Source organism: Papaver somniferum, chromosome 3 (assembly GCF_003573695.1).
Source record: "Papaver somniferum cultivar HN1 chromosome 3, ASM357369v1, whole genome shotgun sequence".
Lineage (NCBI taxonomy): Eukaryota > Viridiplantae > Streptophyta > Magnoliopsida > Ranunculales > Papaveraceae > Papaver > Papaver somniferum.
The window spans coordinates 181,873,238-181,945,326 of record NC_039360.1 but is presented as its reverse complement, the minus strand read 5'-3'; the positions used below and the strand labels follow the sequence as shown (position 1 = coordinate 181,945,326).

General features: G+C 37.2%; 1 long non-coding RNA gene across 2 annotated transcripts; it reads left to right on the top strand.

Moving 5' to 3' along the window:
• The first annotated feature begins 21,035 nt into the window (after positions 1-21,035).
• On the top strand, positions 21,036-24,221 carry LOC113358204. 2 transcript variants are annotated; one of them, XR_003364265.1, is made up of 3 exons: positions 21,036-21,458; positions 23,003-23,082; positions 24,066-24,221. It is a non-coding gene; the product is annotated as an uncharacterized LOC113358204 (long non-coding RNA). The 2 variants fall into 2 exon arrangements; XR_003364264.1 differs by having other exon boundaries at positions 24,060-24,221.
• Positions 24,222-72,089: the final 47,868 nt, after the last annotated feature.

Here is a 72,089-nt window from a genome sequence, read left to right as displayed (position 1 = left end):
ACATCTTTAGATCATAACCATTTAAGCTCAGAAACAAGTTCGCGGACTTAAGGAACCGACAGAGTTTTCCAAACTCAGCAGAAAATCTCGGCAAAGAGACTTCCGCCAGTTCGCAGACTAGGTTCGCGGACTGAGTTCGCGGACTAAACACGCAAACGAGTTTTTGGAAAATCCCAGCAGAAATTCTCGGTAAGAAAACTTCCGTCAGTTCGCGGACTTGGCAAACCCAATTCCTCTGGTTTCTCTCAATCAACAAAGTTCGAAAACTTCGGATTAAGGAATACATGGTTATGTAATCTAAACTCTCATTCCAATCATTGAGACATTCTCAGAGGACGATATATAACTGTTATTCACAGACCCTTTCACGTCAGAGAAATTCTCAAAGTAATTGAAACTTTTCATGACTTTCGTCACTAGGTGAAGATAAACTTGATCAAACCAAAACGCTTTACCAACACACGATTTCGAGAAAAAGATAAGTAGTGAATACTCAGCTCGAAATGTCTAATGTGTATGATCCAGTCTATATAGCATACGACTTTTTGTCTCATAAGAATTAGGAGATAGAATAGATAGACTTTTGAGTGATAGATAAGTTCAAGTCTCCACATACCTTTTTGTTGATGAAGTTCCACGGTTCCTTGAGTAGATCTTCGTCGTTGTATGATGAATCGCCATGAAGTCCTTGAGCTCAACTACACTTTTCTATCCTAGTCCGAGACTTAGCTATAATAGGCTAGAAATCAAGACTCATAGTTTTGATCACTAACATTGATAAACATGCTTGATATAGCAATGCATGCGAGGTTGACCGAGCTATGCTCTAACAATCTCCCCCTTTGTCAATTTTAGTGACAAAACTATTAATACATATGGAATACAAAAAAGATAAACTTTAGTGGCTCCTATTCAATCGTCTAATCTTCAACGTTCCTTGAAATCTTCGTCCTTCCAAGTACTCCAATGATCCCAAAGGTTGTAAGTTTAGCACCACCGTTGTTGAAGATCCGTAGCTATAACAATGAGAGAAATCGAGATTCTCGATCATTGTTATATAGTATCATAGTATCATTATGTAACATCAAAGTCCAATTACATCACGACTTTAACAACAATACTATGGTGATATGTATCACTCTGCCTTAGTCAATACTCCATCTCGACAATGGAAACCACTCCCCCTTACACAATGATCCGAAGAACATATGTATTTGTAGTGTGAACTACATTATTTCTCCCCCTTTTTGTCAATAAAATTGGCAAAGGTAAAAAAAAGGGATCATAATGAAATTTCCACAAGAGACATTTCATAGACTAAAAGAAAAAATACATACCAACTTAATTTAGATGCAATCATAAAGCCGAAGCTAAATACATTCATCAAGGAGTTTTAAGATACAAGATAACCCCTATAAACTTCCACAACTGCATACCCCGCAAGATATTACCATTAAGCACAAGTTCAAAAGAACTCTCCCCCATTTGATGTCATTCCCGAAAGAACAACAAGAGCGACCTTAATTTTGAAAGAAAAGAAGGATTTTTTAATTGGACACCAAAAACCTTGGAAATGATTTTCTATATCCAAAACTCAATCAAATTAATCACAAGTAAACTCATGATTAATTTAATTAGAATACGCAACTAAATCAAACCACAAAAGTGATCAATTTAATTGATTGTGCTCAACATAAGAAAAATCACGGAGATACGACTAAGATAACCACACGAAGATGACTACCTTAATCGTTCAAATACTAAACATAAGGAAAACCTTACGGAATATACGACTACATCAACCAATAGAACATGATTAGTATAGCCGTTCATATACTCAACACAAGAACTTGTGGAATATATGAAAAACTCAACTAGATTAAATACAAGAGAACCTATAATTAATCTAATTGGAATACACAACCAAACTAATCACCGAAGCAATCCATTTAATTTTCAAATGATTTTTCTCGACAAAAGAAGATTTTCGGAGCAAATAACTAAATAACCAATCAAGATGATTAATTTAGTTCAAGAATGCTCAACATATAACATCTCATGGAACAACCAACAAGGCCAACATTAAGCGACATAGTTGTAAGGTGCTCAACATAAGATACACAATGGAGCCTTCACGGTAAAACATAACAAAATAGATCAATGAAGATCAATACCGTGGATAACATACAAGGAACTATTCTATTTTCCACCACTATTTGCATAACGACATAATAGACTTTATCCTTGTCAAACAAAAGATTCCATCTTATTTTCCATCAAATAAATGACTGCATATGCATACTTTTGTAATTGTCAAAAGTCCATTCATCCTTTTATCAATACGAATATCAATTTATGAACGACTTTACTTTTGACACAATATGAGACCTTCAAGTTCACGGACACAAACAATACATATCCCATAAAAATATTGCAATACTTCAAAACAGATAAATACTGCAATAATATCATCCTCCAAATATTTTTAGAATTTAAAAACCAATAAACCTAAAAAATAAACATAAGAAGATGAAAACAAAAATAACTATGTGTAGTCACAATCTTCGCTATTCAAAGCACTAGTTATTCTTCCAACTAATCCAAAAAGAAGACATACTAGGAAACAATTCCTTTGAGAAATTCTTTATCATTTCCGAACTCCTTGTTATCGACAACCATCGGGACATAAGGTTCACGGAGATAAGGGTCAATACCCACGAACTGTCTTGGATGAAGAGGTCGAATTAGGGTCCTCTAAATTTCCAAAGATTTAGACACGAACGTCTTTATTTCATAAATCTCCCTTCTTATTTCCTTTAACTCATCAAGAACATCTGAAAACTTCTGAGAGTTAGAAGGAACAGCCCTGGGTTTTCTTGTATTCCTTCTTTTTCTTTTCAGGGACTTAGAAACAAGAGATTTCTCTTTTTCCTTGATTGAAGACTTAACAATCATGTTGACATCCTTTCCATCTGACGACATAGTGCTTTGAGGACAGTTATGAACAACTGGATTTGTGTGATGGAATCACTTAACTCAACAAGCAGTCTTATAAAGGATGTCAAAAGAAAAAAGGAATGTAGGGTTCGAAACCTATTGACAGGTTCGTATACGCCCAACTCTAAAACCCTATAAATAGTAGAATTGTCGATAATAACCCTTTCTTTTATTTGATAGACAAAAATAACAAAACTAAGAAAAGAAGGAAAAACTTTTTTCTGAAGCCTGGATCAGCACTCAATCTTGTCTCTTTTCGAACAAGCACATGAGACAAGATTTTTCCAACAACACAATCAAGTTGTGTTGCGATGAACAACGATTTGTCCATATTTTTCCTCATGTGAGGAATCCTCTGATCTCTGTGTATCAAAACGATTTAACCATATTTTATTTTCAAATGGTCTTATTCTATCCTTGGAAACCAACTTCTTAGACGAAGATAAGATCCTACATACCTCGGCGGTCTTCTGAGCAAGTTTCAGCTTCCTTGCTAATCGATCTGCTCTTCGTTAAAGTTTGTTGGCGTGCCTTATTTGGTGCTTGTATTTGTAACACCTTGATAGTTCGTGTCCCTTCATCGAACAAAACGAGCACGTCAATCTTGGATAGTATTCAGGCATCTGAGATGTGCAAGCATCTAGGCATATTGTTGATCCTGAAACATCACTGATAGGGTTTTCAGTTATCGGATTCAGTGAATCTTCCAGCTTGATTGGGTTTCCCTTTTCTCCGAACCCATTTAGGTTGATATATGTATTGCTACAAGTATCAAAATTGATGTTTTCACAAAGAAACCCTACACTTGATTTCCTATCTTCATCGGAATCATAGGTTTCATACATTTCATCAAGTGTTACAGCTAGACCTTTGTTCTCAGTGTATTTTCTACGATTTGGGCATTCGTTAGCAAAATGGTCAAAACCCTTACACTTAAAGCACTGAGGCATGTCCTCGTCATCATCCTCGTCAGCATCCCTGTTTTTAGGAGGTACGCGACCGTGAGGTTTGTCTGATGACTCAGGTTTGTCTCTTGAAAACCATTTACTTCTCTTCAACAGAAGATCCCTAAACTGTCTTGTGATCAAGAAGACTGATTTGTTAAGATCTTCATCCGAAAAATCATCCTCAGACTGATCATCCTCAGAGACATGAACACTCTTGCCTTTGAAAAGTAATTTAGTGTTCTTTTGTGCTTTAAAGACAACATCCTTACCGACTTTGGATGTATCATGGTCAAATAACTCTCGCTTGTTTTGATTTACTCAAGCTAAAACAATAGCGAGTCTTTAATCAAACACAAGGAATAACTTGGACGGTACCAAGGACCAATATCCAAGGATCAATCAATATCAATCAACAACCAAAGGTTGGATTTCCAATTGATGATCTTAACGCACAACCTGTATTATTTCAATTATATAAAATATAATGCGGAAAAGAAATAACACAGACGCCAGAAGTTTTGTTAACGAGGAAACCGCAAATGCAGAAAAAGCCCGAAACCTAGTCCAGATTGAATACACACTGTATTAAGCCGCTACAGACACTAGCCTACTACAAGCTAACTTCGGACTGGACTATAGTTGAACCCCAATCAGTCTCCCACTAATTCAAGGTACAGTTGTACTCCTACGCTTCTGATCCCAGCAGGACATTGCGCACTTGATTCCCTTAGCTGATCTCACCCACAACTAAGAGTTGTTATAACCCAAAATCGCAGACTTGATAATAAACAAATCTGTCTCACACAGAAAAGTCTACCAAAGGATAAATCGGTCTCCCATAGAAAAACCCTAGGTTTTGTTCCGTCTTAAGATATAAAATCAAGGTGAACAAGAACCAATTGATAATCCGGTCTTATATTCCTGAAGAACAACCTAGATTAATCAACCACCTCTCAACAATCCTTATTGACTACACAAGCGGTTTGTCGAGGAATCACAAACAGCGAGACGAAGATGTTTGTGACTTCTTTATCTTGCCTATCGGAGAACTCTCACAATCTCAAGTCAATCAAAGATTGTACTCGTACGATAGAAGATGCAAGATCAGATCACACAACCATGATAAAAGTAGTATCGGTCTGGCTTCACAATCCCAATGAAGTCTTTAAGTCGTTAACCTGGTTTTAGAAAAGAAAACCAAAGGCTAAAGGAGAATCGACTCTAGCGAGCGCACTAGTATCACACAGACGTGTGGGGATTAGTTTTTCACAATGCTAGATGTCTCCTTTATATATCCCTCAAATCAGGGTTTTTCCTTAGTTACAAAGCAATCCATATTCACCGTTAGATGAAAACCTGATTTAGATTCAAGCTAATATTTCTCAACCGTTAGATCGAAAACTTAGCTTGTCACACACACTTGGGTAGACGTTTACTGGGTTTATGAAAACCATGCCCAAACGTGTACATGTATGTTGGTTCAACATAGTAACCTAAAAGGTTAACCATATGAACATTTCATATTAACCAAGTTCTTCTTCACCATAACTAGTTCAATTGACTCAAATGAACTAGTTAGAGAGTTATTCAATTTCTATGAGATCTTATGTTACTACACAAGACATAATTGAAACAAAGATGATTCGATTCGATGAATTGGCTCATGAACTTTATAGCCACGGTTTGCATAAAGCATTCCTTAGTAATTGAAGTTTCATGTTCAGAGCACATCTTTAGATCATAACCACTTAAGCTCACAAACAAGTTCGCGGACTTAAGGCAACCGACAGAGTTTTCCAAACTCAGTAGAAAATCTCGGCAAAGAGACTTCCGCCAGTTCGCGGACTAAACACGCAAACGAGTTTTTGGAAAATCCCAGCAGAAATTCTCAGTAAGAGAACTTCCGTCAGTTCGCGGACTGAGCTCACGGACTGGGTTCACGGACTTATCATAGCCAATTCCTACGGTTTCTCTCAATCAACAAAGTTCGAAAACTTCGGATTAAGGAATACATGGTTATGTAATCTAAACTCTCATTCCAATCATTGATACATTCTCAGAGGACGTTATATAGCCGTTATTCACAGACCGTTTCACGTCAGAGCAATTCTCAAAGTAATTGAAACTTTTCATGAATTTCGTCACTAGGTGAAGATAAACTTGATCAAAGCGAAATGATTTACCAACACACGATTTCGAGAAAAAGATAAGTAGTGAATACTCAGATCGAAATGTCAAATGTGTATGATCCAGTCTATATAGCATACGACTTTTTGTATGATCCAGTCTATATAGTAGGAGATAGAATAGATAGACTTTTGAGTGATAGATAAGTTCAAGTCTCCACATACCTTTTTGTTGGTGAAGTTCCACGGTTCCTTGAGTAGATCTTCGTCGTTGTATGATGAATCGCCATGAAGTCCTTGAGCTCAACTACACTTTTCTATCCTAGTCCGAGACTTAGCTATAATAGACTAGAAATTAAGACTCATAGTTTTGATCACTAACATTGACAAACATGCTTGTTATAACAACGCATGCGAGGTTGACCGAGCTATGCTCTAACAGTTAGCTTACTAACAAAGCATTGAATATTCACCGTTAGACGAAAACCTGATTAGATTCAAGCTAATATCTTTCAACCGTTGGATTGAAAACTTAGCTTGTTACGCACAAATGAAATGCAAGATTTTAGGTTTGTGTAACCGTACCCAAACATGTACATTTGTTGGTTCAACAATAGTTAACTAAATGGTTAGCCATATGAGCACTTTCATATCAACCATATTCTTGTTCACCATAACTAGTTCAAATGACGCAAATGAACTAGTTAGAGAGTTTTTCAATTGTATAAATCTTATAGAAGTATACAAGGCACAATTGATGCAAAAACGATTTGATTCACTCGAATCGATTCATGAACTTTATAGCCACGGTTTGCAAATTGTATTCCTTAGTTAATATAAATATAAGTTCACAAATAATCGTCTTTACATATAACCAACTCAAGTACGCGGACTTAGTTCACGGACTTAAGTTCCCGGAAGGAGTTCACAAACTCCAGAAGATTTTTTTGGGATGAGAACTTCTGCCAGTTCGCGGACTGAGTTCACAGCTCCTGTTCCGGTTTTCCTGATCAACAAAGTACGCATACTTTGGTTAAAGAAATAAGGACTTATACATATCTGTGTTAGCACACAATGCTTATATCCAACATTGGTTATATAATCTAAACTTTCATTTCAATCGTTGAAACATTCTTAGAGGACGTTATATAGTTGTTATTCACAAACCATTTTTCGTCAAAGCCATTTTCAAAGTGATTGAAACATAACATGACTTTCGTCACTAGGTAAAGATGAACTTGGCCAAAGCGAAGGCTTACCAACACGTATTTCGAGAAATAGATAAGCGAGATAAACTCGTCTCGAAATAGCAAATGTGTATAATCAAAGTCTATATAGAAAAACGACTTTTGTCTCATGATAGGAGATAGAGTAGATATACTTTTGAGTGATAGATAATTTCAAGTCTCCACATACCTTTTAGTCGATGAAGTTCCACCAGTTCCTTGAGTAGTTCTTCGTCTTGTATGATGATTGCCATGGAGTTCTTGAGCTCAACTACACTTTCTATCCTAGTCCAAGACTTATCTATATTAGACTAGAAATCAAGACTTATAGTTTTGATCACTAATATTGACAAACATGCTTGAGATAGAAACACATGCGAGTTCGACCGAGCAGTGCTCTAACAATCTCACCCTTTGTCAATTTTAGTGACAAAACTATCAATACATATGGAATACAAAAATAAATGAATTAACTTTTATAACTCCTATTCCACATGCCTAATCTTCAACATTACTCGAAATCTTCGTCACTTTCAAGTACTCCAATGATCCCAGAGGTTGTAAGTTCAGCATCATCGTTGTTGAAAATCCGTAGCTATAACAATGAGAAAAAAAAGTATTCTCAATCATTGTTATATAGTGTCATAGTATTATTGTACAACATCAAAGTTCAATTATATCACAACTTCGACAACAATACTATGGTGATATGTATCACTCCCCCTTAGTCAATACTCCATCTCACATGGAAACCACTCCCCCTTACATAATGATCCGAAAACCATATGTATTTGTAGTATGAACTACATATTAATTCTCCCCCTTTTTATCAATAAAATTGGCAAAGGTACGAAAACGGGATCCTAATGAAATTTCCAAAAGAGACATTTCATGACCAAAAGAAAGCACATATCAACTTATTTCGATGCAATCATATAGCCGAAGCTAAATGCTTTCATCAAGGAATTTATAAAGATACAAGATAACCCTTACAATATTCCACAGACGCACTCCCCACAAAGATTTGGAAATTAAGCACAAGTTCAATTAAGAACTCTCCCCCATCATTCCCGAAAGAACAACAAGAGCGACCTTAATTTCAAAAGAAAAAAAGGATTTCTTTAGACACAACACACTAAAAAGAACCTGACAGAAAATCAACCTACGGAAACAAATGCAGAATTGAAATAAACATTCATTGGAGTTCCAAACTCAATTGCCCAAAAGATCGAGATAAGCACAGGGGAAAGAGTCATGGAAACAACTAATGAACCAAAACAACACCAATAGACTGGCGTAAGTGTTGAAATGTAGCAGTGTCTAATCGTTTGGTGAGAATGTCAGCCAACTGTTATTCGGAAGGCACAAATTCCATATTTATGATACCATTTTCATAAAGATCTCGAATAAAGTGGTACCTTATATCAATGTGCTTTGTTCTTGAGTGCTCAACGAGATTCTCAGTGATTCTAATCGCACTAGAGTTATCACAAAAGATCGTAATTATTACAGTATCAATTCCATAATCAGCCAGCATTTGTTTCATCCATAGAAGTTGAGTGCAACATGACCCACCAGCAATATACTCTGCTTCGCATGTAGACAGGGATTGTGAATTCTGTTTCTTGTTATGCCAAGAATAAGATTCAATCCTACATAGTAGAATCCCCCTGATGTACTTTTTCTGTCTTCTACACATCCTGCCCAATCAACATCTGAATAAGCAGAAAGGTCAGTGTTAGTATCAAAAGTGTAGGATAGACCATACTCGACAGTGTGATTGACATATCGTATGATCCTTTTTGCAGCTGCAAGATGAGATTCCTTTGGATTAGCCTGAAATCTAGCACAACAACCAACAGTAAAAGAAATATTAGGTCTAGTGGTTGTAAGATATAAAAGGCTACTAATAATAGATCGATATAATTTTTGATCCACTTTTACTCCTTTCTCATCTCTGTGCAGTTTACCAGTAGTGGGCATAGGTGTCAGTTTTGGAGTCGACTTATCCAGACCGAACTTGAGACAAGATCCTTTGCATATTTTTCTTGGGATAAGTAAATTCCATCCTTATGTTGTTGAATTTGTAATCCTAAGAAGAACTTCAATTCACCAACATTGCTCATTTCAAATTCTTTAGCAAGTGAAACTTGGAAATCCTTTGCAAGATTCTCAGAAGTTAAACCATAGATGATATCATCTACATAGACTTGAGCAATGACAACATATTTCCCACTCCATTTGGTAAACGAAGTTTTATCAGCTTCGCCTCTTGAAAAACCTTTCCTAATAAGAGAAGTGGTAAGTTTTTCAAACCAGGCTCTAGGTGCTTGTTTTAACCCATATAATGCCTTTTGGAGCTTAAGAACATGATCTGGGAAATCAAGGTTTTCAAAGCCTTTAGGTTGAGCGACATAGATTTCCTCCTTTAAAATTCCATTTAGGAATGCGGATTTTATATCCATTTGGAACAGCTTAACCTTAAGAAAACAAGCATGAGCTAATAAAAATCTAATGGACTCAAGGCGTGCCACAGGAGCAAAGGTTTCGTCAAAGTCGATACCTTCAATCTGTGAATATCCTTGAGCGACAAGTCTGGCTTTGTTTCTGACAATTGTGCCAAATTCATCAGACTTATTCTTGAATATCCATTTCGTACCAACAATATTAATATTGGAGGGACAAGGTACAAGTTCCCACACGTCTTGTCTTTGAAATTGATTTAACTCTTCATGCATTGCATTTACCCAAAAGGGATCGCTAAGATCCTCATCAATATTTCTTGGTTCTACTTGTGACAGATAACAACCAAAATTGCAAATATTTTGAAGTTGTCCTCTAGTCTTAGCTGTAGAATCTCTTCCTCTAATAATACTGTTGGGATCATGATTCCTTTGAACCCAGAGGTATCGTGGAGGGACATGTTCTTGTTCATCAGGAGTAGCCTGATCAGCTCTTCTCCTCGTCACTAGAAATATCAGGATCAGTAACAGTTGGGATGACTTCAACTGATTCTGGTATTTCTTTGACTTTCTCAATTGTCTCAGTTGGAGGCAATTCAGCAGGAGGATTATCGTGATGAAAATTACTAGTATCATCGATGATAACATTAGCAGATTCCATCATGACCTGGGTTCTGAGATTAAACACTCGAAAACCACGACTATCAGAAGCATAGCCAAGGAAGATACCTTCATCACTTTTGGTATCAATTTTCCCTCTCTGTTCTCGATCTTTTAGAATGTAGCACTTACTACCGAACACTCTGAGATAGTGTAAGTTGGGTTTTCTACCGTACCACAACTCATAAGGAGTGTTTAAGGTTTTAGACCGTAGGTAGACACGGTTGATCAAATAGCACGCTGTGAAGACAACTTCTCCCCAAAACCTTAAAGGTAAGTTTTTGTTATGGAGCATTACCCTGGCCATTTCCTGAATGTTTCTGTTTTTTCTTTCTGCAATTCCATTAGCTTGAGGAGTAATGGGTGGAGAATATTATTGAATAATTCCCAGTTCGTAACAAAATTCAAACACCTTAGTGTCCTTGAATTCAGTTCCACGGTCGCTCCTAATTTTCTTTTTGCGACCTTGTTCGTTCTGGATTCTCTTAACAATAATCTTGAATTCATCAAGGGTTTCATTCTTATGATATAGGAACGCAACCCAAGTGAATCTGGTGTAATCATCTACCATAACCAAAGCATACTTCTTACCAGCAACCGTGGGTTGTTAAATTGGTTCGAAGAGATCCATATGAATTAAATCAAGTGGAGCTTTAGTGAGAATATCTCGAGATGATTTATGGTGAACTTTCGTTTGTTTACCTTTTTGACAGCCACCACATACACTTTCAATCTTTGCATTGATTTTGGGAACGTCTCTAACAAGTTATTTGTTAATGATCTTAGTTAGAAGACGAAAGTTGATGTGACCAAAACGCTCATGCCAAAGATGTGTAAATTCCACCTTAGTCAAATTGCAACAATTGCTGAACTGAGTATCCAGAAGATAACAGTTGTTTTTACCACGAGTTCCCTGAAAAATTACTTTCCCAGTTTTGTCTACAATGTCACATCCATTTGCATTGAAGACAACTCGATGACCTTTGTCACAAATTTGACCAATATAAAGAAGATTTACAGTCATACCTTTTACGTATACTACATCATGGATTTCAGGTACGCCGGGTAGTTTGATCGTCCCCTTCTTTCTTATGTAGCAACAACGTCTCCAAATGTTATTGGTCCTCCTTCATAGTCGTTTGAAGAAACAAACCATGTGAGATCACCTGTCATATGTATACTACATCCACTGTCAAGAAACCATTGAAAGGGTGATGTTGATTTTAAAGCAAAAGCTCTCATACTATTAGTACTTTCTTGTTTAGGGTTTCCTGATAGTTTTGTATATCCTTTTAGAGAAGCAAAAAGTTGTTTAGTTTTCTTATGAAGATTACTTGCAACTTTCAGATCTTTTGGAAGGGCATACAAGTATGTTGAAAATGATTGGAGGAATCACAAAACAAACATGGGCCAACACCTTTAAGTTTGTCTGAGAAGTTCTGAGTCATATTAGTTTTCACAACATCTGAACGTTGTTTATCATATGACTTACGACTGTTCTTCAGAGAGGAATAACTGGAGTTATTCAGATCCATCAAAGGAATTTTGATAGATTTCAAATCCTTAAGTATTGCAATTTCTGCAACAAGATCAGAGTTGATTCGGATTTGTTCATCCAACCTATTCTGGAGAATAGCCAGTTTATTAGAACTTCTTCTACGATTGGTTTTTAAACCTGGTGAAGCGTTTCTAGAGACTTTACTGTCCATAGAGTCAGATCGCTACAAACACAGACTTGTAAGGTCTTTAAACGTGTTTTCTTGCTCTGATACCAACTGAAAAAGCGGGGGTACAACAACCTCACCCAATATTTCGATTAGCAATCTGTATGGACTAACTCCAATATACTTTCAAGAGAATCAACTAGACTTAATCTTAATAAATTATATCAAAGAGTTATAATATCTCTATTTCACAATGCAATCAGCAAATCGAACAGATAAAAATCCGTGAGCCTGATTATTATGTGAAATAACTTGAACGGTACCAAAGACCAATGTTCAAGTGTCAATCAATGTAAATCAACAACCAAAGGTTGGATATTCTAATTGATTGATCTTAATGCACAACCTGTGATATTTCAATTATATAACAAAATATAATGCGGAAAAGAAATAACACAAACACCAGAATTTTGTTAACGAGGAAACCGCAAATGCAGAAAAACCCCGGAACCTAGTCCAGATTGAACACACACTGTATTGAGCCGCTACAGACACTAGCCTACTACAAACTAACTTCGATCTGGACTGTAGTTGAATCCCAATCAATCTCACACTGATCCAAGGTACAGTTACGCTCCTTACGTCTCTGATCCCAGCATGATACTACACACTTGATTCCCTTAGCTGATCTCACCCACAACTAAGAGTTGCTACAACCCAAAATCGAAGACTTTAATAAACAAATTTGTATCACACTGAAAAGTCTACGATAATAGATAAATCTGTCTCCCACAGAAATACCTACAAGTTTTGTTCCGTATTTTGATAAATCAAGGTGAACAGGAACCAATTGATTACCCGGACTTATATTCTCGAAGAACAACCTAGTATTATCAATCACCTCACAGTAATCTTAATCGACGCGGCGAAAGAAGATATTGTTGAATCACAAACGATGAGACGAAGATGTTTGTGACTACTTTTATATCTTGCCGATCGAAGATATTAATATCAGGCCAACCGTTATAATTGTACTCAACACGATAGAATCAGCAAGATCAGATCACACAACTACAAGAAAGTAGTATATGTCTGGCTTCACAATCCTAGTGAAGTCTTCAAGTCGTTAACCTACAGGGTCTCGAGAAGAAACCTAAGGTTAATGGAGAATCGACTTTAGCTAATACAATTAGTATCACACAGGAGGTGTGGGGATTCGGTTTCCCAGTTGCTAGAGTTCTCCCTTATATAGTCTTCAATCATGGTTTGAATCAATGCTACCTTGGTAACAAAGCATTCAATATTCACCGTTAGATGAAAACCTGATTAGATTCAAGCTAATATATTTCAACCGTTGGATCGAAAACTTAGCTTGTCATACACAAATGAAATGCACAATTTTAGGTTTGTGTAACCGTACCCAACCATGTACATTTGTTGGTTCAAAAATAGTTAACCAAATGGTTAGCCATATGAGCACTTTCATATCAACCATATTCTTATTCACCATAACTAGTTCAAATGACTCAAATGAAATATTCAGAGAGTTGTTCAATTGTATAAATATTATAGAAGTATACAAGACACAGTTGAAGCAAAAACGATTTGATTCACTTGAATCGATGCATGAAGTACGCATACTTTGCTTCAAGAAATAAAGACTTATACATATATGTGTTACCACACAATGCTTATATCCAACATTGGTTATATAATATAAACTCTCATTTCAATCATTGAAACATTCCTAGAGGACGTATATAGTTGTTATTCACAAACCATTTTTCGTCAAAGCCATTTTCAAAGTGATTGAAACATAACATGAATTTCGTCACTAGGTAAAGATGAACTTGGCCAAAGCGAAGGCTTACCAACACGTATTTCGAGAAATTGATAAGCGAGATAAACTCGTCTCGAAATAGCAAATGTGTATAATCAAAGTCTATATAGAAAAACGACTTTTGTCTCATGATAGGAGATAGAGTAGATATACTTTTGAGTGATAGATAATTTCAAGTCTCCACATACCTTTTAGTCGATGAAGTTCCACCAGTTCCTTGAGTACTTCTTCGTCTTGTATGATCATTGCCATGGAGTTCTAGAGCTCAACTACACTTTCTATCCTAGTCCGAGACTTAGCTATAGTAGACTAGAAATCAAGACTTATAGTTTTGATCACTAACATTGACAAACATGCTTGAGATAGCAACGGATGCGAGTTCGACCGAGCAGTGCTCTAAGATCCCACTAGTTTTCGTACCTTTGTATTTTATTGACAAAAATGGGGAGAATTAATGTGTAGTTCACACTACAAATACATTTGGTTTTCGGATCATTATGTAAGGGGGAGTGGTTTCCATGTGAGATGGAGTATTGACTAAGGGGGAGTAATACATATCACCATAGTAGTGTTGTCGAAGTTGTGATACAATTGAACTTTGATGTTGTGTAATAATACTACGGCACTGTGTAACAATCATTGAGAGCTTTTGTTTTCTCATTGTTATGGCTACGGATTTTCAACAACGATGATGCTGAACTTACAACCTTTGGAATCATTGGAGTACTGGAAGTGACGAAGATTTCGAGTAATGTTGAAGAACCAAAGAGATCATGCATGTGGAAGAGAAGCTGCAAAGTTTATTTATTTTGTATTCCATATGCATTGATAGTTTTGTCACCAAAATTGACAAAGGGGGAGATTGTTAGAGCACTGCTCGGTCGAACTCGCAAGCGTTGCTATCTCAAGCCTGTTTGTCAAATTTAGTTGCCAAAACTATAAGTCTTGATATCTAGTCTACTTATAACTAAGTCTCGGACTAGGATAGAAAGTGTAGTTGAGCTCTAGACTCCACGGCGTTCATCATACAAAGATGAAGAACTACTCAAGGAATTTGTGTACTTCAAAGACTAAAAGGTATGTGGAGACTTGAACTTATCTATCACTCAAAAGTCTATATACTCTATCTCCTATCTTGAGAAAAAAGTCGTATTGCTATATAGACTTCGATTATACACATTTGTCATTTCGAGCCGAATTTATCTCGCTTATCTATTTCTCAAAATATGTGTTGTTAAGCTTTCTCTTTGGCCAAGTTCATCTTTACTAGTGACGAAAGTCACATTAGTTTCGATTAATTGAAAATCTCTTTGACGAAAAATAGTTTGTGAACAACAAATGTATAACGTCCTCTAAGAATGTTTCAATGATTAAAATGAGAGTTTAGATTATATAACCTTGGATGGATATAAACATTGTATGTGAACTCATACTTGTGTAAGTCCATAATCCTTGAACCAAAGTATGTGTACTTTGCCGCTCAGGATAACCGGAACTAAAGTCCGCGTACCTGTACGCGTACTTTCGGAAGTTCACGTCCCGTGAATTTATACTGGAGTCTGTGAACTGAAAACAAACTTAATCCGGGTACTTAAGTATGCGTACCGGTTTTGCATACTTGAGTGGGTTATTTTCTAAAAATAGTTTATTCGTGAACTTAAACTTATATAAACTAAGGAATGCATATTTGCAAACCGTGGCTATAAAGTTCATGAATCGATTCGAGTGAATCAAAATCGTTTTTGCTTCGATTGTGTCTTATATACTTCTATGATATCTAAGCAATTGAACAACTCTCTAACTAGTTCATTTGAGTCATTTGAACTAGCTATGGTAAAGAAGAATATGGTTGATATGAAAGTGCTCATATGGCTAACCTATGGTTAACTACTGTTGAACCAACTAGGTGTACGCGTTTAGGTACGGTTACACAAACCTAAATGAACGTGCATTTCATTTGTGTATAACAAGCTAAGTTCGATCTAACGGTTGAAAGATATTAGCTTGAATCTAATCAGGTTTTCATCTAACAGTGAATACTGAATGCTTTGTTACCAAGGTAGCATTGATTGCAAACCATGATTTGAAGACTATATAAAGGAGAACTCTAGCAACTGGGAAACCTAATACCCACACATCTTGTGTGATACTAGTTGTATAATCTAGAGTTGATTCTCCTTTAACCTTAAGTTTCTAACAAGACCTTGTAGGTTAACGACTTAAAGACTTCATTGGGATTGTGAAGCCAGACCCAACTATTTTCTCTGTAGTTGCCTGATTTGATCTTGTTGTTTCTATCGTATTTGAGTACAATCGTAAGATTGGATTGAGATTAATTTCTCCGTTAAGCAAGATAGAAAAGTAGTCACAAACACCTTCGTCTTATCGTTTGTGATTCCACAATATCTAGTTTCGCGATCATACGATTTAGATTATTGTGAGGTGATTGATATTTCTAGGCTGTTCTTCGGCAATATAAGTCTGGTATATCAATTGGTTCCTGTTCACCTTGATCTATCAAAAGACGGAACAAAACTCGTAGGTATTTCTGTGGGAGACAGATTTATCTATTCTCGTAGACTTTTCTGTGTGATACAGATTTTTTTATTAAAGTCTTCGACTTTGGGTCGTAGGAACTCTTTGTTGTGGGTGAGATCGGCTGAGGGAATCAAGTGCGTAGTATCCTGTTGGGATCAGAGACGTAAAGAGCGCAACTGTACCTTGGATCAGTGTGAGATTGATTGGGGTTCAACTACAGTCCAAACCGAAGTTAGTTTGTGGTAGGCCAGTGTCTGTAGTGGATTAATACAGTGTGTGTTCAATCCGGACTAGGTCCCGAGGTTTTTCTGCATTTGCGGTTTCCTTATTAACAAAACTTATGGTGTCTATGTTATTTCTTTTCCGCATTATATTTTGTTATATAATTGAAATATCACAGGTTGTGCGTTGAATCGATCAATTGGGAAATCCAACCTTTGGTTGTTGATTGAAATTGATTGATACTTGAATATTGGTCTTTGTTGGAATGAGCATGTATGCTCAATTGATCAATATTTTGTAAATAATAAAATAAGAGTATTTTAACATTTAATATTGCCGTGAGAAACTAGCCGGTCACGTGACCATGGCTTTTGGTTTTTCATGATTTGAGCAAAATCTGAGAAATTATGACGAAATCATGATTTTTACTCAAACTGAGGAGTTTCATGAATTGAGGAAAATAATAATTATAAAAGACTAGGGATTGCAAGGTGTGGGACCGGCCACGGCTTGGGCATGGCCGTCCGGCTAGGTTGCCCGGTCCCTCACACTTTTCCCTAATTTTATATTATTATTTTTTCATGAATCCGTGAAGTTATGGAGAATCCATGAGGTTTTGTTGAATCGGAGGAGTTTCATGAAATTGGGGAAATAATAATTATAAAAGGCTAGGGTTTGTAAGGTGTGGGACCGGTCACGGCTTGGGCATGGTCGGCCGGCTAGGTTGCCTGGTCCTGCACACCTTTCCCTATTTATAATATTATTTTTCATGAATTCGTGAAGTTACAGAGAATTCACGAGTTACGGAGAATTCATGAGTTTTGCTCAAACAAGGAAAGTTGCTAAAATCAAGGAGTTTTCGCGAGTTCATGAAAATAACAAAATAGGAAAAATAATGGAAGAGGCATGGGACCGGTCACAGCTAGGGCACGGTCGGTCAGCGGCGGGTCCAGCCCATGACGCCTCTTATTATTTTATTATTATTTATTGTTTTCTCCTGTTTTGCGTAGGATTCCTCGTTTATCCATATTTTTGGATGCTCAGTCGTGCATCATTGTCGAGTACACTTGCACCATTTTTTTGGGGCTTACTCAGTGATGGTCCAGATGCCCGATTGCTGAGTATTTACTACTAATTTATGAAATTCAGTGTAGAATAATTCATAAAACTGAGTAATAAAATGAGTAATTTATTATCAATTCATAGGATCAGCCGTGGATTCGACCATGAATTCGGAATAATAAAATAATCATTACCATTCCATGAGATCAAGCCGTGGATTCGATCATGAAATCGGAGTAATAAGATAATTGTTTATTGCCATTCCATGAGATCAAGCTGTGGATTCGATCATGAAATCGGAGCAAAATAGATTGTCTTCTGGGAATTCAGTGGTGAATGTCATGGTAGAGTTAATCTATTGCAGAAAAGATATTAGCCAGTTAAGGCGTCACATCTCTCTCGAAGGGTGCATAATCAGGGAGTCACAAGTGTTGCTTACGACCTGAAGACGTTAGTGCTCTCAATCTACGGAGAACCGCCTGAGTCTATACACGTTCTCTCCACATAGTCAGGGAACAGTGAGTGCCACCGACGTCCTGAAGGTGTTAGTGCTCTCAATCAACGGAGAGCCGCCCAATCGTTCTTCTATGTGGAGGAAGTCTCTCTCATGTAGTCAGGGAACAGTGAGTGTCACCGACGTCCTGAAGGCGTTAAGGTCTCAATCTACGGAGAACCTCCCAATTATGTTATTCTACATAGAGGGCATGATGAAATTCCAGGGATCGAACGCTCAGCTAGTGGAGGATTTTCGACATACATGTTCATCTTGGCTTCGTAAAATATGAATCGTCGCATGCCTGAAAGCCGTGTCAAAAACATGCATCATGATTTTGCGGTTTTGTCCTTTGTTGAAAATCTACCATCAACATTAAGTCCCCTGCTTAGTGAGGGACAGTCATGTTCCGCAGTATGCATTAAATGGTGATTTTCAGTCGATGAGATTGGTGGTTGAACTCAGTCTACAAAGGTATATTCAGAATCCACGATTTGTTGTAATGGTGTCATGTACAGGCAAATGTTCAAGTGAGGATCCTAATAGCGTGATAGAGTTTTATTTTGTGAGCACAGAGTTAAAAGCCCAGTTTTGGTTGGTTTAGTGTTTATGGGCCCAAGCCCAAAAAAGGAAATCCTTGTTTTAGGAATTGACGTTCGTTCGTTCATTAGTTTAAGAAACAAACAAAATAGACCTGAGTCTAATGATAAAAAATTTGGTGTGCGCTTTCACGGAAGCCAAAATTTTATCTTTTAAATATGTGAGATTTCACAAAGGGAATAAAATCTCGTTTTAAAGGTGGATGCTCTTACGAGAGAATTTTTTTTTTTAATAGACGTGCGTTTGTTAGTAATAAAAAATTTGTCTATCATATTTCATGAAAACAAAATTTTAATACGTGAATATAAGGATTTTCACAAATTGAAAGACTCTCGTTTCATAGACAGATACTCGCGAGAGGGAGCAAAAATATATACATATATTTTTAAATTTACGTGAGTTTCACGTTAACATATAAAATCAATGTTCTGATTTAGAACAACTGTTGAAAGTAGACAATTATACATGGCGAAATAATGTCTGCATGTGAGTTTTTATAATGGTAGAATGGACGTCCATCCAATTTTTGAAAAACCAATGAATGTTCAACCAGTAAAATTTGCGTGGGTTGTTCACGATTTTATGAAAATCAATTTATGATTTTTGAATAATAAAAGTTTTGCTCATGTTTGCAGGTTCGATGAAATGAGCAAATTTTGAAATATTAACTCTTGTATCACAATCACTACTGTTAGTGGAATCGTAAACAGGTAAGAGTTGAAAATTGCTATTTTTGTAGACACTGTTGTGAGCACCTTTATTTCATGATTCATTGTTTTGTTGAATCATGCGCTTTGTATAATCGATGTGTTGAAGTAGCCACTTTGCAAGAATGACTGACTCCCATGATGATACTTCCAAAGATGGTGTTTTCAGAGATGACATCTCTACGGATGCAACTTTAAGAAATGGTACTTTTGGGACCTCTGAGTGATGGTGAGAGATCCTTCATACTGAGTTGTACTTCTGTTCATTTCATTAGCTTTACCACAGGATGATCGTATAGTGAGATCCCGGATCAATGTAGACTCCATGGAAATGGAAGAAAGTCTACGGGAGCGGAGAACCCAGAAGTAAGGACTACATGATGTTATAAAATGACGTGCAGTCCCCAGCCGTTTCTTTGGTGAGTTGTTAGCGCTCCTTGTGTCATGAATTTTCCCTGCCCGTGCAATTAGGATCACGAGACCAAGTTTTGTTATTTTTTTTCAGACTTTTGCTCCATCGATTGGCGACCTTCAACTTGTTCCCGGGCAAACAATTCAAGAATCCAGCACTGATGAAGAAGTCGATGTAAGCGTCTCTTTCGTGCAGGCGATCATGGCATCTCCTTGCATGAAATAATAATAATTATTGTTGATGAATCCAGGAAGAAATCATTATAGATAAGCAGCATGTTGATGAAGCGCACTCTTCTTTGGGGCATGGGAATACAGAGAATTCCCGAAATCCCGAACCGAATAGAGATAGCGGCGTTGTCAATGGAGATTCCGACATTGTCGATCCTTCAAATGGTTTAGAGACTCCCTTAGTAAGTATATCTCCTGTAATCTCTTCATAGAAGTATGAAATTGATGATTTGTGAATGAATGAATGAGATTCCATGTGAGTATACGATTAATGTTGTCGAAATACGTCACCAGAAAATTTCAGACTTCAACCATTTAATAGAAACGCTGTAGAATCTTCGTCCGAAGTAGTATTTTCGCGGTCTGCATATGTATTTTCGTGCCCAGAAAATTTCCAAGCTTTATTAACGGAGATTTTTGAGTTTTGAGCATGTTTAGGGCCTGAAAAAGGCGAAACAGTAAACTTCCATGAGACTTTCTGTAAGGACCCTCAAGCTCGTCAACGCAATTAGACCAGTCAAGAGACGACTAAGCCGTTAAAGACTCGATTAATTAGTGACGAACGTTAACTAATAGAAATTTAGTTTAAAAACGATCTAGATACGAAATTAGTATTATTGAATAGGTCTCGAAAATTTATTCGGAATGGACTACTCGAACGTGTCATTCGGATATCGGACGAAGAAGATATCATCAGATTAGCAGGAAAGGCGAAATACTCTTTTTGCCATTAGACCGACTGGGGCTGCCCTTATCCATTTCAGTGGGTGTTTCATAAATTTTCTTTGGTCTTATCACCAAAGCCCGACCGAAGATAAGTCATTCTCTTTTCTTCTTCTTCTTTCTTCATTCTTCTTCTTCTTCTCTGTTCTTCATCTTCTTTCTCTGAAACTTGATCTTTGGATCGTGCATGTTAAATTAGGAAGCTATTCGTGAGTTGGTTGACTCAAGGAAGGTGTTAATTGGAGTTTATATTGTTCTGAGAAGGTTTGTGTTGATTGAGAAGAGGTAGGGAAGTCGGAATCGAGGTTAGGGATCTCAAGTATTGATTGAAGATTCGTTTAGTGCTAGACAAAAAGAAAAGAAAGGTTGGGTCGAAGTTGAATTGAATCTATGAAGTCGATTCATTGTTGAATTGGGAGATTAGGGTATTCCTGAGTGGTGATGGGGGATTCGAATTGTGTTGATTACGGATCTGAACAATCAAGGAGTAAGAGATGATGAGGATGGTGATGCTGTTTCGAAGGTTTAATTCGATTTCTGAAGAGAAAGGTAATATAAGATTTTAATTTAGGGGTTTCCTTTTCAATTGAATTAAGTTTGATATGAAATTCATGTGTTGTCTGATCAATTAGTATTGGGTTGTTCTTGATTGAAGTTTAGATGTATGTATTATGTTTAATTTTAGTTTCCCAGTAAATCAAATCATAAATTAGGGTTTGTAGATTTGAGATGAAATTGATGGAACTGGTGGAGGTATTTACATGTTGTAATAAGTTGGAAGGGGTGAAGTTAGTAACATGAATTGATTGTGGTTGTTTTATAATGGTGATTCATGTGAATCAGAGTTGTGGAAGTTACCAGTGGAGCTGCAGATTGTAATGGTGCTGATGGTTTCGAATGTATGGGGATCTGAATTGAGAGAATGAGCAATATTTGAAATGGGCATTGCTTTGCTGGTGGTAATGAAGATGAGTGAAGGTGGTTTTTTAGATGAATGTTAGTTTAGTGCAAGGCATAGAGGTTACTTTGAGTACAAATTGGGATCAGTGATGAAGATAGGTTATAGTCACTGTGGTAGTGTTTGGTGAAGCTCTGTTAGGGGTGTTGAAATGTTGCTACAGGTAACTGTGACTGTTGAGTTGGAATCGCAATTCATGGGAGCAGTATTGATGTTGCTGAGATGATAATACTGATCTTGAACTGAACTCAACAAGTAATGAGGTATAACAGATGCCATTATGAAGGTTGATTTGATGGTGCAGAGGTATTTATAGTTGGAAGTTGTTACAGCTGGGAATGGTAGTGATAGTAAATGTATGAGTCTGCTGAGAAGAACTGAAGCTACTGATGTTCCGATTGAGAGATTATTAGAAATGAAGATGAAAGTTAGTTGTAGCCTATAGAACTGTGTATAGTTAGAATTGCATTTTTGGTTAAGTCTTGGAAGGTTATGTGTTGCACCATGTTTATGCATTAGAAGTTTGGCTTAGGCATTTGGCCTATTAGTCATCCTAGTCAGATTGTCTGACTGACTCTGTTCTTATCTGACTCAGGATATCTAACTGAGTTGAATCGGTTCGACTCAGAACTGGCTCAGTGAGCCAAAACCAGACTTGACCAGTTGACTTGACCTGTACCAGTTGACTTACCCTTTGACTGGACTTTGACCTTGACCTATGCTGACTATTAGTTGACCTGTGACCGTCAGTTTGATTGTTAGAGGTTGTTAGTTGACACGAGTGGACTGGGCCTTGTGTATTGAGCCGAGTTTAGTGGACTGAGTCTTAGTGCCAGGTATTCTTAGTTCAATGTTTTGGACCTTTATGGTCCGAATTAGCTTTTGGTTCCTTCTACAAAGTTGTAGGTATTCATAAGACTTATCAAATGAACCATAGAACCAATTCAAATGAATTAGCAAACCTTTAGATATGCTAAAGATAGACAATGAAAAAGGCGTAGAACTATAAATGGACTTAAAACCATTAGATGGTTCACTTAGCCTATAATTAGAGAATTGTCTAAGACTATGTTATGAATCTTGTATAAGAACCTTTTGGCTAATTTCTTAGAATGCTTGTGTGATTAACATTTAGACTATATTAACGACGATCGATCAAAGGATGAACCCGTGGATCGTGGATCTCGAGATAGGCATGGCCTGTAATCAAATCAGGTGGAAACTTTGTAACCTTCTGGTGATCATTGAGCTTTCTTTCTATCTGCGAGCATGATGTGTTATTTAATATCAGTATGTACAATGTTTGCAATGAATGTAAATATGAGTGTAATATGTGTTATGTGAATCCCCCGCAAGGAGTGACCGTGTTTCCCCACGGCTTCTTGCTATGCTCTATGTAGGCCGGGGAAAGCCGGTTGAATATTAAGCACTTTACATTTCTTAGTAGACCGGGGAAAGCCGGTTAAATATTACGCACTTTACTTTTTATATCTATAGTAGGTCGGGATAAGTCGGTTGAATATTACATAGTAGGTCCGGGTAAGCCGACTGATTATTATATATATTATTTTATTCTGGGGAAGTCACTCATGTGCATATTATACGTAATTGTGCAGTCTTAATAGTATGACTGGGTTACTATGACCTTGACTTAGGAAGAAATTCTAGGTTCATGACTGGATATGGTTATTATTTGGAGACTTCGGTCTACGAATAAGAATAATGATTGGGCCTTTTGTGAACCTGATGTGCGGGATCAAATCATAGTAATCAAAATTTTATTAAATTCTAGACTTATATGGTGGCATTGAGATTTATGAGGTGTACGCATTCCACGCTAAAATCTTACGGTACCTGGATTCCTGCTATCATTTGAGACTGGAGTTATTCCTAACATCTTCTTCTCCATTGAGTGAGACGAGGTTGGGATAACATATGTTTAGGTTGTTTAATTCTTTTTCCTGGTGGATCTTTCACGGATATTGCCAATATGGACGCAACATCTGGGGAAAAGAGTTGAAGCAATCTTCTGCTTCGTGTTGTGTGTAAAAGGTGTTATCTGTTTTATTCTACTATTCTTTTTAAAATTCATTATCTATTAGAAATGTGAAGCATGTTAGTGATTACTTCTAGGTTATATGTTTCCATTGCGCACCCCGTTGGGATGATGTGCTCACTCGTTCCCATTTCAGTTTCAGTAATCAGAAGAAACGGTGCACGGGAATATATCGGTTATCGCAGCTTAAAGCTTTTCGCGTTGTTAAAGATATTACGAATCTTTTATATATCTTTTTTTTTTTTTTTTGTAAAACAACACATTAATATAGTCATATCACAAGAGAGTTCTTCATTTATACAATATCAGAGAGTATGGGTTTGTTTTTTTGGGATCAGCTTATGTAACTAGGGATGAACATGGTGTCGGTTAACCGTTGGAAACCGACCGAACCAGACCAATAAGCAAGAAACCGAACCAAACCATTTAGATTTGGATTGGTTTGGTAAAAAAAGTTGAAAAACCGACATTACTGGTTTGGTTTTGGTTTGACCTGAAAACCGAACCAAAAACCATTGGGGAACCGATTAATTTTTAAACTTAGTTTCTACCGTCGATTTAAAAGTATTAGATTCTACCCATTGATTTAGAGGATAAATAGAAACCCTAAATCTAATATTTCATTACGATACTCTCCCTCTTTCTCCTTCTCTCAGCCGCCTCCCTTCTCCACCCCCAACAACATCTGCTGCTACTCGACTTTTTTCTTCCCGTCTTCCTTCTTTTTTATTTGTCAATAACTAAATTAAGATATATTATATATCTTCTTTTGATCTTTAGAATTAGAGTAAGCTTACACTATTCTTGATTCTTTTTTTTGTCTGTATATTTGTGTAAACCAATACTATCGGCAACTACGATTTTTTTTATCTGTAAATTTGTGTATTTTTTTTTTTTGGTTTGACATAATTATTGGTTAACCAAAAACCACTGGGACAAACTGAAACCAACTGGAACCATTTGGAAACCGAACCAATGGTTAATGGATTGGTTTGGTTTAGATTTTTAGAAACCAATAATATTGGTTTCGGTTTTGGTTTGGCTAGAAACCGAACCAAAACCGACCATGAACAACCCTATATGTAACTGAGTTTTCTCAAGATGGGTAATATAGGTTTGATGCTTCAATTAGGTTGTAATCCTATTAGCTAAGCAGGTGATTAAGTTGGGGCGTCACACTTTCAGAACTTTTTCAGATTGTATGTTGTCCAATGTTTTGGCCACATATCCTTACTCGTTTCTCCAATTGCTTTGATTTTGGATATGTTGTAGAGGACATCCATACAAAGAGAATGGTATATGACCCATCCTTAGATTCCTTACCAATTTCTCTCAGCTCGTCGCTTTGTACAGGGTAGTGTACAATTACTTCAGACGGACTTGCTGCAAAACGTCTCTTTTGTGTCTTTAGACCATTTGCTTGTGTCTTGAACGCTTGAAAGACTGATGAAGGATTTAGATGGCATTGATTAACTTGAGATCAGGGCCTCTTGATTTATACATGAGCATGGTGCTTGCAGTGTCATCTTGTTTTCGTAGAAACATCACTTCTGAAACCCTGGTCACGGGTCCATAACGGAGGTTGCTCTCAAGACGGGATGATGTAATGACCGTGGTTGCTTTTCCCGGTGGTAGAATTCCTTTTATGATGAATGATCAGCACGTGAAAGTCTGGTGCCACGGATCTTGGACTGTGCAACTAACTAATCGTCATGATCAGTAAACCGTCAGTCCCTGGTATTTTGTTAAATCTCTCTCTTTCGTTTTCCCTTCTTCCGTCATGACCTGGATAGAGGACCCAAGTAGAAAAATTGATGTAAAGACCTAGGTGGTCGAAGTTGGAGGTACCTTGATGAAGGACTTAGCGGAAAAGCCTGGCGGACACCGATCGACTGCGGAAGTTATGGATCCCGTCTAAGAATTGCTGCTTGCATGTTGTGTGCTCTAGAAGCTGTAGGAACCTCATACGACGTCGGAATTCGATGCTTGACCCCAAATTTTGAAGCTAATAGACTGAGTTATCACATGATCAAAGAACCACTCAATTTTGGAATTGCAGAGGTCATCCAACGAAGCGTGCACATTTGTAATTTGTAATCCCGTACAAATTTTTCAGATTTTGTAGACCTGACGGTAAAGGCCATATCTTTCAGCTCGGATGTCCGATTGATGCGCCCTTTTGGTATGTTGTAAAAGAGACATAGACGAACATCTTTGATTGAGGAAGTATTGTCTCATTCCTCACCCATTTATAAGTTTTTGTAAACCCATGGCCTGAAGTGTGTTGTATCTCATTTGTAGAAGTGATGAAAACATCTTGTAGAAGACTTTGGTTTGTGCCCGTTTGTCATGTAAGATTTGGGAAGACATTCACGTTACCATGTTTTCAGGCCTAAACATGTTGATATGAATCATTAGGGCTTGAAGAAGTACGATCCATAGGGCAACGCTTCAGAGAATGGATAGTTGATGAAGCCGGATGTTGCGCCTGAGACTGATGTAATCACAATTGAATTTTCTCCGGAAATTCTTGTTGATGTTGAGACCATGAATAGAGTTCCTCTACATATCCTTGTTGATGCCGGTACTATGGTTGGATTTTCTACAGAGACCAGAGATGATAGTCTTTGCTCTTTCATCCAGTGAGAATTTACATGCACGAACTAATTGGTGAGCCGAGAATTCCTAAGATGAAGGTGTACTAGGATTTCAACCCAAATTCTCCTGAATATGACTTTACTATGAAGTGGCGGAATCGATGTTGTTGCGCGGTAGATAGCAGCAGCAGTCTTCATTCTGGATATGATTGGTGAAAAGAGGAAGTTCCCAGTCGTGCAGGGGTTTGCGATGTAGAGAGGTTCCTTTTGATGACGTTTCATGGAATCACATCAGGTTGCAATGACTTGTTATGTGGATAACATTTATTGAAATATATTGAATTGATATTTCCAATAAAATCAAGTCCCCAGTGCATCCCTCATTCACTTAGCAGAATTGAAGGAGTTTGTAGCATCCATTGATGAATGATGTTGCATCTACTTCAGAAGTCTTATCATGGGATAGTGAAGACTTATCGATTGTAATTCAGCTACACTTTGATCATGTCGGTGTTGAACCAGTGTGTCACCGTCGAGATATTGTGCTGAAGCTAGAGGCGCTCGAAGGTGTAATCTTTGATTGAGAGTACAATTCGAAGGCTTATTATATGCTTAAGCGCTGAAGCGTCGAATGTCTTAGGCTTGATCGTCTCAGCCCGTGTATCTTCTGTTGATTCAGCATTCTGCTGCAATAGTGGGATTCAACACTTGTGCAGACATCAGAGATTTCCGATACTCGTGGACATTCCTACAAGTCTATGGAGAAATGCCCAAAGTCTTCTTTGCAATGCTTCCGTCATCTCTAAGTAGTGAATGCCTCAGTGAGATGCTCGATTCGAAGCGGTATCATATTCAACCACTTGGTAAAATACTAATGATGTGAAGCTACCATTCATAACGTATTGCAGAGTTGCTAGCAGAATTGAGTCCCCATGCTAGGATAGCATGTGAGGAAATAAATGACATAGACATGGAAGGGATGATACTTTCCTGAGTACGTAACCTCTTGATGAATGTCTATGCATCTTTTGCAGGTTCTTGCTTCAACCTTGTCAAACTTCGAAATTTCTCCAACTGCTCTGATGATGGGATGACGAGTAGCTTCTTGTCGAGTGATGCCTGCGGCTCTGAGGGTTTTCAGCGGAATAGTGTTGATAGAAGTGACATCATCGATCAGCGTTCTCTCAAATTTATTTCCTTGGAGATTGACTGCTGTAAGAAGTCCCCAGTCGTACATCTTTTTGTATGTGGGTAGAGGCTCAGGAAGTATTTCCAGAATGAGTTTGCTGACACGATGTGATTCAGAGCCGTGAGCATGTCTTTCCTTTGAGCTCTTGACAGATAAAGCAATTCGCAGATGTGCTCGGTCAATGACTGAACGGCTTTGTCGGAAGCTAGCTCGGAGAGATTGAAGTTCTGTGATCCTCCATTTCTTCTTCGGTCGGCTCTTCCCTGGTGAATGGAAATTTGGTTGCACCATCTTGAATCCAGACTTCCAGTAACTCGATTACTTCTTCGGTGAGAAGGGGGAAGTTTGAGTCTGATCATTTCCACATTTGTTGATGCAGGGTTGAAGTTTGTGCATTCCAGGATTGTTCATCCTCTCTTTGTGCTTCCGGAAGAATCTGAGAGATTGGAGAAGCATGCTTGTGTTGTGGTGGCTCGGCTTTCCTTTTTCTCCGTTTAGCAACAACGTTCATGGAAAGTTGGAGATTGTACTGATTGTTGACTAGGTGTCGGATGCTTCGAGATTCCTCGACCTTGCAGACTTTGCTCTTTCCAGTGAAGCATTGTTGATCGCTTGGCTGCTTTATGGAGTTCTGAGAAAGTCTGGAACCAGAGATTTTCCAGCAAGGCTCCATAGACTGAGATCATTTCGTTGTGTTCATGCTCTCCTAGTGACTCTAGGAATCGAGAGACGTGTTCTCGAGCTTTCCTTGTTCCGTTGTACAGTGTGGTCGTTGGGGAAATGTAGCTCTTAGGGAGAGGAATTCTTTGCGTAGAAACATGATATGAAGGTTGATGACGGTGAATAGATGGCGTTGTGTCTTTTCCTTGATCCTCCATGGAGTGTTCCAGGTCTTCACGAGTGATGCACCCTGCAGGTTGCATTGTTGGTGTGCTATTTGCATCCTTGTGGACTTCATCATCATCCACTACATGGATCGGAGTGACTTCAGGATACCAAAGGTGTTTCTTTGGCTTTTACCTTCTCCCGAATTTTCTCTGACATCTCATCAGTGAGAGTTTTGAGATAATTTCACAGCTCTCTTTCTGTGTTGTAGCCATGTCAATCTGGTTTTTAGGAAGAGTCTCTTGCACCTTCATGAGATCAACTATGGTAGGCATATTTTCTCTGATTTCTTTGGGAGACCGGCCGAAGAGGGGATTGTATCCAATGTTGGTTTGAGGAGGAATGGTGTCACCAGCGCCGATGTTGGAAGCAGGAGTAGTTTCTGTAGTACCACCATTGTTGCTAGTGCTAGCGTTGTTTTTGTTAGGATTTGTAACTGAACCTGACCTAAGATCAACCATTTTGTGAAAATCTGAGATCGCAACCGAGATTAATCTCCCACTGTGGTCGTCAATCTGTATATGGGGAAAACGATTGCTGGTTTTTAAGGGGTTGAAGAGACGAGCGTGTTGTCGAGACTCCTCAACCGAACAAACTGTTCAATCTCACACAGATGCACTGCAAATGGAGTGCTTAGATTCGATAGATCAATCTGTATGACTCCGGCCTAAACCAAGACAATGGCCGTTCCAGAGTCAATTCGGTCGCAAAGAGGGAGATGGGTTGATCTGTATGAGGGAAGCTGAGAATGTGTGGGATCAGTGGTGATCAAGGATTGTGGGTGTGTTAAAGGTTTCTGCAATTTTTGGTGAATTGGTGAGTTCGAATAAGTTCTGATGGATTGATGAATTGTTGAGAGTAGTTTTCTCGAGAATTTTTGTATAGACAATTGATAGCTAGTGATCATTCCTTGTCTTTAATCATGGATTCAGAGACTTATATATTGTCAGAGTCGTGAACACCTTGATCCTTGTAAGTGTGACGGTTTCTCGAGTGAAATAGTGGGAAGGTGGGAGATCGTGGTGAAACCAGTTCCAGGTTGTGCGGAGACTTGGTTGATTATTCACCCACTACTTTTCTAACTCCCTTAACCGTTGACACGACTTACTCACATTTCTCGTTGTGGATGAATCCACGTGTTGTAGGCCGCCAGACTAAAACCTAATTGATATCCCCTAATTTGACGTGATTGATGTCTCACGAATCGTGGAGTCTTCTATTAATTAGTCAGTTGTTGACTGATTAGACAATGGATCTAGGTTTTGTTGAATCGAGCATGAGTGATGAATGCTCAGGATTCATGGATCGAACATGTAGTTCTCTGAAATGATGTAAATATTGTAGATTCAGTGATGAATTACTGACCAGTAGAGCGACTGAGCAAGTATTGCTCAATTCGGCGAATTACTGAATATTGAGAATTTGACGAGCAACTGAGCAAGTACTGCTCAATTCGACAAATTACTGATTGTTCATAATTTGACGAGCAACTGAGCAAGTATTGCTCAATTCGACAAATTACTGATAAATTACTAAAATATTGATAGCTGGATCAATATTTGAGCAACTGAGCAAGTATTGCTCAATTCGATGAATTATTTATTGGTGACGTGACCCAACAAAATATTCAAATATTGGTAGATTACTGAATAATTGATTCAGATGTTGGTTGCTGAATCAACATAAATTCATTAGTGTTTGAATCCTGCTCAGAATGCTGATTCGTGGAACATTTTATTTAAAACCCTAATTTTTGATCAATCCTTCATCAATTGACGAATTGCTGAAAATATGTCATGACTGACAGAGGGACCGACCACATGGAATGATGGGCGTCCATGTGATTCCAAGTGATCGGGTGAGCATGCACCAGGGTCCTCAGTTGGAGGGTTGGTGAAAGAATGATGATTAAATGCCGGTTTCATCATTTATTGAAATATTGCTGGATTCAACATTAGGTGATAAAACCTAAGTATGAAAAATAGGAAACCGACGAAGAGAGCATGAGACCGGCTCTTGATGGTCACGGGACCAACTGTTGGTCATTTGAGCAATCCCCAGGTTGGTTGGAGAGAATTTGGGCCCAATATGAAAAATTGAGCAAATTAGGTCAGAATTATGAAAACATATGGGACCGGCTTTGTGCAAGCCCTAGGGATGACCCTGGTCGGTCAAGAATACATGCACATGTTACCATGGTGTCCGTGTTTCCGCACTGAGAGTTTCAGTATTTTCTGATGTGCGTTCGAGCAACATTGTGAATTTTCAGAAGAGTTTCATCTTGACTAAAATTCTTGATTTTTGTTGGAATGAGCATGTATGCTCAATTGATCAATATTTTGTAAATATTAAAATAAGAGTATTTTAACATTTAATATTGTCGTGAGAAACTAGCCGGTCACGTGACCATGGCTTTTGGTTTTTCATGATTTGAGCAAAATCTGAGAAATTATAACGAAATCCTGATTTTTGCTCAAACCGAGGAGTTTCATGAATTGAGGAAAATAATAATTATAAAAGACTAGGGATTGCAAGGTGTGGGACCGGCCACGGCTTGGGCATGGCCGTCCGGCTAGGTTGCCCGGTCCCGCACGCTTTTTCCTAATTTTATATGATTATTTTTCATGAATCCGTGAAGTTATGGAGAATCCATGAGTTTTTGTTGAAACGGAGGAGTTTCATGAAATTAGGGAAATAATAATTATAAAAGACTAGGGTTTGTAAGGTGTGGGACCGGTCACGGCTTGGGCATGGCCGTCCGGCTAGGTTGCCCGGTCTCGCACACCTTTCCCTATTTATAATATTATTTTTCATGAATTCGTGAAGTTACGGAGAATTCATGAGTTACGGAGAATTCATGAGTTTTGCTCAAACAAGGAAAGTTGCTAAAATCAAGGAGTTTTCGCGAGTTCATGAAAATAACAAAATAGGAAAAATAATGGAAGAGGCATGGGACCGGTCACAGCTAGGGCACGGTCGGTCAGCGGCGGGTCCAGCCCATGACGCCTCTTATTATTTTATTATTATTTATTGTTTTCTCCTGTTTTGCGTAGGATTCCTCGTTTATCCATATTTTTGGATGCTCAGTCGTGCATCATTGTCGAGTACACTTGCACCATTTTTTTGGGGCTTACTCAGTGATGGTCCAGATGCCCGATTGCTGAGTATTTACTACTAATTTATGAAATTCAGTGTAGAATAATTCATAAAACTGAGTAATAAAATGAGTAATTTATTATCAATTCATAGGATCAGCCGTGGATTCGACCATGAATTCGGAATAATAAAATAATCATTACCATTCCATGAGATCAAGCCGTGGATTCGATCATGAAATCGGAGTAATAAGATAATTGTTTATTGCCATTCCATGAGATCAAGCTGTGGATTCGATCATGAAATCGGAGCAAAATAGATTGTCTTCTGGGAATTCAGTGGTGAATGTCATGGTAGAGTTAATCTATTGCAGAAAAGATATTAGCCAGTTAAGGCGTCACATCTCTCTCGAAGGGTGCATAATCAGGGAGTCACAAGTGTTGCTTACGACCTGAAGACGTTAGTGCTCTCAATCTACGGAGAACCGCCTGAGTCTATACACGTTCTCTCCACATAGTCAGGGAACAGTGAGTGCCACCGACGTCCTGAAGGTGTTAGTGCTCTCAATCAACGGAGAGCCGCCCAATCGTTCTTCTATGTGGAGGAAGTCTCTCTCATGTAGTCAGGGAACAGTGAGTGTCACCGACGTCCTGAAGGCGTTAAGGTCTCAATCTACGGAGAACCGCCCAATTATGTTATTCTACATAGAGGGCATGATGAAATGCCAGGGATCGAACGCTCAGCTAGTGGAGGATTTTCGACATACATGTTCATCATGGCTTCGTAAAATATGAATCGTCGCATGCCTGAAAGCCGTGTCAAAAACATGCATCATGATTTTGCGGTTTTGTCCTTTGTTGAAAATCCACCATCAACAACTTCTCAAACCAACAGGTATGCATACGGGTATGCATACTATGGTTCCCGGACATGGATCACATGAATGCAAGAGTGCACAGCATGTTTATAATCCAATGTTGGTTAAGTGTTCTAAACTCTTATTTCAATCACTGAAACTTTCTTAGAGGATGGCAATAGCCGTTTTCACACACTATTAGCATCAAAGCAATTATCAAGATATTGAAATAATCATAACGAAACATTCCAAGTCTACACCAAATGATTGTATCACACAAACCATGTAAGATGTTACTCAGCGATTTTCATATGATCATCTTTTGACTTTCGTCAAGAATATAAGATGAACTTGGTTGAAGCGAAAGCTTACCAACACATATTTCGAGAAATATGTAAGCGAGTTAAACTCAGCTCGAAATCTCAAATGTGCATAATCGAAAACCATATAGTAATACGACTTATGTCTCAATATAGGAGATAAAGTAGAAATAGACTTTCCAAGTGATAGATGAGTTTCCGTCTCCACATACTTTTTTGTTGATGAAGTTCCACAAGCTCGCCTTAGTAGTTATTCTTCTTCAATTGATGAACGCCGTGAAGTCTAATGCTCAACTACACAATCTGTCCTAGTCCGAGACATCACTATAAGTAGACTAGAAATCAAGACTAATAGTTTTGATCACTAACATTGACAAACAAGCTTGAGATAGCAACGCTTGCGAGTTCGACCGAGCAGTGCTCTAACACTAATTTCAGAAACCATTGCAATTGTTGTCTATTTATCATTCTACGGAAATCTAAGACTTTAACATCACAAGTTAGTCAAATTCCTATCTATAACCTAATTCATTTGAATTTGGGAATTCTAGTCACCGATTTTCAAATTCATATAAATTGGGTACCAAAATTGAAATTCAGGTTACTCAATTGTGATTCTTAAATTTCGATTTCCCTTCTCGGTAAGTTTCAAATCAGATAAACTGAATTATATTTGTGAATTTTACTTCTAAAATTTGGGGTTTTATTTAGGTGGGTTCATCTTTAGGAATGAGTAATGAAATAATGGGTTTGTTGTAGTTCTGAAATTATGATTTGTGGATGGCTGAAGCTAACTGATGTGGGGAAAATGTTGCTGTGATAGGGACTAGATGAATAAGTTAGGTAACATTATCAACTTTGCAGGTAAATGGAAATGAAAATGGAGTTGTGATTTTAGGTGGTGGTAGTCTGAGGTAGTGAATCAATATGGCAGTTGAGATGATGTTGTTGAGTTTAAAGGCAGTTGAGATGATGTTGTTGAGTTCCAGTCACAATGGTTGTGACAGAGATAAATTGGAAAGAATGGAGATGGTGGTATGCTGTGACAGAAGTGGTTGCAGGGACATGGTGATTGTGGCATTGAGAATTATGGGATATGAAGCTAAACCAGTGTAGGGAGGCTACAATAAGGGGTTAATGGAGTTGAATGTGAGTAATTATGAGGATTGAGATTGATGCCACTATGGGGTGTGCAATTGGTTAATGGTTTGCTATGATTGAGTTAGGTGAAGATGTGAATGGAGAATAATGGTTGATGAGCTGAGAATGATGAGATTGGTAGAAACTTAAGTTGAATGAGATGTATATATTGAACTGAAATTTAAATGAATGTTCACTGAAGTTGCAGATGTTAGTCCATTTCAGATAGTTATAGGAGATGTAATGATGGTGTGTAATAGAAGGCAAGCAAGTCCTTGAAAATTGTGAACTTCAAATCCGTCAAGCTCAAAATCCCCCTAGCTCAGTTGTTTGTTGATTTTTTTATAAACCTCATTTGTTTGTTTGACAATTGTGAACTTCAGTTTCTCTTTTGATTATTGATTCAGGCTATACATATTTCTGCCATACAAAACATGAGTAATTGAAGTTTTATTGAATTTCTTTATGTCAGGTTCCGAATTATAGAAACATAAAAGATGGAGGCTTAGGTTAACCATACTTTAGGGATGCATGAGTTTATCTGGAATATGACTTCTAATTATGATCCATTAATGTTGTTGAAGGTAGATAAAAATGTATTAGGATCCCACCTAAATTGATTAGTCTTCATAAATGCTCTTTCCCATCTAATAACGGGTTTAAAGTTTTTACATATTTAAGTTTGTATGGTTCTATGGAAGTTTGCATATATGTTTGTACAGTTTTATCGAACAATATATTACAGTTAAGTTCACTGCTCCATGTGTATATAGTTACAACAAAAACCCGTCAAAAAACCTGTGGATCCTATAGACTCTAATTTATTTAATTTTTAAATATTACATAAACATTTGTCTCCTTCTTCACTTTATGTTACTCTTGCTCTTTTGCAACGTTGGTCATTATTCTCCCCTTTTACGACTCTGTTGAAGTTGGAAGTGATTGTAACAGTACCCAAAGATGATGATAACTTCTAATCTTCTTGCCATTTTCTGATATATGTAAAGTCTTTAAGTTTCGTCATTAATGTTAAAATGGTTACTTGCAGGCATATATCTAGTTGTTTCTTCAAACTGACACTTTGAAGGTTGATCTTGCTTCCAAAACTTTAACAAGTTCATTTGGAGCAACCTTCACGAATTACATACTACTTATTGTAATTGGTTTGCATCATGTACATGTGAGAAGATTGACCTTGCTTTGTTCATAATATTGTATGTATATATATCAGTGTCGGTTATTCATTTTGATGTGTTTATGGGTATCTTTGTTTCCCAATCTAATTCATTTCAGTATATTCATTTATTTGAGTTGCTACTCATGTGTTTATTTAAAATTACAATATTATTTGTTACATTTTCAGTAGTTAATTTATTTATTTTCCCCGATTTCCCGATTCAATTTTGTATAGTAGTTCATTATTACATAGGCAATGGATTAGTTATCGAGTGGTACAAATTTGTTGTTGAGATTTGTTATAAGTACTTGAGTCGAGATATTTGGAGAGAATATATGATACTATGGCAATCTTATTTAATGAGTTCTAGTGTACATAAAACAACTTGGTGTTCGCTATGTGCTCAAAGATTTTATAGTTATATAATCAGCAATCCGCGCCTTCATTAGAACACTTATGTCTATTAGTCGTGGATATGGGAAAAGCCAAGTTTAGTAACTTGATTGTTGCTAACTATTCAATAATGTAATTGTTTAACATAAACATACTATATAACTACTTTCATAAATATTAATTGATTTGATACTTTTTATGCGTTGTTTATGCGGCTCTCTTTCTATTCTTACTGCAATTTGGGATTACTAAAGAATTAGGTTTGCATCAAACAAACAAAAAACGCATTAGGTTTGTGTTACAGTTTTGAAAGTGGTAGTAAAGGTTCGTTGCTTGGACTTGTAAAGATTTAAAAATAAAAATATATACAAAAAATATTAACAATATGGGCAAGAGTACTGGGACTAAATATTCGGCCATTTTTCATTTTCAAGTGGTTCAGAATTTAATTCTAGGTGATTATAGTTCAAAACAAAACAAATATTAACTCTAGTTTATTGCCAAGATAGATTTTATAAAATATTACTTGTATTTCTTAAGCATGGCATATCAAAAATCCCTAGGACTAAGCATACTCCACCAAATGAAATCACAAGTAATTAATTTAAAATCTTAATTCAATTAAAATTAGTGCAAAAAGTAAATAAAAGAATTAATGAAATTACCACATGGATGAAACTCGACCTCCTCCGTCGTCCCAGTGTTGGGTTTAGCTCATCATGATAAAAACACGCTCAAAGTATTTATTTATTGCTCAAAGGGTTTTTACAAGGATGAAAATGGAGATGAAATAATAAAACAGTGGATGTGCGACCCACAGAAAGCGTCCAAAATGAACGACAAAGAAGAAGTGCTATTGTTGCTGTATCTCTAAGACCCACACCTACGACCCACACTCGCGAGTCGTTTCACTGTTTATAAACGACTGCTTCTGCTGGTCCGTTCTTCATGTTCTCCATCTTCATCACGAACAGCAGCAGCAGCAGAGAGAATTCGTGATTCTTCCTCTTGCAGCTTCCTCTCTTCTCCTCCCAACTCTCGACACCCCTTCTTAGCAACCAGGGAAACCTATTTATACTCAACAGGGCGAATAAATCATGCGCAATAACTCCAAAAATCCTGTCATCACTCGGCAGTGAAAGAAAATATTCTCGAGTATTTTATTTCGATTTTCTTCCCTTGCACGCGTCTGTAGATGTCGACACTATCCCAACATGGTCGTATAGTATCCTGAGAGAATATCTACCAAAACCTAGTGTTATCTTCTCCCATATCTTTCCTTTTATCATACGTAACTGCCAAAACAGAACCCATATTCCCGTCTCTCTGTTTAGCTCAGTCCGGCTATTCTAGCCCAAGTTCATCGATCAAAACAGACGTACCAGGCCTGTTAACTCCATTCAAGACTAACCCAATGGTTTCCAGCTATTGAATCTCGTTAAAACAGCCCAAGAATTCAAGTCAAAAATTTGTTCGATGTGTGCAATTTTTCCCGCCAATTTGCATGATTTGAATTTTGAAGATGGTTGCCCCCTATCCTCTGATGGGGTTCCAATAGCAATTGGGACTGAAATAAAATTATTGGGGTGGAAACATCCAAAACTTGGGTGCCTTTAGTAATTTTCTGGGACTTTTTCCGCATTTTTTTCGGGGTTCCTCCGGGGTATTTCTGGGGCGCTTCTGGCATACTTTCGGGGTACTTCCGTACATTTCTCCGGGGTGTAAAACACCACTTTTTGAGCCCATTTCTCGGCAAGGGATTATTTCTCTAAAAACATCTACAAAATAACACAATAAGTACTTAATCGAGTCTAACAATACAGAATATTGAGAACAAAATAGACACATAAGTGCGTCTATCAAATACCCCAAAACTTATTATTTGCAAGTCCTCGAGCAAAACTAAAAAATAAAACCGAGTTAATCTCGGGTGGGTTTAACAGAGGTGTACCCACAAAAACCATGACTTCTAATTGGTCACAAGTATCCAAAGAGCTATGAGGACATACATATTCTCAACCTATCTCCAAGTAACTATAATGCCAGAGAAATTAAAGGTGTCACCTCTAAAACTGACTGAAGAAAAGGGGAGACACATCCGCACGACTGCTAGATAAAGAGATATCCGCTACACAGCTAGATAAACATTGTAAGATGCGTCCGCTGCTTTACAGCTGGATAAGATTAGGAGAGAGATAAAGATGAGAGGGACATCTGCTACACAGCTGGACTAATTACGTGTGATGAGTTAAACCAGTGCTAGAAATATCTTGTGCCAGATTGAAAGCAGACTAACAAAGCAACCAAAATGCATCTTTCTTCGACTCTCTCACAGTGCTCAGTAGAAATAACATCTTCTTCGGTCTTCAACTGTTGATGATAAACTCTCGAACCTCATAGAACCTTGACAATTAACTCTTCTCTTCGATTTCTTGCTTGACTTATAAATTTCTTCTTCCCTATGGCCTTATTGAACAAAAAGAACGTAATGATGTTTTTTTTTTTTTTTTTTTTTTTTTTTTATAAAACAAAAATTTACATGGCCATGAGAGAAGGACTTTAGAACTTGGATCTTCACAACTTGTGATGTCTTGGTATCATGAACTTCAACAACTTATATCATTTGCTCTTGTAACTTCTTGTAACTAAGTCTTCAACTTTGATTTTTGAATTATTCTTTTCTATTGTTGCTTCTAAACCTTAAACGTCTTCAACTTTTTCATAAATTTTGATGTCACTCCGCTTGTTGATGATGATAAGTTTCTACTGAGAGAGAGTCGTAATCCAGTAACTAAGACTACATTGTGAGGTTGCTCTGTCTTTCTGGCATTTCTGACCTACTTGCCTTTCCATCATGGATGGTTAGGTCCATCACGGTTACCCTCTAAAAGGAACAAGTTCTCTCCTGAATTTCAAGGATCTCAATGTCTTTTTCTCTAATGTCTCAATAGGTTGTTATCTAGCATTCCAATTTCTATCTTTTCGGTGAGAAACAGTATGTAAACTTAGCTAACCGGGTACCATGTGACGCTAGAAGTTTCAAAGTGCATAAAAAGTTCTCCCCACCCCCAAACTTAAATCTAACATTGTCCTCATGTTCTAAAGATAAAATTAAAAGCATGAACAAGAGAAACTGTTACCACTTGAAGAAAAGAGTAAGGAAAGATATTACCGTGTGCAAGATTGGGTTACCTCCCAAGAAGTGCTAAGTTTAAAGTCTTCAGCCAGACGTAGGAAAGGTTAGTCAACTCGAACCGTAAAGTAGCGAATAACTGTGGGTCTTCAAAACAAAGAGCTGACAAAGGAAACTACAATAACCAAGAAATGAACAACATAGCATGCCCTTACCTAGTTTCCTGATTAAGATATTTATATCTAATTGTGGTTCAGGTTCAGGTTCTATGAAAGGGTCTAAATAAAATATTTTCCTCGGATGCATTTCCTCATAGGTTGGATCCAAATTATTAGGTCCTAGAGTCTGGAAAAACTCAAATAAGAACTTAGAATCACAAAATAATAATAACCTAAATAACTGAGGATCCTCTAAGTCAATCAGGTTTGACTTACATAATTGACCACAGTGAGAGTAGTGGTCATTCTTAAGCAAATGTGTCGATTCTAATTTCCTAAGGCATTTAGGTCTAGTCTCACAACTTAATATTCGACACATTTGGAATATAAACGTTCCCACAGTTGGAAGAAAACTATTTGGTGGGAAAACAAAGTCAATCTGGGGATCATAGCCTGGGCAAACCACATCAACCAGAGGATGGGTTTCTAACGACTGAACTCCTTCATGGACATCATTAGGCTCGGGAAAACGAGTATGAAGGTAATCTTGTAAAATGGTCGAGGCACAGATATCAAGTCCTAAGTGTAGGGACTTTCTGAGAGTTAAAGGTAAGGCACTAGGGAAGTGATAATCACCCCCAAACTTAGAGTTTTCAGTGTCTCTAGATAGACCTCTAATTATTTCTTGAATTTCCGTATCTTCAGAGTCCTTAAAATATTCAAGAGATTCTTCTAAGTTATTATCAGGTAGTGCATCTTTACTCATCTCTACGGGTCTATCTTCTTCTTCCAAGACTATTGTTTCTAAGTCGTTAGACTTAAAACAGTATTTTCGAAATGAACCCGTTCCTCTAAACCACTATCGGCTTCGTAATCAAAAGGAAAATCTACATCGTCTAAAACGGTGGTATCCCTAATCAAATCCTCGTCCTTTTGAATAGGTGAATAATCATAAAAATTATTTGGATTTGAACTAGAAATAATATAATCACTATACAGCTCAATTGGATTACTAGACTCCTGATCACTATGCCTACATATTTCAGATTCTTCATTACTGCTATCCTCATCATCATAGTACGAAGATGATTGAACCTTATCTAAATAAGTAGTGTCTTTTATTCTAACCCCGTCCTCTAAATTAGGCAAATATTCACTATTTACATCAAGGGTAAAATTGGAAACACTATTTTGGAAATTTAGATCCTTTAGAGAAGTTCTATTCTGGGTCTCTAACAAAAGATTTTGGGCCGACTCACATGAATTCCTTATGGTATCGTGTATAGAAGGTTCACTCATGGGTGCATTTTGCTTATTCATTTCTAACACAAACCTATTTGTATTCTCAGTTAATTGTTTGAGAGAGTCTTCTAGAGGAAGAACAGGTTCAGAAGGATCATAATAGGGACTAGTTTTCAATAGTTTGATTGTATCCTCTAGAGACGAAGAACTAGTACTATAATCTTCTTTCTCGTAAGACTGATGCATGTGTGGATAGTAATTGAGCTCACCAGGGTATAACCCATATCCTTCCAAAGTATGGCGTTCCCAACCACTATTCCCAACATGGTCATAAAAAGGATGATGTCCATATTCAAATTCAGGTCGATACTCATTGTATTGGCTTCTATCATACCAGTTCGACATTCTTAATTGCAAGGGAATTCTACACAACCACAAACAAGGCCGACTCGACTCCACCAAAACAAAACTAAAGATTTCTAGCAAACAAAAATCATGATGGCTCCACTTAGATTGTTTCTAGACCAGCTTCTATCTTTCGAAAGGGAATTCGTTGTAATTTGAGCAAACCCCTCTGGAATCAATCCGAGTCAAGGTAAGTTGAACTGAGGCGAGGGAAGCTCAATGGAGCTTTGATACCCAAGGCCTCACCGCTATCACAAGGCGGCGCAGTCACGCATTCAACTCACAGAAACCATCATGAACTTTGGAGTGTGCTTAAAGAGCAACCAATATTTTTCGAACGAGTTTCCTATTAAGCTCGTTACCCTATCGTCTCTTTCTATTCCAAATTTTAAGCTTGGGTTCGTGTTATGTTTCGTTTTCCTAAGGCGGGCAAGAAGGGAGTGGTGATGAAATCCGAACCCTTATCTTGTATTGGCCAGGCCTTGCCCTTTACTAGGAAAATAAAGACAGTCTGGTTCGTCCTCAAACAATTATCACCTTAAGGCATACAATAACTCGCTTACAGGAGATTCACGAGTGTTTCGATGGACTTACCTCCCGTACCAGACGGGGGATGAACCGATGAAGTCGACTCGGGCTACGACTCCTATGTCATGTACGAACCCGAGGGGCCGAGACGATATAGTAATCGTCGTTCTTCCCTGCACAGAGTTTATATAATTTTTTTTTTTTTTAATAATACCCTTCCGTAGGGTTAAAAAAAATAAATAAAGTCCAATTGTTTAAAGTCCAAAGTCCAAAATAAATATAAAAAAAATTAAAATTACAGTTTTCCTCACACACTCTAAAAAAATTAAAAATTAAAAATCAAATCCTAAAATTGTTCTTTTTTCTTCTCTTTTCGCTTTTCGCTTTAAGCTTTTTCCTCTCCAAGTCCTTAGTGCTCCACTTCGAACCTGTAAATCAAAGAAAAGAAAACAAAGTAAAAAGGAACAAATAATAAAAAAAAAAATAAACCTAAAAAAATAAAAATAAATCTATATACAAGTCCGCGTCGGCGGCGCCATTTTGTTATAGTTTTGAAAGTGGTAGTAAAGGTTCGTTGCTCGGACTTGTAAAGATTTAAAAATAAAAATATATACAAAAAATATTAACAATATGGGCAAGAGTACTGGGACTAAATATTCGGCCATTTTTCATTTTCATGTGGTTCAGAATTTAATTCTAGGCGATTATAGTTCAAAACAAAACAAGTATTAACTCTAGTTTATTGCCAAGATAGATTTTATAAAATATTACTTGTATTTCTTAAGCATGGCATATCAAAAATCCCTAGGACTAAGCATACTCCATCAAATGAAATCACAAGTAATTAATTTAAAATCTTAATTCAATTAAAATTAGTGCAAAAAGTAAATAAAAGAATTAATGAAATTACCACATGGATGAAACTCGACCTCCTCCGTCGTCCCAGTGTTGGGTTTAGCTCATCATGATAAAAACACGCTCAAAGTATTTATTTATTGCTCAAAGGGTTTTTACAAGATGAAAATGGAGATGAAATAATAAAACAGTGGATGTGCGACCCACAGAAAGCGTCCAAAATGAACGACACAGAAGAAGTGCTATTGTTGCTGTATCTCTAAGACCCACACCTACGACCCACGCTCGCGAGTCGTTTCACTGTTTATAAACGACTGCTTCTGCTGGTCCGTTCTTCATGTTCTTCATCTTCATCACGAACAGCAGTAGCAGCAGAGAGAATTCGTGATTCTTCCTCTGCAGCTTCCTCTCTTCTCCTCCCAACTCTCGACACCCCTTCTTAGCAACCAGGGAAACCTATTTATACTCAACAGGGCGAATAAATCATGCGCAATAACTCCAAAAATCCTGTCATCACTCGGCAGTGAAAGAAAATATTCTCGAGTATTTTATTTCGATTTTCTTCCCTTGCACGCGTCTGTAGATGTCGACACTATCCCAACATGGTCGTATAGTATCCTGAGAGAATATCTACCAAAACCTAGTGTTATCTTCTCCCATATCTTTCCTTTTATCATACGTAACTGCCAAAACAGAACCCATATTCCCGTCTCTCTGTTTAGCTCAGTCCGGCTATTCTAGTCCAAGTTCATCGATCAAAACAGACGTACCAGGCCTGTTAACTCCATTCAAGACTAACCCAATGGTTTCCAGCGATTGAATCTCGTTAAAACAACCCAAGAATTCAAGTCAAAAATCTGTTCGCTGTGTGCAATTTTTCCCGCCAATTTGCATGATTTGAATTTTGAAGATGGTTGCCCCTATCCTCTGATGGGGTGCCAATATCAATTGGGGCTGAAATAAAATTATTGGGGTGGAAACATCTTGGGTGCCTTTAGTAATTTTTCTGGAACTTTTTCCGCATTTTTTTCGGGGTTCCTCCGGGGTATTTCTGGGGTGCTTCCGGCATACTTTCGGGGTACTTCCGTACATTTCTCCGGGGTGTAAAACACCACTTTTTGAGCCCATTTCTCCGCAAGGGCTTATTTCTCTAAAAACATCTACAAAATCACAAAATAACACAATAAGTACTTAATCGAGTCTAACAATACAGAATATTGAGAACAAAATAGACACATAAATGCGTCTATCAGTTTGCTCGGCAGGTGCATAACGCGTGCGTGTTATACTAGTTAAACGTAAGGAAAACTTTTTAGATGAAGAAGATGGAGATGAAGAAAAAAGATTTCTCTCGCAACATGTGTCTATCGACATAAATCAATGGACGTTGTTAATATAAATTTAAAGGGTATTTAATGTAAAAATGAATGTCATATTTTAAATAAAGTCATCAAGTAAAATATTGGAAGACAATAAATAAGAAGGGAGACAAGCAACAAGCTGCGCCCCAACCCCGTTTTGAATGACCACCCTAACCTATGAAACAGGAAGTCCCCGAAAATAACATTCGCATCATGACTAGTCATGTAGTTCCGCAGTCTTTTCAGATTTTTTAATTTTTAATTTTTATTATCACACACGTGTGCTGCACATGTGCAGTTAACCGGTTGTGACGGTAAAACAAACGGAAAGGCAGTTTCACCAATTTTTATTTAATAGGGAGTCAGCTCAGAAAATAAAAAATAATTGTACAGGTAATGCAAATTAGCATATTATCCAAGGGTAATTCAAAAAACCCCTAAAAAAATTCATATAAATATGAAAACACTTTAACATACCCAGTACTGCAGATTAACTTTTTTTTAACAATTTATATACCCTCTCTCGGAAATTACACGTTAATAATTATATGCCACTTTTTGTCATGCAAAAAGTGAGTATTTTATATTTATTTGAGAATATTAAAAAACTACCCTCATTTGGAGATCCGGCTTGAAAAATTGACCCTAAAATTTGAACTTTTCGAAAGTATAATTACAGTTTAGTTTCCCATCTAAGTTAGTCAACACTAGTTTACTTTTTAAAAAGTTTACTCATTTACCCTCTACTTGTTGCCGCGTTTGTTAGAGCACTGCTCGTTCGAACTCGCAAGCATTTTTATCTCAAGCTTGTTTGTCAAGTGTAGTTGATCAACACTATATACTTGATTTCTAGTCTACTTATAGCTATGTCTCGGATTAGGAAAAAAAGTGTGTAGTTGAGCATTAGACTTCACGACATTCACAAATTGAAGAAGAAGATCTACTAATGAGCTTGAGGGAACTTCATCAACAAAAGGTATGTGGAGACTAAAATTTATCTATCACTCAGAAGTCTATTCTATTCTATTCTATCTTTTAAAGAGACTAAGTCCTATAGCTATATAGACTTTTACATTATACACATTGAAATTTTGAGCCGAGTTTATCTCGTTTATATATTTCTCGATATACGCTTTGGAAGCTTTTTAGCTTTAGCTAAACTTCATCATCTACTTGACGAGTTTAGTTGTAGACAATTTATTTGTTGGAAACTATATACTAAGTCAAGATGATCATGTGAAAATTACCTTGAACATCTTACATGGTTTGTGTGAGACAATCCTTTAATGTTAACTTGGGAAGTTTCGTATTGGTCGATTAATCACTTGCGAATTACTTGAAGCTAGTGGTATGTGTAAGATTACCATTGTTGTCTTCTAAGGATGTTTCAATGATTAAATGAGAGTTTTAGAACTACTACCAATGTCTGGATATAACACAGTATGCGTACCTAGTATGCGAACTGTGAATGCTAGTTCAGCTCCGGAACTCTTGTTTGCGAACTGTGTTTGGGAACGGGTTTAACTGCCAAAGGTCCGGAGGTATGGTTCGCGTACTCTGTTTGTGAACGGCCAAACTAGGCTAAGTCTGGAACTGTGGTTCGCGTACTGTATTTGCAAATGGCTAAGACTAGGTAAGTCCAGAATTGTGGTTCTCGTCCTCTGTTTGCGAACACATTGGTTGGGTTCTAAAATCAGTAAGGATGACAATTCATACTCATGAACTCAGGTTTGTTTGCGAACTAAGGTCCCTGGAACTTTAATGAAATAAGGTATGCGAACTTGTTTGCAAACCGTGGCATTATGTTCATGAATTGGTTCTTGTATAAGTACTTTGTACAATTACCAACCAAACTGAATATGTTTCAAATGGTTCATATATATTTCTATGAGATGATGAACATTTGAACAACTCTCTTGAAGCACATTAGATTCATTTGATTATCTATCATGATTGATTGATCATCATATTTAATCTAGAAGTGTTAGATGAATATGGCTAAACTATAAGTGATCATGTGGGTAACTTCGATTAACTATTATTGAGTCAACGGTTATACACGTTTAGGTATGGTTCATCCATATGTAAATATAAGTATATTTCATTTGTGTGTATCAATATAATACCATCTAACGGTGGAGATTGATTGTTTATTTTCTAAGCAGACTAAGCTTAAATCTTAAATCAGGAGTTCATCTAACGGTGAATATCAATTGCTTTGTTACTAAGCTTTGATTGTAAGAAACCCTGATTTGAAAGACTATATAAGGGAGAACTCTAGCATCTGGGAAACCTAATCCCGACACTCTCATGTGCCCTAGTTGCAAACTAGAGTCAACTGTCCATTAGCCTATGTTTTCCAAAACCATTTTTAGGTTAACGACTTGAAGACTTCATTGGGATTTGTGAAGCCAGATCCAATTATTTTCTCTGTACTTGCATATTATGATCTTACTTTTTCTATCGTGTTGAGTATAATCTTCTATAAGATTTTCTCGAGATTTATCTCTGATAGGTAAGATATAAAAAGTAATCACAACAGTTCTTCGTCTCAGACTCTTGTGATTCCGTAATAACTTCTTATGTTAATCAGTTAGGTTATTGTGAGGTGACTAATACTTCTAGGCTACTCTTCGGGAGTATAAAATCATATTATTAGTTGAGTTTCCTGTACACCTTGATCTTTATCTTAAGATGGAAACAACAACCAAAATAGACTTATCTGTGGGAGATAGATTTGTTTATAAGTATTCGACTTTGGGTCGTAGCAACTCTTAGTTGTGGGTGAGATCAGCTAAGGGAATCAAGTGAGCAGAGTCCTGCTGGAATTCAAGAGGCGTAAGGAACGTGATTGTACCTTAATCGGTGTGAGACTTGGTTAGGGTTCAACTAGATTCCAGTCCGAAGTTAACTTATAGTAGGATAGAGTCTGTAGCGGCTTAATATAGTGTGGTGTTGAAATCTGGACTAGGTCCCGGGTTTTTCTGCATTTGCGGTTTTCTCGTTAACAAAATTTTTGGGGTTTGTGTTGAAAATGCGGGGGTACAACAACCACACCCAACAATTCGTTTGGCGATCTGAGAGGACTTATTCCAATATACTTTCTAGAGAATTAACTAGACAGTCAAACTCAATCTAGAGAAAAGTATATACAAGAGTTTATATCTCTATATCTCAATTCAATCTGCAATCAGAAAATAGAAATTTGCGAGCCCGATTGAATATAAGAGTAGTAACTTGAACGGTACCAAAGACCAATCTTCAAGGGTCAATAAATTTCAATCAACAACCAAAGGTTGGATTTCCTAATTGATCGATACAACACACAACCTGTGATGTATCAATTTTATAACAAAATATAATGCGGAAAAGAAATAACACAGACACCAGAATTTTGTTAACGAGGAATACCGCAAATGCAGAAAAACCCCGGGACCTAGTTGATGAGTGCCAAATATTGTATATATTTGCACCTTTTTATTGGCATTTAACTCATCATTTGTGCACTAACGCTCCATTTTATCCCATATTCTGTGTTTTCGTTGTTTTCAAGAATAAATACTTTTCTCAATTAATTTTGCATTTTTAGGTTATAAATAAAGTTTGGATGGAATTACGGAGCGAAAAGAGCAAAAAAGTGGTGGAAGCCGAGAGGAATCACGCAAGGAAGCTGCGAAGAATGTTGTGCGCAAGACCAAAAGGCTAGAAATGGGCTTAACAAGGAAGAAATTGTTCTTAAAGAAGAAATGGGCTCAGAATTATCCCAAGCCCAACTTATCTCCCAAACCAAAACCAAAATCCATTGCCCACTTCTCCTGTAGCCGTCAGATTGGATCCTCAGCTGAATCCAACGGTTGCTTCATCGCCGATACATCAAATTTGCTACAACCGCTTCACACCACAACACCTAACTCCATCTTGAGCCGTCAGTTTCGTTGTATTTTTGCATCCAACGGTCGCTCATAATCTGTCTCCATATCGCCATTAGATCCGTTTCAGAAGTTATCATCCCACGGCTCAGCTTCGCGAAACATCAAAATCTTTATCCCTGCCTCACACCCAAACACCAAACTCATGTACACCCAAAATAGAGGTCGACCCAAACACACCCTAATCCCTAAACACATCGACCTTATCTTTCTTCTCCACTCCGTCTTCATCCCATACCCTGTCTCTGCCGCAGGCACCACCTCTGCCATCACCACCACCTCTGCCGCAGCCACCCTACGACTTCCATAACCACTCTAACGAAACACCACCTTACCCTATATCTCTAGCCACTTATTTCACCAATTTCCCCTCTATCCATCTCTGAAACCCTAGGTGGGAAATTGGTAAAATAGGTGAGTCTATAGAAGTGATTGAAGACAGGAGAGGGAGCAGGAAGAATAGAGAAAGAATGGGTCGACGCTATAGGTAAGGATTATCCCATCCAATCAAGTAAAAATTGTAACCCTGGTTTACTGTTTCCATTTGGGGATTTGTAAGAACCCTAATTTTGTATTTTGGGGTATAAATAGAGATGGGGGTTAGTGTTGTTGGGGTATGCCTGGGCTAGCCAGAGCACCAATAGTGTTAGTTTTAGGTTTTTACTTTTTTTGTTTCAATTCTAATTTTAATTCACAGTTCATGTTCTAAGTTGTGCTGCTAGGGTTAGATGAAACCCTAATTTGCTATTTGTTGTTCATGTTCATGATAATAACCTTGTTATGCTTAATTGTTTAGGATGGAATTTATTCTTAGGACTTCAACACTTAACTTTGACAGTGTATGTAATGCATCCATTGTAGTTAGATTTATTCGGTGTTGTAGAGCTGCAACTCATACTTAACAGTATATATGAACCTTTTGATTAGTTGTACCTTGAAAAGACAGTTAATGCTTAGGAGGATTATCTTAGTTGTGATTGAATCATCCATATCAGATTGACCTTAGATATGTAGAGGAATGACATCCCTTTCATTATCAGTTGTAAGGACAAGGTTAGTGTTAGGATCAGAACAAGTAATGTAAATTAGTGGTGGACTCAAATGCCCTAGTATACTTCCCATTGTTTATCTCTTGTCACTGCCACTTTAGGAAATTAGTTAGGAAAACACAAAGAAATAGCATTACACCCTCCTTGTCCCTGAGGACAAACCCCTTCTTACCTCACTCACTACAACTAACCATGTATACTTGCAGGTCTAAATTGTAGGTTCTTTTAAAACCACACCAAGTTTTTGGCGCCGCTGCCGGGGACTCGGTAGCGGTGTGATTGTTTCTTTTCTTCCACTTTACTGATTTTTAATATACTGCTTGTATATATGTGTTAGATTTTTGGTTTTTCTGTTGTTAATAGTGTTAGATGTAACTAGTTTATTTGATCTGCCATTTTGTAATAGTTTAATAACATCATCATTCCACTTCATCTTAGCTGTAGTTTATCTGCCATTTTGTAGTGGTTAACTTAGCATCACTGCATTTTCATTTTCACTGCACTTTCATTTTCCCTGCATTCCACTTCATCTTGGCTTACTGTTTGTATATATATGTTAGCTTAGCCTGCCATGTGTTAGCTTAGTCTGCCATGTAACATAGTCTGCCTCATTTGTATACTTAGAAAACAGTAACCTTGTGTATATATGTGTTAGCTTTCTCTTTGTTTTGTCACCTGCATACCTGCAAAGCATCACTGCATCTTTGGCTTTGCTCATTATCTGTGGCTTTGCTCATTTTGTCATTGTCTGTAGCTTTGCCCTGCCCTGTAACTGCCTGCTTCCCAGTCTTGGCCTTGCCACAACTGCATATGTTACTGCATTTGCTTGGAGTACTTGAGCATTAAGTTTGCATATTGACCATTGGGTCATTTTTGGTTCTATAACGAGTGCAACTGTGAAGTTTAACATACTATGAATGCTTGAATGTGTTGCTGTCATCTTGAATGCCTGAAATTTGTTGCTGTGAATGTGGTGTGGTGCTGTCAACTGTGAAATTTGCTGAAATTTAATGTTGTGAATGCCTGAGTTGTATGCTGAGTTAGCAGTGTCATCTTGAATGCATGAAATTTGCTGCTGTGAGAACTAATTCTCTCTTCTGAAAACCACCAGGTACCTGCAACTGCTGTGCAAAACAAGGAGAAGGAGAAGCAGAACAAAACTGTTCTAGTGCCTCAAACAGGTGGTGTGGTGATGTGAAGAAAAGAGCTGAAGAAATTCTGAATTGTGGTGCTGCATTGGTTTGCCAAAGACAAAGACCCAACTGGTTTGTGCAATGGCTAAAAAGGGGTAAGCCTAAACTTTGGGCTCAACTTCAGCCAAACTAAAGTGTAAACCCAACTGAATTGTAAACTGTGGGCTTGTTTAAATTGTATCATGGGCTTGTAATTTTGATTTAAACTGAACTGTGGGCTGTAAAACTGAATTTTGGGCCTGTCCTAAACTGAATTGTGGGCCTCAAAACCCAACTAAAACTTCTCTGTTGGGCTTCGTCCAAACTGCCTAGTGGGCTGTGCATTCTCCACCAATGTGGGCTTGCTCCCAATTTTAAAACCAAAATTTTTCTCCCTCTTTTTAACCAAAAATCCCAAATAGGCTTTACCTTTAAAGCCTAAAAAAATCAAATTTTTGAAACCCATAACTGAAAAGTGTGGGCCTTATTTCTCTTTTTGAATTGTGTGATTTTTTGATAAACATAACATGCCTGGATTTTGGTCTGCCACTGGGAATAAATCTATTAGAGAAGCTTACGGGCAAGATTCACCTTATGAGCCTCCCACAGACCATGATGTCAATAGTTATAGGGATTATTATTATGGACCTTCTATAGGTCATGAACCTCAATATGCAAACCCTAATGACTATTCACACATGTATCATCCACCATTGAGTGAAAATGAACACCTAGACAATATCCAACTCACACATTCGTCACTTGTGAATCAGTTAGAGGCTCGGATCACTGTTTTAGAAATGCAAACACATGAGAAATCTGTAGCATCTAGTTCACATAGACGACCTGAAATCTATGCATGTACCTTATGTGGTGGTTTAGACCACCCTGATAAATATTGCTATATTTTGCATGATTATAGGCAATTTAGAGAATCCCATGAAAATCCAAATTATGAAATGCCCACAAATTGTGAGGCTGGTAGTCATTGGGACCATAATCAATCCTTTGAGGGTTGCGATCAATATTTTATAAACCCTAATGACCATGCACACATGTACCATTCACCACAATTTAAACATGAAGAATTTTGTACTCCCATGAATTTAGACTCCACCACAGAAGCTTTCAGACTCAGTGAGCAAAACTTTGCTAGATCTACATCACGAATTCAGGCATATTTAGATAAGATTTTGCTTCACCTATAAAAGGAGGAAATTCATGAGGAAATGTATGTTGTCCGTAATGAAGTGTTTAGTCCCATTCATGTAAATGATGTTGAATATGAACCTAATTTAGAGGGACATGAATCGACTAATGACACCACCACTGTTAATGAGGACCAATATGCATGTTACCATGATGATGATTGTGAAGATTATGATGATAATGATGTTATGTTAGAAGAACATGAAAATATTGTGGAAACTTTTGGTTCAATAACATATGGATTCTCGCCCTCGACCTTCATGAATGTTGTTTCTTCTAATACTCATAGCAAATCATATGATTTTGATATTGATATGGTACTCGTACAATTGTTCTTTGAAGATGAGCATGACATAGGAATAGTTGAATATTTTGTAGACACTAATGTTAATATGCATGAAAACAAATTTGATGTGTCTGATTCCTTGCCTAAGTCACAAAATGTTATTTCTTCCGATGTTGATTTGAGTACTACGGACAATCATGATACCGATTTAGGTCTTGATGTTTTGTTCAATGAATGTGAGCATGATTTACCAATTTCTGATTTAGGGGAAGTATGTGTTGGTACTATTGATCTTATCCATGAAAATAACTTAGAAGTACCAACTTTCTTACCTAAATCGCATATTGAGATTATTCCACCCAACCTAGATTTGGTTTGTAACAAAACTTTTAAACCAACTTTTCTGAAAATTCCCAACCTAGGATTGGAACTGTGTGCCTCCCAAGTCCTTTTGGACTATTTTGCATCAAAATACAATACTTTTAAGGAGACACAATTGGAATACATTTCTTTGCCCATCCCGCAAAAAGTCCATTTTGAGTTAGACCTGGTGAATCCCGAAACCCCAAAATTGTTAGATTTTGTGCTTAAAGATAAATCTGTTGAAAAATTCAGGTTTAGGGGTAATTCATTCGGTTTTTCACTCTCACTCCCATTTCAGTCCAATTTTAGTGTTTTGAAACTGTCTATGTTTCAACACTTTTTCTTTTGGGTTGATCCTCAACTCTTTAGACTTTATGTATATAGTGAATTTTTGTATATAATCCTGAAGATTCAAAATCTTCAAGTTGAGTCACTTTGACTTGATTTCTTTTTCCATTTCTGTATATATTTTGCTACTCCATGGTGATCGCGGCTGAAATACGTTGGATTCTAACCATGAATAAGGGAGTTCGTTTCTTTCTTTCGTCAAATCGGGTATTCTCTTTCCTTTCTTTCAAAACTCAACATGTTCTTCTGATATGTCCAAGTTATAAATATGTTTATCTTTAGAAACATTGAGGAAAATGTTTAGTTTAGGTTTAGGGGTGAAAAGTAGATACCGTGATATCATGCTATAATTGAAAACATAACTCTTTCTTTTTGAAAAAATAAAAAATCATAAAAATGGAGCTCATTTACCTTGAAATGTTGACTCTTGTGCATGTATGTAAACATAAGGATTCTTAGTCTAGATATTTAGGCACCCTGATTCTAGCACAATTCACATAGTGATAAGAAACTTGCACGCGCACGATCTACCAATAAATGTATAGCCTCAACCTTGAGGTGTTCTATCGGAAGTCACGATTGCCAATCACTTTAGAATACTGAAAGAAACTTGACTAGCTTGTTCTTTGGTTGGTTGGGATAGAAGGTGGAGGTTACATTAAGAAAGACAACCATCAAATTTAACTGGGTGCATCAAAAAGGGCTACCTCTTGCAAAGTGTCATGTAATTTTTTGTTTCTTTTTGATTATGTATCAAAAGAGTTACCATGTTGTAAATATTTTTTTTCAAAAAAAAATAAAAATAAAAAAAAATCAAGTATTTATCAATTCCATCCTCTCTTGTTCCAAAAATAAAAGTGAGTAGTCAATGTAAATAAGAGTCATGTAAAGAGTCATCTTTTGTGTTTTTGTGTTATAAGCAAGGAAGGGTGTATGCCATTGATGTAAAACGCGAGTAATTGTGAAATACCTCCAACTCATTCACAATTCTCGTAAAGTCCGGACAGCTAGCTAGATTTCGACCTCGGTTCTTAGCCTGAGAAACTATCTCTTGGTGATTAGTAGTCATAACATCCGATCTTTCTTTACACATGTGTAGATACACTTTACACTCTTATCACATGTCTTTATTTGTTATCAGTGCTAGGATTGTGCCTTTGATAGCTAGATTGACATCTCCATTTTGTTGTGAGCTTCTACTGTCTTGCACATGTCACATTTGATGGAATCTGAGCTTATATTTTGTCCTAGAACTTTGTAGGTACGTTCTAAGCAAACCTTCACGAGACTTCAACTCGTCCACTAGGGACACTTAGTGGTTTAAAAGGCTTATTGCATTCGCTAAATGCAATCGAGAGACCAGAGAAAGTGGTATAGGACAAGTAAAATTCAGGTTTGGGGGTATTTGATGAGTGCCAAATATTCTATATATTTGCACCTTTTTATTGGCATTTAACTCATCATTTGTGCACTAACGCTCCATTTTATCCCATATTCTGTGTTTTCGTTGTTTTCAAGAATAAATACTTTTCTCAATTAATTTTGCATTTTTAGGTTATAAATAAAGTTTGGATGGAATTACGGAGCGAAAAGAGCAGAAAAGTGGTGGAAGCCGAGAGGAATCACGCAAGGAAGCTGCGAAGAATGTTGTGCACAAGACCAAAAGGCTAGAAATGGGCTTAACAAGGAAGAAATTGTTCTTAAAGAAGAAATGGGCTCAGAATTATCCCAATCCCAACTTATCTCCCAAACCAAAACCAAAATCCATTTCCCACTTCTCCTGTAGCCGTCAGATTGGATCCTCAGCTGAATCCAACGGTTGCTTCATCGCCGATACATCAAATTTGCTACAACCGCTTCACACCACAACACCTAACTCCATCTTGAGCCGTCAGTTTCGTTGTATTTTTGCATCCAACGGTCGCTCATAATCTGTCTCCATCTCGCGTTAGATCCGTTTCAGAAGTTATCATCCCACGGCTCAGCTTCGCGAAACATCAAAATCTTTATCCCTGCCTCACACCCAAACACCAAAACTCATGTACACCCAAAATAGAGGTCGACCCAAACACACCCTAATCCCTAAACACATCGACCTTCTCTTTCTTCTCCACTCCGTCTTCATCCCATACCCTGTCTCTGCCATAGACACCACCTCTGCCATCACCACCACCTCTGCCACAGCCACCCTACGACTTCCATAACCACTCTAACGAAACACCACCTTACCCTATATCTCTAGCCACTTATTTCACCAATTTCCCCTCTATCCATCTCTGAAACCCTAGGTGGGAAATTTTTAAAATAGGTGAGTCTATATAAGTGATTGAAGACAGGAGAGGGAGCAGGAAGAACAGAGAAAGAATGGGTCGACGCTATAGGTAAGGATTATCCCATCCAATCAAGTAAAAATTGTAACCCTAGTTTACTGTTTCCATTTGGGGATTTGTAAGAACCCTAATTTTGTATTTTGGGGTATAAATAGAGATGGGGGTTAGTGTTGTTGGGGTATGCCTGGACTAGCCAGTGTACCACCAAGAGGCCTGGAATAGCCAGGACCTCAACTGTTAGTGTTGTTTCAATTTCAATTCAGCTCTGTTAATGTCAAATTCAGTTAATACTGTGTTCATTATGCTTTAGTTATTTTTCTTAGGTTTCAATGAAACCCTAACTTGTTGATGTGCATTGCATTCTGATGACACTGCTTTTGAATGTTAATAATGCTCATGAAAGATCAAACTTAATGCTGCATCATATTGCTCTCACATGGTATGTCATGCATACCTTGTAGTTAGGTTCACACTATGATGGTGGAACTACAACTTATATCAAACCAGATTATCATTGATCTTTAGACTAATTTTTCTTTAGCTAGACAATTAGTACTTAGGAGATATGCCTTAGTTGTGTTAGGTCTTTCTAGTGGGGAAATACCTTAGACATAGGGAAGACATGAATCTAAACCCTTGTCTATCATAAGGACAAGAGGAGTGTACACATAGCATGCTTAGTGGAGGTTAGTGATGAATTTGAAGCCTGAGTTTCACATTGTCCTGCATTCCTTTCTTTTGCCTTACACTGCTGTGTAAAACTCAGCAGCTCACTGTCAGTTTAGTTGTGGTTCAACACAACAAATCAAAGCTCTCACTTCACTGCCTTTGCTTATTTTTGGCTCACTGCCACTGTCACTTACTGTCACTGTTTAGTTCTGTCTTGATCTTGTTACACTTACCTCACTGTCACTGTTAGAGAGTTAGCTTAGTTTCAACTTCAACTTTACACACCCAAGTCCATGTGGACTGACCTGTGCTTGCACACTATCTACATTGACCCTGTGCACTTGCAGTAAAACATAGTTTGTAGGTTGTTTTCCCCTCCTACCACTAGTCCATCTTTGAACACCACACTGTATTAAGCCGCTACAGACACTAGCCTACTACCAATGAACTTTGTACTGCACTGTAGTTGAACCCTAATCAATCTCACACTGATTCAAGGTACAGTTGCGTCCCTTACGTCTCTGATCCCAGCAGGATACTACGCACTTGATTCCCTTAGCTGATCTCACCCACAACCAAGAGTTGATACGACCCAAAGTCGAAGACTTGATAAACAAATATGTCTCACACAGAAAAGTCTATTGGAAAATATAAATTTGTCTCTCACAGAAATACCTATGAGTTTTGTTCCGTCTTTTGATAAATCAAGGTGAACAAGAACCAATTGATAAACCGGTCTTATATTCCCGAAGAACAACCTAGTATTATCAATCACCTCACAATAATCTTAATCGACTAGCGAAACAAGATATTATGGAATCACAAACGATTAGAGGAAGGTGTTTGTGATTACTTTTTATCTTGCCTATTGGAGATATTAATCTCGAGCCAATTATTCCAATTGTACTCAACACGATAGAAACAGGAAGATCAGATCACGCGCAGAGAAAATAGTTGGGCATGGCTTCACAATCCCAATGAAGTCTTCAAGTCGTTAACCTACAGGTTCTCGAGAGAAACCTAAGGTTAAAGGACAATCGACTCTAGTTATGCAACTAGTGACACACAGAAGTGTGGGGATTAGGTTTCCCAGTTGTTGTAGTTCTCTTTTATATATTTTTCAAATCAGGGTTTGCAATCTAAGTTATTTGGTAACAAATCATTCAATATTCACTGTTAGATGACCTGATTCAACCAAGCTAATATCTTTCAACCGCTAGATCGAACTTAGCTTGTTATACACAAATAAAATGTATCTTCATTTAGGTTTGAGTAACCGTACCTAAACGTGTACACATAGTCGGTTCAACAATAATTAACCAATGGTTAGCCATATGAGCACTTTCATATCAACCTTATTCATCTTTACTAAAACTAGTTCAAATGACTCAAATGAAATTAGTTAGAGAGTTGTTTAATTGCTTAGATCTCATAGAAGTATACAAGACACAATTGAAGCAAAATCGATTTTGATTCACTCGAATCAATTCATGAACATCATAGCCACGGTTTTCAAAAGATTGCATTCCTTATTATATAAATGTTTTAGTTCATGAACAACCCGATTTTAGAAACTAACCTACTTAAGTACACAAACGGGTATGCATACCTAAGTAGTCGTACTGAGTTTGGTTACGCCAGTAGGCGTATGGGTACGCATACCAATTCACACTTCCAAACTCCAACAAAAATTCACGGAACCCAAACTTTCTCCAGTACGCGTACGGGTACGCATACCTTAGTTCCAGACTTCCAACAACCAACCAATACACGTACGGGTACGCATACTTAGGTTCCCGGTTTTGGATTTTACACAAATGTGAATTCACACTATGTTTATATCCAAACATGGTTACTTGTTCGAAACTCTCATTTCAATCATTGAAACTCTCTTAGAGGATGACAATAGTTGTTATCAACAAACTATTAGCATCAAAGATATTTTCAAGTTATTGAAATAATCAATATGACTTTCGTCAAGAGTAAAGATAAACTTGGTTAAAGAGAAAGCTTACCAATACATATTTCGAGAAATAGATAAGTGAGTTAAACTCAGCTCGGAATAGCATATGTGTATGATTGAAGTCTATATAGCAATACGACTTTTGTCTCAAATAGGAGATAAAGTAGATAGACTTTTAAGTGATAGATAAGTTCAAATCTCCACATACCTTTTGTTGATGAAGTTCCACAAGTTCCCTTGAGTAGTTCTTCGTCTTCATTCGATGAACGTCGTGGAGTCTAAATCTCAACCACACTTACTATCCTAATCCGAGACATAACTATAAGTAGACTAGAAATAAAGACTTATAGTTTTGGAAACTAAACCTGACAAACAAGCTTGAGATAGCAACGCTTGCGAGTTCGACCGAGCAGTGCTCTAACACTTGTTGAGCCTACGCTCAAAATAGATGATATAATGTCAAGAAAGACGTAAAAAGAGTTCGTGAATTTTTGTCCTCATAGTTCACATACCAGGTATTCATACCATGCTTTAAAATAAAATCCAGGAACTTTTGTTTGCGAACCAGTTTGCAAACTCCTACAGTTCACGAAATTTCCAGTTACGCCAGTATGCGAACCCTGTTTGCGAACTGGCCTGTAAACGTCGATATTCAATAAACTTGTTTTGGCCGTAACTTCTTCGTCCGAACTTGGAATGACCTCAGTCTTTTTGCATTCTCGTTGTCTTTCAATTATATTCAAGATGGTGACGCAAAATTCTTAATTTGAATGAGTTAAGTTTTGTTTTTGGCTCATCTCTTGTTTTTGAGCATTTTTGCTCTGTTTCGCCACACTTCTTTCACTCCACTTGTGAGTCCAAGTTGTAATGACCTGAGGATCTGGGTAAAACTCTCAAGACATCATAATCATAATGATTTCGAGTACATATTTTACCATTAGCCAAGAGATAATAGATTTTAGGTGAAGTACTTATGATAGTCATACCAATGCGGCTAATAATACATGTACCTTGTGTGTCGTTCATGTGTACCTAACTTGATTTGTGTTTAAGATTCTTAAATGATCAGGTTTGAAGAAACAATTCCGTTATCTAGGAAAGTTCTTGTGAGAATTTATTCTTGTGTTTGAGAAGGATAACTAGGGTTTGGTATAACATATATTGTGATTACACAAGCTATTTCAAACAGTCATCTTGCATGTTTTTAGATTTATTTATTTAAATTCTAAATTATTTGGAAGATGATCTTGCAGTATTTAATCTTATGGGTTTTATATATTGCAAATATCTTATGAGATATATATATGTTTTTACGTTCATGAATTGTGATGTTATCTCAGATATACTCAAAAGTTAAGTTTATTATGTCTTTATGCAAGTATAGATAAAAGATAGAATGAACTTTTTGAGAAATTCCGCAGTATTGATCTTTCCCTGATCCACTATTATGTGAAAGTACTGTATTTACTCCGTAAGTTTTCTTATACTGAGTGTTTGTGACTAAATTAATCATAAAGGTTCTCTTTTGATTAGTTTACTCGATGATACTTTGGACATTAACAAATCGCGTCCAAAGAAATCCTTATTTTCTCGTAAAAGTAAGGTCGCTCATGTTTTTCTATTGGGAATGACATCAAATGGGGTAGAGTTCTTAAATGAACTTGTGGTTAATTGCCATATCTTTGTGGGGTGAGCGGTTGTGGAAATTGAAGGGGTTAACTTGTATCTTAATAAACTCCTTAATGAATACACCAAGTTTCGACTACGTGAAATCATCGAAATAAAGTTGATATGTTTTCTTTTAGTCATGAATTATCTTTTTAGAAATCATTATGATCCCATAGTTTTCGTACCTTTGCCAATTTATATTGACAAAAAGGGGGAGAATTATTTAGTATTTCACACTACATACATATGGTTTACGAATCATTATGTAAGGGGGAGTTGATTCCATTCTAAGATGGAAGTATTGACTAAGGGGGAGTGATTCTATACATATCATCGTAGTATTATTTCAAAGTTTTGATACAATTGGGCTTTGATTCTATATAATAATACTATGACACTGAATAAAAATGATTGAGAACTCTCGTTTCTATATTGTTATTGCTATGGATCTTCAACAACAATGATGCTGAGTTGAACACATTCAGAATCGATGGAGAACTTGAAGTACCGGAGAATTCAAGGAAATTGAAGAATCAAGGAAATCAAGCATGATGGATCAGAAGCTATAAAGTTTATTTATTTTGTAATCCATATGTATTGATAGTTTTGTCATTAAAATTGATAAAGGGGGAGATTGTTAGAGCACTGCTCGGTCGAACTCACTAGCGTTGCTATCTCAAGCTTGTTTGTCAATTTTAGTTGATCAAAACTATATACTTGATTTCTAGTCTACTTATAGCTATGTCTCGGATTAGGATAGAAGTGTGTAGTTGAGCATTAGACTTCACGGCATTCACCAATTGAAGAAGAAGATCTACTGAAGATCTTGGAGGAACTTCATCAACAAAAGGTATATGGAGACTAAACCTTATCTATCACTCAGAAGTTTATTCTATTCTATCTCCTAAAGAGACTAAGTCGTATAGCTATATAGATTTTTAAACTATACACATTTGAAATTTCGAGTCGAGTTTATCTCGTTTATTTATTTCTGGAAATACGTGTTGGAAGCTTTTTAGCTTTAGCTAAACTTCATCATCTACTTGGCGAGTTTAGTTGTAGACAATTTATTTGTTGGAAACTAAATATAAAGTCAAGATGATCATGTGAAAGTTATCTTGAACATTTTACATGATTTGTATGAGACAATCATTTGATGTTAACTTGGGAAGTTTCGTATTGATCGATTAATCACTTGAGACTTACTTGAAGCTAGTAATATGTGTAAGATTACCATTGTTTTCTTTTAAGGATGGTTCAATGATTAAATGAGAGATTTAGAACTACTACCAATGTCTAGATATAACATAGTATGCGTACCTAGTATGCGAACAGTAAATGCTAGTTTAGGTCTGGAACTCTTGTTTGCGAACTGTGTTTGCGGATGGGTTTAACTGCCAAAGATCCGGAGCTATGGTTCACGTACTCTGTTTGCGAACGGCCAGACTAGGCTAATTCTGGAACGGTGGTTCGCGTATTCTATTTGTGAACGGCTAAGACTAGTAAGTCCGGAACTATAGTTCACGTAATCTGTTTGTGAACACTTTTAGAGCAGTGCTCGGTCGAACTCGCATGCGTTGCTATCTCAAGCATGTTTGTCAATGTTAGTGATCAAAATTATAAGTCTTGATTTCTAGTCTACTATAGCTAAGTCTCAGACTAGGATAGAAGTGTAGTTGATCTCAAGAACTCCATGGAGATCATCTTACAAGACGAAGAACTAATCAAGGAACTGGTGGAACTTCATCGACTAAAAGGTATGTGGAGACTTGAACTTATCTATCACTCAAAAGTCTATCTACTCTATCTCCTATCTTGAGACAAAACTCCTTTTGCTATATAGACTTTGATTATACACATTTTCTATTTCGAGTTTATCTCGCTTATCTATATCTCAAAATATGTGTTTCGTAAGCTTTCGCTTTGGCCAAGTTCATCTTTACCTAGAGACGAAAGTCATGTTATGTTTCAATCACTTGAAAATGGCTTTGACGAAAAATGGTTTGTGAATAACAACTATATAACGTCCTCTAAGAATGTTTCAATGATTTAAATGAGAGTTTAGATTATATAACCATTGTTGGATATAAGCATTGTGTGGAACCGCATACATGTATAAGTCCTTATTCCTTGAACCAAAGTATGCTTACTTTGCTGCTCAGGAAGACCGGAACAAGAGTCCGCGAACCCAGTCCGCGTACTGTCGGAGGTTCTCTTCCCGAGAAAATCTGATGTAGTTTGTAAACTTGTTACAAGCTTATTCCGGGTACTTAAGTCCGCGTACCAAGTCCGTGTACTTAATTTGGTTATATCTAAAAACAATTATTCATGAACTTATACTTATATTAACTAAGGAATGCAAGTTTTCAAACCGTGGCTATAAAGTTCATGAAACGATTCGAGTGAATCAAATCGTTTTTGATTTGATTGTGTCTTGTATACTTCTATAAGATCTAAGCAATTGAGCAACTCTCTAACTAGTTCATTTGAGTCATTTGAACTAGTTATGGTGAAGAAGAATATGGTTGATATGAAAGTGCTCATATGGCTAACCATTTGGTTAGATATTGTTGAACCAACAAATGTACATGTTTTGGTACGGTTACACAAACCTAAAAATGTGCATTTCATTTGTGTGTAACAAGATAAGTTTTTGATCCAACGGTTGAAAGATATTAGCTTGAATCTAATCAGGTTTTCATCTAACGTTGAATATTGAATGCTTTGTTACTAAGCTAACATTGATTACAAACCCTGATTTGAAAGACTATATAAAGGAGAACTCTAGCAACTGGGAAACCTAATCCCCACACCTCCTGTGTGATACTAGTTGTATAAGCTAGATTCGATTCTCCTTTAATCTTAGGTTTCTACGAGATCCTGTAGGTTAACGACTTGAAGACTTCATTGGGATTGTGAAGCCAGACCGATACTACTTTCTTGTAGTGGTGTGATATGATCTTGCCGTTTCCATCGTATTGAGTACAATCGTAACGATTGTATTGAGATTGATATCTCCGATAGGCAAGATATAAAAGTAGTCACAAACATCTTCGTCTCATCATTTGTGATTCCACAATATCTTCTTTCACCGCGTCGATTAAGATTATTGTGAGGTGATTGATAATGCTAGGCAGTTCTTCGGGAATATAAGTCCGGGTTATCAATTGGTTCCTGTTCACCTTGATTTATCAAAAGACGGAACAAAACTCGTAGGTTCTGTGGGAGACAGATTTATCTATTACCGTAGACTTTTCTATGTGATAAAAGATTTGTTTATTAAAGTCTTCGACTTTGGGTCGTAGCAACTCTTAGTAGTGGGTGAGATCAGCTAAGGGAATCAAGTGTGTAGTATCCTGTTGGGATCAGAGACGTAGGAGCATAATTGTACCTTGGATCAGTGTGAGATTGATTGGGGTTCAACTACAATCCAGACCGAAGTTAGTTTGTAGTAAGCTAGTATCTGTAGCGGCTTAATACAGTGTGTGTTCAATCTGGACTAGGTCCCGGGGTTTTTCTGCATTTGCGGTTTCCTCGTTAACAAAACTTCTGGTGTCTGTGTTATTTCTTTTCCGCGTTATATTTTGTTATATAATTGAAATATCACAGGTTGTGCTTTTGAATCAATCAATTGGGAAATCCGACCTTTGGTTGTTGATTGAGATTTATTGATACTTGAACATTGGTCTTTGGTACCGTTCAAGTGATTTCTCTTGTATTCAATTAAACTCGTAGATTTCTATTTGCTTGAGTGAGTATTGAATCGAGAAAGAGAGATATAACTCTTTGATATACTTTATTAAGATTGAGTCTAGTTGATTCTCTTTAAAGTATACTAGAGTTAGTCCATACAGATTTCTAATCGAAATATTGGGTGTGGTTGTTGTACCCCTGCATTTTCAATTGGTATCAGAGCAGGCAAACACATTTAAAGACCTTACAAGTCTGTGTTTGTAACGATCTGACTCTATGGACGATAAGAATGTCTCCGATAACGCAACATCAGCTCTGAGTCACCCTTGTGAGTTTCATAGTCCTGATGCTTTTAAGAAAGACTTTGTTTCAGGTCCTTTGTCTGAATCTGCATTTAACTGGGAAAAATATCTTGATGAACAGTTGGATGATCTTTCGGATGACAGTGATTCGGAAGAAAGACAAAGTCTTGATGAGGAAGTCTCTCAATATATCAAGCTTTTTGACCGTGCTTTGAAAGAAAAGAAGTCAACAACTTGCTTGAGTAAATACATGGCTCCTCTTTGTCAAGAAAACAGAAAATTGAGAAAACTTTTTAAGGGATATGATTGTGGATATAAACTCTTACAATCTATCGTTAAAGATCGAGAAGAACATGTACGCTCAAAAAGATCTGAATGTGATAATCTTCTTCGAAATCTCTTTGTGTTGAAAGAATGACTTGCAGAATCTGAAGCAAGATATGACTCTCAACAAAAATGTTTTAATGACAAAGAACTCAGTCTTCTCGCCAAAGAAAAATCCTTTGAGACTGACCTAGTTGTTGCTCTTGATAAGGTGAAGTCACTGAAAGAGACTCTGAATATATTCAATTCTAGCTCTACAAAATTATCTTCTATGCTTGGAGCATGTAAAGAACATCGTGATACACGTGGTCTGGGCTATAAAGGAATAGACGCTCCAAAAACTAGTAAGATTAATTTTATTAAAGCTAATGACAACGCTTCATGTGAGAAACCTTTTTCAGCTTGTAATGTGCCTAAAAACAAGGATTTTGCTCCTTCTAAAACTACTCACACGAGAACGGTCAAGAACAATTCTTTTAACTGCTATTATTACGGAAATAAAGGACATCCTGAGCGAAGATGTCGTTTTCGTTTGCGAATGAAAAACTTCACAACATTCTTGCATGGATGTCTAAAGAAGTTATTAAACCTGTCTCTCATGTTGTTGGAGTAAAAGGCATTGTCAACAATCAAGAAAAATAATGTGATAAGTCTTTTCTTAATTTTGCTTTTGAAACAAAAAATACCGACAATGGTAGAAGGAAGAACGACAGAAGGGCAACTGACTTCTTAAATAATCCTGAAAAGAGAAAAAGGCACAGGAGAAAGAAAGAAAGGTTGAGTTCCTTTTCTCCTCTGAAGAAGGCTGTGGATCCAAGACTTCTGTTACAGATTTCATTCATATCAATAATCGAGTCTCGGAGCTTAAGATCAGCATAAACAGACTCAAACGGAGCATCAAAAAGACAAGGAAAGCGGTTGACTCAGGTACTCCTTGTTCCTCTCTTGATAAAACTCCTTCAACTAAGTCAACTGATTTTTCTGTAAATCCTCTTGAAGGAGAGAAAAAAGAAGTCAATTTTGATGAGCAAAATGCTAATCTAAATACAACATGACTGCTCAATGTAGCATCCTTCTTGAAGTCAAATAATGATGATAGTTCTCAAGAAGTGTGTCTTGAGAATGTTGTCGAGGTTGTATATTATTTTTCTTCTTCTTTTGTTTGATGATCTTAAAATATGTTGAGCCTCGCTCCATCTCTTCTCTTGAAGATAATTTTGATCATCCTCTTTTGAGAAAAATTCCCTGTTTATGTGTCCTTCCTCCAAATAGTTGTTTCTCAAACTATTATTCTTGACATAAGAATTTCATCCTTTGTTTAGAATGTCTCTTGAGTTCTCAAGAAGCAGTCTAAATTTGGCTCCTCTATTCCCTCGGTCACATATCAGGGTTGTGACCACAAGTGCACGTACACCTAACCCACACAGACGTATACAAGTTTTCCTAGGGTTTTCCATGGAACTACTTTATATACACATATGTGTTATCTCTTGATACATTGTTCTGTAAGGTCAAAAAGGTTCTACTGATTCTTGGTGTGCACAATGAATGGAAGCAACAAGGATGATGAAGTCAAGAAGGGAAAGACTATCGAGTTTCACAAGAATCATGTTTTCATAACTTGCTATCATGTCGTTGATCATGAAAACAAACTACCAATTCAGATGTCATCACAACTGGTAGGAAATCTTCTTCGAGATTTTGAGGTTGTACGTGAACAACTCGGAATTGCAACAAGGAATCTTGATTTTCTGAAAAACGAACCGAAGAAAGCAACTGATGAGCTCGTCCATGTTCAATCTCTAGTTGCTGACCGGGTTTAGCGTTTTTCGGATCATGTTCTCTAAAGAGTTATTTGCCTAGTAAATCTCCGGATGAGAATTTTAATTCTTGTTTTGTTTAGAAGAATAACTAGAGTTTGGAATAACCATTATTGTGATTACACATAGCTATGTCCAACGTTTTCATCTTCATGTTTTTAGGTTTATTTTTTTAAATTCTAAAAAATTGTTTGGAAGATGATTTTTTGCAGTATTAATCTTTATGGTTTTATATATTGCAATGGGATATGTGTGTTTGCGTCCGTGAACTATGATTGTCCCATACCTTGTCAAAAGTTAAGTCTTTCGAATGTCGATATGCATGTATTGATAAAAGAATGAATGAACTTTTGACATTACAAAATTTTGAAGCCTATTATGTCATTATGCAAATATTGATGGAAGATAGGATGAACTTTTGTTTACGAGGATTATGTCTATTGTATGTCATTGTGCAAATAGTGATTAAAAATAAAATGAATCCTTGTTTATTCCGCAGTATTGATCTTCCCCGATCCATATTTTATGTATATACTGTGAGGCTCCGTAAGTTCTCTTATGTCGAGCAATTCCGATTAGATTAATTATGGGTTCTCTTGTGATTAATCTAATTGAGTATTTTTGGATTCAAATTCATATTCGTATGTTATTTGTTGTGTCCAAAGAAATCCTTATTTTCTTATGAAATTAAGGTCGCTCTTGTTGTTCTTTCGGGAATGACATATTATGGGGGAGAGTTCTTAATTGAACTTGTGCTTAATTGCCAAATCTTTGTGGGGAGTGCGGCTATGGATATTATAGGAGTTATCTTGTATCTTTATAAACTCCTTGATGAAAGCATTTAGCTTCGGCTATATGATTGCATCTAAATAAGTTGATATGTGTTTTCTTTTGGTCATGAAATGTCTCTATGGAAATTTTCATTAGGATCCCGTTTTAGTACCTTTTCCAATTTTATTGACAAAAAGGGGGAGAATTAATGTGTAGTTCACACTACAAATACATATGGTTTTCGGATCAATATGTAAGGGGGAGTGGTTTCCATGTGAGATGGAGTATTGACTAAGGGGGAGTGATACATATCACCATAATATTGTTGTCGAAGTTGTGATACAATTGAACTTTGATGTTGTATAATAATACTATGACACTGTATAACAATGATCGAGAATTCTTGTTTTCTCATTATTATAGCTACAGATTTTCAACAACGATGATGCTAAACTTACAACCTTTGGGATCATTGGAGTACTTGGAAGTGACAAAGATTTCGAGTAATGTTGAAGATTAGGCAAGTGGAATAGGAGCTACAAAAGTTTATTTATTTATTTTTGTATTCCATATGTATTGATAGTTTTGTCACTAAAATTGATAAATGGGGAGATTGTTAGAGCACTGCTCGGTCGAACTCGCATGCGTTGCTATCTCAAGCATGTTTGTCAATGTTAGTGATCAAAACTATAAGTCTTGATTTCTAGTCTACTATAGATAAGTCTCGGACTAGGATAAAAAGTGTAGTTGAGCTCAAGAACTCCATGGGGATCATCATACAAGACGAAGAACTACTCAAGGAACTAGTGGAACTTCATCTACTAAAAGTTATGTGGAGAGTTGAACTTATCTATCACTCAAAAGTCTATCTACTCTATCTCCTATCTTGAGACAAAACTCGTTTTGCTATATAGACTTTGATTATACACATTTGCTATTTCGAGCCGAGTTTATCTCGCTTATCTATTTATCGAAATATGTGTTGGTAAGATTTCACATTGGCCAAGTTCATCTTTACCTAGTGACGAAAGTCATGTTATGTTACACTCAGTTGAAAATGGCTTTGACGAAAAATGGTTTGTGAATAACAACTATATAACGTCCTCTAAGAATGTTTTAATGATTGAAATGAGAGTTTAGATTATATAACCATTGTTGGATATAAGCATTGTGTGGAAACGCATACATGTATAAGTCGTTATTCCTTGAACCAAAGTATGCTTACTTTGCTGCTCAGGAAAACCGGAACAAGAGTCCGCGAACCCAGTCCGCGTACTGTCGGAGGTTCTCTTCCCGAGAAAATCTGCTGGAGTTTGTAAACTTGGTACAAGCTTATTCCGGGTACTTAAGTCCGCGTAATTAAGTTGGTTATATCTGAAAACGATTATTCATGAACTTATACTTATATTAACTAAGGAATGCAAGTTTGCAAACCGTGGTTATAAAGTTCATAATCGACTCGAGTGAATCAAATCGTTTTTGCTTCGGTTGTGTCTCGTACGCTTATATAAGATCTAAGCGATTGAACAACTCTCTAACTAGTTCATTTGAGTCATTTGAACTAGTTACGGTGAAGAAGAATATGGTTGATATGAAAGTGCTCATATGGCTAACCATTTGGTTAACTATTGTTGAACCAACAAATGTACATGTTTTGGTACGGTTACACAAACCTAAAAACGTGCATTTCATTTTTGTGAAACAAGCTAAGTTTTTGATCCAACGGTTGAAAGATATTAGCTTGAATATAATCATGTTTTCATCTAACGGTGAATATTGAATGCTTTGTTACTAAGCTAACATGATTGCAAACCCTGATTTGAAAGACTATATAAGGGAGAACTATAGCAACTGGGAAACCTAATCCCCACACCTCCTGTGTGATACTAGTTGTATAAGCTATAGTCGATTCTCCTTTAACCGTAGGTATCTACCGAGACCCTGTAGGTTAACGACTTGAAGACTTCATTGAGATTGTGAAGCCAGACTGATACTACTTTCTTGTAGTTGTGTGATCTGATCTTGTTGTTTCTATCGTATTGAGTACAATCGTAATGATTGGTTTTAGATTGATATCTCCGATAGGCAAGATATAAAAGTAGTCACAAACATCTTCGTCTCATCATTTGTGATTCCACAATATCTTCTTTCGCCGCGTCGATTAATATTATTGTGAGGTGATTGATAATACTAGGTTGTTCTTCGGGAATATAAGTCCGGGTTATCAATTAGTTCTTGTTCACCCTGATTTATCAAAAGACGGAACAAAACTCGTAGGTATTTCCGTGGGAGACAGATTTATCTATTACCATAGACTTTTATGTGTGATACAGATTTGTTTATTAAAATCTTCGACTTTGGGTCGTAGCAACTCTTAGTTGTGGGTGAGATCAGCTAAGGGAATCAAGTGCGTAGTATCCTGCTGGGATCGGAGACGTAGGAGCATAACTATACCTTGGATCAGTGTGAGATTGATTGGGATTCAACTGCAGTCCAGACCGAAGTTAGTTTGTAGTAGGCTAGTGTCTGTAGCGGCTTAATACAATGTGTGTTCAATCTGGACTAGGTCCCAGGGTTACTATGCATTTGCGGTTTCCTCGTTAACAAAACTTCTGGTGTCTGTGTTATTTCTTTTTCGCATTATATTTTGTTATATAATTGAAATATCACAGGTTGTGCGTTTGAATCAATCAATTGGGAAATCCTACCTTTGGTTGTTGATTGAGATTGATTGATACTCGAACATTGTACTTTGGTACCGTTCAAGTGATTGCTCTTGTATTCAATTAGACTCGCGGATTTCTATTTGCTTGAGTGAGTATTGAATCGAGAAAGAGAGATATAACTCTTTGATATACTTTATTAAGATTGAGTCTAGTTGATTCTCTTGAAAGTATATTAGAGTTAGTCCATACAGATTGCTAATCGAAATATTGGGTGTTGTTGTTGTACCCCCGCATTTTCAAACACAGTGGTTAGGTTCTAAAATCGTTAAGTATGACAATTCATACTCATGAACTCAGGTTCGTTTGCGAAACTAAATCCCCTGGAACTTTAATAAAATAAGGTATGCGAACTTATTTTGCAAACCGTGGCATTATGTTCATGAATTGGTTCTTGTATAAGTACTTTGTACAATTAAAAACCAAACCGAATATGTTTCAAATGATTCATATATATTTCTATGAGATGATGAACATTTGAAAAACTCTCTTGAAATACATTTATATTCATTTGATTATCTATCATGATTGATTGATCATCATATTTGATCTAGAAGTGTTAGATGAATATGGATACACTATGAGTTATCATGTTGGTAACTTTGGTTAACTATTATTGAGCCAACGGTTATACATGTTTAGGTACGGTTCATCGATATCTAAATATGATTATATTTCATTTGTGTCTATCAAGCTAATACCATCTAACGGTTGAGATTGATTGTTTATTTTCTTAGAAGACTTAGCTTGAATCTTAAATCAGGAGTTCATCTAATGGTGAATATCAATTGCTTTGTTACTAAGCTATCTTAGCTTTGATTGTAAGCAACCCTGATTTGAAAGACTATATAAGGGAGAATTCTAGTATCTAGGAAACCTAATCCGACACTTTCGTGTGTCCTACTTGCAAACTAGAGTCCATTTTTCATTAACCTAGGTTTTCCAAAACCATTATTAAGTTAACGACTTGAAGATTTCATTTGGGATTCGTGAAGCCAGATCTAGTTATTTTCTCTGCAGTTGTGTATTCTGATCTTACTTTTTCCATCGTTTTAAGTTTAATCTTCTCTAAGATTTTATCGAGATTTATCTCCGATGGGTAAGATATAAAAAGTAATCATAACAGTTTTTCATCTCAGACTCTTCTTATTCCGCAATAACTTCTTCTGTTAATCAATTAGGTTATTGTGAGGTGACTAATGTTTCTAGGCTGCTATTCGGGAGTATAAGACCGGATTATTGGTTGAGTTTCATGTACACCTTGATCTTTATCTTAAGACGGAAACAACAACCAGATGAGACTTACCCGTGGGAGGCAGATTTGTTTATAAGTCTTCGACTTTAGGTCGTAGCAACTCTTAGTTGTGGGTGAGATCAACTAAGGGAATCAAGTGCCAAGAGTCCTGCTGGTATTCAATAAAATATCTCTCCTTACGGGGATTCATCCGTGGATGTAGGCAAAACTTGTCGAACCACGTTAAATTCGTGTCTCTCTTATTTATTCTTGTCTTGTGTAAACCCCTAGATTTCATCATCATCACCAAATTAATTGTGTTCTGTGCCTGGAAATATTTCTGGGTACAAACATTAGCGCCGACTAAGGGGACTACGAGAAAAGGAATCGTGTTTTTCCATTGAGAAAAGTAGTACAGAAAACTTCAAAATCATGATCTTGAGAAAGCGATTTGGATCCTGTCAATAATAATTATTGCAGTCCAGTTGATCGTAACTGTTGCAGTCCATTTTTTATCGCAATTGCTGCAGTCTAGCTGATCGCAGCTGCTGCAGTCCAGTAAATCACAGTTACTGTAGTCTAGTTGATCGCAACTGCTGCAATCCAACTTCGTAGATCGAGGTTTGCTGAAGCTATTACCTTTGGAAGCGACCGAAACTGTATCGCTGCAAAGTTCGTTGAAAACTGTATCACTGCAAAATCGTTAAAACTATTGGCAGGATGTTCGATCCACAGCATGTTCAAGTCCAAAGTTCAAAGAAATTTCTTCCCATATAATGCATCATCCATATATTCGAGTTCGTAGTTTGTCGATATCACCATTACCATGCTTACCGGGTTGTCAAGCTGCTTATCTCTAGAAAAAACTTCCAGAAAAGCATCATGAAAAACTTCTGAAAAGGTTCACCAAATCGAAGAACCGTTACACAAAACTGTCACAGAAGATTCGAGAGGAAAGACAACAATCCAGAAAAATGTCGCAGAAAAGTTCGTGAGAAACAGTAACAATCCACAGAAATTTGTTGCTGAAAGTTCCAGCAGAAAATGTTGCAAAAGGTTTGATTGAAAAGAAAACAGACAAAGAACCGTTGCAAGAGATTCGTGAGGAAAGGCAACGGTTCACAAAAATCATGGCAAAAAGTTTCAAATAAAACAGAGAAAGCCGCCGGCCAATTCCAGCAGCCTAGACCGGCGGCCACTGCCGACAACCAAGCCAAGCCGCCGAGCCATGCCACCGAGCCAAGTCACTGAGCCAAGCAACCCAAGCCGAGCTGATCTTGCCGAGCCGCCGGCTCCAGCAGAACCGCCAACAGCAGCCTAGCCGCTGGATATTTCCACCCAACTCTATTATACTCCCGGATGTTTGCGCCCACGCCGAGCCATAGTCAAGTCTCCGAGATGAGCCGAGTCATGAGCCAAACCATATAAGGTTTCGTTGTTTCAGCCCACTTATAAACACTTACGAATATTTCCACCCCAACCGACATAGTTAGAGCCAGACCGGTCTAACCAGCCAAGTCAGCAATCACGTCAGCAACTAAGTCCAGTCATTGGTAGACACGTCAGCGGGGTGCTTGCCACGCCAGCAGTAGTTTTGCAAAGTCAGCTGTCATGTCATTACCACTGCCGGCCACGTCATCAACATCGGCGCAACATCATCGTCTAGTTAGGTGCCACGTCATCAACCTTTCTTGTCACAGGCGCCATGGTAACATCCAGTCAGCAATATTGTGCCAGTCAGCAACCACGTCAGCATCAGTACCGCCACGTCATCAGTGTGCTGCCATGTCACGTTCAGATCAGCCATCAGTATGACGTTAGAAGTGTTGATCACCCACATTAGTGGTTTAATTCACTCACATCAGTGTGCTTTCACCCACGTCAGCAGTTAGTTCACGCTCGTTAGGTTCCTGTCACACACGTCAAGGTCTTGTTCACCCACTTCAGAAAATCATTCATCCTCAGGGCATTCCGTCATGCGGGTATTGCCGACTGCCAAGTCCGACAGGTATCGCCGGCAGCCATTGCCGACGGCTCTTATTAAAATTTTCGGTTTTTTTGGCCCAACTCGACTTCCACTCAGAATATTCACGCCCTAACCGATCTTTACGCCTAATTTCTTTGCTTTTTGGAATGTTTCCACCCCACTGTTGGGTTTGGGCTTTTCCACTCTTTATTTTGGGTTTGGGAAGTTTGACTCTTCTTTATCGTACATCCAAATTGAGTGGTCTTCGACTCGTTGTGATCGTATTTCAATTTCTTACATCATGAAGGTAAAATTTTCTACATTTGGAGAAAATATTTTTGGAGCAATGACATCAAAAATTGTCGTGTTTCCTCACCCAGCGAAGCCATTGAAAAATGGATCACGTCGTCAACATGTCAATGTTGCGTTGTCAACCAGGTGCTAATACTACGCCATATTTGGTAATTTGTAATATAAAGATTTGTCATGCTTATCTTTCAAATCATATAATATGTGGGTCACAGGTATTGTAACAATCGTCAAGCGTAATACAATTTTTTAAGTGTCACAGTATTTATGAGTTACTTTTTTTTATTTATTATGTGACACTTTTTATTTGTAAAGTATTATGTGTAGTTGATATTTCACATCCAGAATAACTAATTCCACCCATATATCATCTACGCGAAAATTAAACCCCAACACTCTAACTCTTTATGCTTTTGTTTCTCACCTATTTCCATAAATTACACTTTCAAGATGTTTAAAAAAAATTCGTAGATTTAAGAAAAAGATTACTTAAAATAGGAAAGTTGCTCTTTCCTTATTACGCGTGTACACCCGAACTCATATCCCTTGGACAACCCAAAAGAATAAAAATTCTTACTCATTCTCGAACACTTCATTCCAACTTCTATTAGAGAACCTGACAGATAGTCTGCAACCTGCTATTGTTTACTTCCCTTCCTTCCTAATCGGTAAGGGAAAGTCCCTCAGTTTCAGATTGAAAAAC